This window comes from Aegilops tauschii, chromosome 5 (genome assembly GCF_002575655.3).
Source record: "Aegilops tauschii subsp. strangulata cultivar AL8/78 chromosome 5, Aet v6.0, whole genome shotgun sequence".
Lineage (NCBI taxonomy): Eukaryota > Viridiplantae > Streptophyta > Magnoliopsida > Poales > Poaceae > Aegilops > Aegilops tauschii.
This window is the reverse complement of record NC_053039.3, coordinates 402,371,557-402,443,645: the sequence shown is the minus strand read 5'-3', so window position 1 is coordinate 402,443,645 and position 72,089 is coordinate 402,371,557. Positions and strand designations below refer to the sequence as shown.

The 72,089-nt window shown below is 47.0% G+C and overlaps 2 protein-coding genes and 1 pseudogene across 2 annotated transcripts; all 3 read right to left on the bottom strand.

Annotated features, from left to right (window-relative positions):
• Positions 1-13,225: 13,225 nt before the first annotated feature.
• On the bottom strand, positions 13,226-14,251 carry LOC141022920 (uncharacterized). The gene has a single exon (XM_073499205.1). The coding sequence runs from the start codon at positions 14,249-14,251 to the stop codon at positions 13,226-13,228; it is 1,026 nt and encodes a 341-aa protein (XP_073355306.1).
• Positions 14,252-18,775: 4,524 nt separating this feature from the next.
• Positions 18,776-19,690, bottom strand: LOC109734625 (uncharacterized). Its single transcript, XM_040388467.1, has one exon. It carries the CDS (start codon positions 19,376-19,378, stop codon positions 18,776-18,778), a length of 603 nt encoding a protein of 200 aa, XP_040244401.1. The 5' UTR covers positions 19,379-19,690.
• A 42-nt stretch (positions 19,691-19,732) lies between these two features.
• LOC109734624 (SKP1-like protein 3) lies at positions 19,733-37,628 on the bottom strand (annotated as a pseudogene).
• Positions 37,629-72,089: the final 34,461 nt, after the last annotated feature.

The following is a 72,089-nucleotide window of genomic DNA, read 5'->3' as shown; positions in this document are numbered from 1 at the left end:
GGCCCTGTCTACTTGGAGAAGCACGGTGAAGGCAATGATTGAAAAAGGTGATAGTTATGAGAAGATCAAGGTGAAATATCCTTTGATGAGCGAAGATGACTACAAGGAGTTCAAGATCAAGTGCGAGAGCAGCGCAACCTCCGAATCAAGTCAGTGGGGGAAAGAAATGCGGCAGTTGAACTTAGGGGTCCACCAACTCGGTCCTGGCGGTTACAGAGTGGCGGAGCCTATATGGGACAAGGAGGACGCGGAGCGTGCCGAGCAAGGCCTACCGCCCCGCTTCGAGAAATTCCATGACAAGCAGACCAGGAACTTTGTCAGGGCCCGGTACAAGGAGGACCCGGTAACAAAGGAGCTTACCACGGATCCGAAGACCAGGGCGCTTGAGCTTGTTCTGGTAAGGAATACACCCCCGCGTAATTAGCTCCATATGATTGCATTCTAATTAATGAAGCCAAATTTCTAAATGGTTCACATTCCTTCTGCAGGAGGCTGAAAGCAGTAGCGCGGGGTCGTCTCAGAGCTCCCCTTTTGACACCCCTTTAAATAGGGCGTTGAACGTAATGAAAAACAAGGATAAGCTCAGTAAGCCGTCGTCAGCTGGTCGTGTGGCTGGCAAAGGCTTGTCCACAAAATGGTCGTCATACTATACCGCTGGTGGGCGAAAGGAGAAAAAAGACAAGCTCGGAAAGCCAGTCGCGCGAGGTTCAAGAACTCAAGGCACAAGTGGCGCGGATTCCGGAGATTGTCCAAGAGCAAGTGCAACAACAACTGGGAACGACGATCACCGCCATCGTGCCTACCTTGATTCAGGGGCTGACGACGTAGATTGCGGGCAGCCAATAGGGGCCTCCCCCGGTTCCCAGCTTCACGGCCAGCAACTCGCACAACGCGCAGACGGCGCCATTGGTGCCTCCGGCGGAGGCGGTATTCGTGTCTCCGGCGCCGGCACGGGCATTGGAGCTTAATGCACCTGGCTGTACGCCGGCCGGCACCTCGCCAGCAAACGGCCCCTCCGTCAGTTGCACGCCCGCCGTTGGCGGTGACTCGACATTAGCCGAGCTCGACGGCATCATGGTAACTAAGCCTCTCGGCCGATGACTTCATCTCCTTGCCTTTGACTGGGCATCCCTGATGCCCTACATGTTTTCGCAGGGCGGCGCCGACGTTCCTTGCACTCTCCTGCACTTCGTGGGCGGCGAGTTGGTCGATGTCGCCAAGGGCAGAATCGTTCAACCGGGCAACCGCGTGTTCCACGGTAATCCAATGCCACCCACCTTGTATAGGGTTGAACTTGTTCGGCTGCTGCCAGGCTGCGACGAGTTGTTACCTCCGATTCGACCCGCTGGGGCCGACGAAGATGATGTGATGACCCTCAGCGCCTGCGTAAGCTGGCCCCTGCTTTGGCCGAAGAGCCAGATTCGTTTGGGGGCGGGGGACACCACTCCACAGACAAGACCGCCAGTCGTGCCAGCGCCAAGCCATGGCAAGAACGCCGCAACGCTACCGGACATCCCTATGGCACAGGATCCGGACATGCATATGGCACAGGATCCGGACGACGACGACAACGACGACGATACATTTTCCAACGTCGATAAGTACTTTGCCGAACATGGGTACGGTGACGAGTTCTGCGGGCCTCCTTCTCAAGAACCCAACCCTGAAAAAGACGAACGCGATCTTGCTGGTACGGCAGAGAAACCCAATTGCAACAGGCGTCGTCTGGCGTTTAGTTCTCAGGAGACGCCTCCAGCTGCCGCCTTCACCGAGCCTCAGATAGCTGAGGTGTGAAGTATTATCAGCCCCAACACGCTCAAGAAGGCGGTCTGTGAGCAGAACTCGATCCCATTACAGCAGATCAGGAAGAAGGGACGGAAACGAAAGACTAACAAGGGCGCCGGTGCGAGCCAGCCGGCACCGAGTACGATCCGTGGTCAGGACGGGCCACCTTCACCTAAGGATATCTCGAGGAGGGTGCATGTGGCGGGTAGGGCGATGCTACCAACAAATATGCTCAATGCTGCAACCGGTGCTATGCGGAGTCTGCATGACAGTGTTCTTTCTTTGGAGAAGCAGCGTCTCAGAGAGAATGATGTGGCATACCCGGTTTTCATGGCCAAGGTGCCAGAGGGCAAGGGCTTTGTGGATAGCACCGTCGGGGGTACGATCGTCCTGCGGTTTGATGACATCTTTGCTATGTTTAACCTTCATCCGCTGCACTACACCTTCGTTCGGCTATTTTCGCTGAGTATGGAGATGCGGATCATTAGAGACAAGACCCCGGACATTGTGATAGTCGACCCCTTCTACATGCGTGCCAAGATGTTGGGCAGTGCTGGGGACCGGCAAGTCGCGAGTTCACACCTCGAAGGCGTCATTCTGGCAAACCCAGATAAGGATAACTTCCTCGTGCCTTACTTTCCCGAGTAAGTCATCCCCTAACCGCCCCGTAACATATGATTTCTTAGATTTCGATCATTCTTTTTTTTCTAACATTCCGTGTTCTGTGCAGTAACACACATTGCACACACATCCTCTTAAGCCCGAAATATTCCATGGCCACGTATTTCGACCCGGACCGTGACTCCAAGATAGACTACACAAATATCAAGAAAGTTCTTGATGATGCTCTCCCCGGCTACGCTGCATCTGGAGGCACCTTTAAGAGGCCAGCTCGTAGGTACGGCAGGCACGTGTTCACCCACAATACGACGTTCCCCTGCGTCAAGCAGCCGCCTGGCGGTCAGAAGGATGCCTACTACGCCCTCCATCACATGCGGGCGATCGTACGGGACCATAATCACCTTCTGCTACCAAATAATCTCAAAGATTGGGCCGCAAGCTTGGCGGCAATCCAGGACGCGGACATCCGACAAGAATTCTTTCGCATCTAGTCGGAGTTTGCAGAAATCATCCATCAAGATGTCCTTCGTACCTCGGGGCAGTTCTACCTCAAATATCAACCGTCCAACAGTGAGATAGACACAACGCTACAAATGCAGGCTGACAATGCCCACGACTTCATGACCATCATGACAGACGGCGGCTTCATCCACGCTCCGGTCCCATGAGTCGAGTCGAAAGTAGTGATGCTATGTGTAGTTCTGAAACATCGATTAGCTCATGTTGTAATTAAACTTTAATGAACTTGTATGTCTCTTTGGTTTGGACAGTCGTTCAACTTAGATGTAATCGATGCTATTTATTAGTAGGACCATGAATCATGGTATTAATGTCTTGCTTTTCTCTTCCGATCCTTTTGTTGCATACTTATATATTGCTTATGTATTGTCTGTTGTTTGGCTAGTGCATAGAGATGCCGTCGTATGTCGTGTACAAGGGTAAGGTTCCCGAAGTCTACGACGACTGGGAGGAGTGTCGGAGACAGGTTCACCGTTTGAGCGGTAACAGTTACAAAGGGTACACCACTAGGGCGGAGGCGGAATCTAGATACGCGCGCTATCTAGCCGGAGAGAGGAGGGAGCGTTGGAGGAACCGGATGAAGACCAGTTTCATCGCGATGATGCTCATCGTGATGACCGCGGCTCTCTTCTATGTGATGGTAGTTTAGATGATCGATATCGACTTTTAATGTGAAGACAAACTCGCTACTCGCGGTCTCGAGACTTGTAATGTTCTGTCTTTGTTTGGTCCTTTGAATTCGGAGACTAATATGATGAATTGTATTCGGAGACTAATCTTCTATTGTATTCGATGAATCTGCTGTTCCTGTGTGGTGCTGTCTATATTCTGTCCAATAATATATTTTGTAATCTATGCAAATATCAGAAAAGAAAAAAAATAATCCCTAATATACATACTAATGGCGCATCACCCCAACGTGCGCCATTAGTATGCCAAAGGATACTAATGGCGCATCACCCCGTAGTGCGCCATTAGTATGTCAAAGCACATGTCCCACTGGGAGGCACACTACTGGCACATGTTGGTCTATACTAATGGCGCACGGCGTGATGCGCCATTAGTATACCAGATACTAATGGCGCACCAGTGGTGCACCATTAGTATTTAATACTAGTGGCGTGGTACTAGTGGCGCACCAGTAGTGCGCCATTAGTAGGCAAAACTGGTGCGCCACTAGTAGGCCTTTTCCTAGTAGTGCGAGCGCTGGCCACCCATTCTTTCCCCACCCGCATCCTCTCCCCCACCCGCCTCGACCCGCGCCGTCCGCCGCCCGCCGCCGTTCCACCCGCGCCGCTTCCCGCCGCCCGCCGCCGCTCCACCCGCGCCCTCCCATTCCCTCGCCCCTTCCCGCCTCCACCCCGACCCTCCCCCTCCTCGTGCCGCCGCCACCTCAAATCCACGCTGCGCGGCCACCACCCTCTCCACCCGCTCACCCCACAACCACCCCCATCCCCCTGCCACCTCTCGCCGGCGTGCGTCGTCGCTGCCCTGACCCCGCGCCCTCCCTGCTCGGGCCTCGGCATGCCGGCCCGGGCTTGGAGCCACCCCTCTGCCAACGCTCTGCCGCGGCGGCCCCGGCCCCCGTACACCCGTCCCCGGCCGCTGCCCCCGGCCTCCCTGCTCGCCCGCTGCACCGGCGCCAACGTCGCCCGCCGGTGAGCTATTTTTTCATTTTTGCATATTTTACTGCTTGTTATGTGATAGATGCATGTGTATTGAAATATGGATGAATGGATGTTGGTGAAGTTTGTGATAGATGGATGGATTGATGTATATTGGTTAGTTTTGTCTTTGGTCAAGTTAGTGATGTTGTCAAATAGCTATGTGAGATGCGCTAAAAAAATTTGAAGAACAAAATTGGTATATTTGAGATGTTGTCAAATAGCTATAGTTTCATTTTGTGATGTTGAAAAAATTGGTATCTGATGAGTAGTTATTTTATCATCATGATCTTGCTAAAAAAAGTTGAAGAACAAACTTTGACACTTGATGAAAATTAGGATTTGAAGTATCATGATGATCTAAAACCTTGACTAGATGTCATTAGCAATATGATTTTTTTCATAGTTTGAAGTGTCAATGCTTTATGTGATGTGATGCCCTCAAATTTTTTGACTCGGTAAAATTTACAGGCTTTGTGGTATTTCATCTCCTTGGAGCCTTCGTCGTCTGGGTTTGGTCCGTGATCCTGCCGCTGCTCGACTACTTCCTCTACAGCGGAGGGTGAGCTAAGAATCCACCTTCACCTCCTACCCTCTTTTAAGTAGATTTCATTTTCACGTCAAGTCGCGTAACCTAGGCGTCTCCCGTCTGAAAGGGTTGCATTGATAAATATGCATTCAGTTGCATATTTATCACCGTAGCTCTTTCGGATTGTCTAGCGTTTTCCACGGACAACCCGAGGATGTGTAGATTGGGTACGTTGTCCATGCTCTACCCCATTCCGAGACAGGATTTCGGCGGCGCCTCCCCGTTGTTCTCCGGATGCACATTCTCTCGACATTTTGCCGAGACGTGTATTTGGAGAAGAACGGGGAGGTGCTGCCGAAATTTTGTCTCGAAATGGGGTAGAGCATGGACAACGTACTCAATCTACACATTCTCGGGTGGGATTAGGACCCATCTTTACCTATTAGAGATGTAGGTGGATTAAATGTCGTTTCTCGTCAACCCTGTAAAAAATAAAATATTCATGTGAGTAATTTAAATGAAGCCTTAATTTTTTTGTGTGGCTTCCAATAAAGCAGAGATGGCAGATAATCACTGGATGTATAGTGGGTTTTTCCGTCGGAATCAAGTAACAACGGAGTGGGTTGAGAAAACTGATGTGTTTTTGAAAGAGATATTCTGTAGTCTAATGAGGATTGTGCCAGAATGCCTGTGTGCCAAATGTAAGAGACGTATGCGCAGAGATAAGAGTGAGATGACTAAGCACCTTCGCACGCATGGATTTATGCCCAACTTTAACATGCCGATAAACTTTGCCCAGCGGGGCCGTGGTAGAGAGGAGGTGATACGACAAAGCGTCGCTGGTTATGAGGACGATGGGGTTAGAGACATGCTAGATGATGTCTTTGTTGCACAGCCGACACCTCCTTCACATTCAGCGAATGAACCGGAGGAGCCGGGGGAAACCGCAAAGGCCTTCCTGGATATCTTGGCCTTGTCAAAGAAACCTCTTTATGAGGGTGCCAAGCTCTCTGTGTTGGATGCCATCTCGCAACTGATGGCAGTCAAGGCTGAGTACGGCTGTAGCAGAGGTTGCATCGAAGCATTTCTAGGAGTATGGGCTAACAGCCTGCCTGAGGGCCATGAACTGCCGAAAACCATGTACGCTACGAAGAAAATCATGAAGGCGCTCTCCATAGATTATGAGAAAATACATGTTTGTCCAAAGAATTGCCTTTTGTTTAGGCATGAGTATGCGAATGAAAACTACTGTAGGAAGTGTGGTTCCTCTCGGTATATTGAGGTGGTCGATGAGCAGGATCAGAAGCAGCAGCTAAAAATCCCTGTGAAGGTTCTTCGGTATCTTGATTTTATAAAAAGACTGCAGCGCCTTTTCATCACCGAGGAGTCTGCCAAAATGATGAAGTGGCACAAGGAAGGGAAAATGTACAATCCAAATAAAATTGTACATCCATCAGAAGGTGAAGCATGGAAGTCATTCGATATAGAATACCCGGAGGAAGCAGTCAAGGCTGGGAATGTCAGAATTGCTATATCAGGTGATGGGTTCAATCCATATGGTATGTCGTCTAATCCATACAGCTGCTGGCTCGTATTTGTTATTCCGCTCAATCTCCCTCCAGGCGCCATAATGCAACGCAAGACCATGTTCCTGTCGCTTATAATTCCGGGGCCTGAATATCTGGGGAAGAATTTGTGTGTTTATGCAGCCGTTGGTGGATGATTTCACCATTCTTGGTACTTCCCAAGGTTGACATACGACCGGCATCTGCAGAAAAATTTCTTGATGAAAGTTTGGCTACAGTATTGCATGCATGACATTCCCGGCTATGCCCTATTCTGCGGATAGTGTACAAGTGGTAAGATGCCTTGCCCAGTGTGCATGCAGGCCTTGATTTTCATTTGGCTGAAGAAGGGTGGCAAGTATGTTGCCTTTGACCTGCATCGACAGTTCCTCCCTCCAGACCATCCTGATAGGGAAGACAAGAAGAACTCCACAAAAGGCAAAGTTGTCCATGAAGTAAACGAGATTCCAACGTTTTCTGGTGCGGATGTGCTTGCTCAGCTGAAAGCTCTTAAACCTGCCGGTGAAGGGAAAGGCAAAGTCAAAGGCAAAGGCAAAGGCAAAGGCAAAGGCAAAGGCAAAGCCACAAGCGAAGACGAGGGCGAGGGCGAGGGCAAAGGAAAAGGTAAACGGAAAAAATGTTTTGAAGGATATGGTGAGACGCACAACTGGACTCACATTACCCCCTTCACGCAGCTTCCCTATTTTAAGGACATCAAACTTCCATACAACATCGACGTGATGCACACCGAAAAGAATGTCGCCGAGTCCCTTTTTCGCATGATCCTCGACATTCCTGATAAGACAGAGGATAATGTTAATGCTAGAGTCGATCAACAGAATATTTTGTGATAGACCACGTCTACACATGCAGCCTCCCACAGGCAGTCGAAAATCTTGGTTCAAGCCAGATGCTGACTTCGTACTTAAAAAGGATCATAAGATGGAGGCATTCAAGTGGCTGAAACACGTCGTGAAGTTCACTGATGGTTATGCGTCGAATATAAGTAAGGGGGTCAATCTTTCAACAGGCAAAGTGACCGGTCTCAAGAGTCATGACTATCATGTATGGATTGAGCGGATTATGCCGGTGATGGTTCGGGGCTATGTTCCTGAGCGTGTCTGGCGTGTGCTTGCGGAGTTAAGCCATCTCTTCCGCACGCTTTGTGCTAAAGAAGTATGTCCCGAGATGATAAAAGAAATGCATAAGAAGGAGCTGGAGTTGATATGCAAGCTAGAGAAGATCTTCCCGCCAGGTTTCTTTACTCCGGTGACACATCGCATTTTGCACCTCGCGAATGAGGTATTGTTGGGGGTCCCTGTGCAGAATCGTTGGCAGTACGGCCCCGAGAGACAGAACAAGCATTTGAGACAGAAATGTGGAAACAAAGCTAAGATTGAAGCTTCCATAGCTGAGGCAGTTATCCTAGAGGAGGTGGCAGACCTCAGGATAGCGTACTATCCGGACCATGTTCCCACGCTGCACAATAAGGTGTCTCGATACAATACAGAAGAACCCAAGTATAAACCCAAGCTGCCTCTATTCATCGGGCAAGGTGGCAGGGCCGGATGCTCGACACCTTATATCATGGCACGAGATGAGTGGGAGGATGTCATGTTCTATATCTTGCACAACATCAAGGAAGTTGAGGATGAATGGATGAGGTAATACCTTACCATTCTTTTAGTCAATTCGTTATGGTCACTTTGCCTAGTTCTTATATCGCTTTTCTTATTGTAGTGGATTTGTTGATGAAGAATGGACGGGAATGCTGCCTCCTACTGAAGCGGAGGCACTTGCTCTTCTCCGAAAGGGTGCTGATGGAAGGAAAAATTTCATTGCTTGGTTCATGGAGAAAGTAAATTTGTCACACTTCCCTATTACCTATTTCACCCTACAATTCCAATCAAACTCATGCACCCTATAATTTCAATTAAACTTGTAGGGAAATGATCAGAACGAACCAATGGATGAAGAATTGAGATGGGTTTCCATGGGTTTTGACCCTGCCGTCATGACATGCGAAAAGTATGATGTGAATGGGTATCGCTTCCATACAGAGGAGCACCAGAACAGTCGGCCTGATCCAAAAACTATAAATACCGGAGTCTTCACCGAAGGAGATAATGAAGTTGATTACTATGGAAGGGTAGGAAAAATATACAAGCTTACATTCAAACGTGGCCGTGAACGCCTAAGTCTCACTGTGTTCAAATGTCGATGGTTCGACCGCAAAAAGGGTCTGAGACATACTCCTTCTGTTGGTTTAGTTGAAGTTAAACCATCAACCGTCTATGCCGGAGTTGATCTCTTTATCGCCGCTACCCAGGCCACACAAGTATATTATTTGTCTTACCCATGCCAGAAAGAGTACCTAAAGGGTTGGGAAGTTGTGTTCAAGGTGTCGCCACATGGTAAGTTACCGGACCCGAACGATGATGATTACTACAACATAAACCCCATGACATACGAGGGAGTGTTCTTTCAAGAGGAACATGATGACGTGATCCGAAACGAGGAGGATGATGACTTGGGTTATGTTGACCTGGACCCAAACGACGACGACGCACGGATTGATGGTGAGGCAGTTGTGAATCAAAGATACATAATTATGCTTGAAAAGTTAAATGAAGACGCTAACGATGAGGAAGAGCCTCCACCTCCGTCAGAAAACGAAGAAGATATGTGTGATAGTGATGAAGAGACCAGTCGACAAATAGATTACAATAGTGATGATTCATATGGGTTCTAGAAAATGTAAGTTCTTTTAATGATGATTGAGGTAGATTACAATAGTATGCTTAATGTGCTCTTTCGTTATTAATGTTCTTTTCTGTATGCTTAATGTGCTCTTCTGTTATTAATGTTCTTTTCCGTATGCTTGTTTATTTGATATCCTTACTAATTGTTTATTCTCTTGTTAATGCAGGTTTGCTAATCATGGGCAAGTCCAGCGGCGCCGGTTTCCTCAACAAATTCAAATCACTTACTCGGAGTGGACGAGCCCACAAGTTCCTCCCGACTACGCGATGATGACACCTCACAGGGAGGTCGAGGGATCAGGGGAGGAGACCCTAGAGGAGGAGGGGTGGGGGAGAGCCCCTAGAGGAGGAGGAGGAGGAGGTGGGGGGAGTGGCACCCGGGGCAAAAAACTACGGGTCGTGTCCGAATTAGCAGGGTCTTCTTCGATGCCCTCCTATAATGATGCACCTTCTGAGTCTGATGAGGAGGAGTATGTTCCTGATGGCGAGGAGGAGGAGGGCGAGGAGGAGGAGGCCGAGGAGGGTGAGGAGGAGGAGGGTGGTGGAGGGGAGGTTGACCCCGAGTTGTGGGGTGACTTGCCGCTGGGTGCCCCGAAGGGGTGGCTGCGTGGTACTGCTGGAGTACCTACACCACCTTCTATCGAGGCGTACAAGTGGCTCACTGAACCTGCGGGGACAGAGTAAGTGCCTCTCAATCATATTTTCAACACATGACAACATTTTCTTATTGTACACATGCCAATCCTTTGATTCTTTTGCAGGAACTGGATCCTTCACGGAAAGGGCCGTAAACCGAACGGCCTTACCACTGTCCTGTTGAAGGAATTTTGGCCGGGCCTATTCTACCCGCGGCCAGACAGGGACCCGGATGTGCGGGTTTTGGCCACGAGCTGGGCCCACTACGAGGCTTACAGCCACACGGAGTACGGGGCAGCCGCTAAGGTCGTGATCACCAAATTTTGGGTAAGTTCTCTTCTGAATCACTTGTCTTCAGTTTCGTTTATAGTTTATCATTGAATCACTCAACTCATGCCTTGTTTGCTTCTGGTTTATGCATGATTGCAGCAACTATATAGAGTTCTTGACGAGCACAAGGCCAGAGCCGATGTGGTCTTGCTTGCGGCTGCGAAGAAGAAAGCTCGTCAGTTGTAGTACGAGGTGCGCTGGGTTGACGTCTCACAGTACTACCACACCTACCTTCATCAAAAGATGACCAAAACACAAGCGCAGAGGCAACAACTTACCTTGAGCAGGGATCAGTTCATGAAGGTAACTATTACTGACTTTTCATTGTTTGAAGCAGTCAATTATATGTTTCGTGCTCACATGTCATTCTTCCAAAATTTGCATAGGTTATTCCTCGTTGGTGCTATGGAAAGGATGATGGATGGGCGAGTTTGGTGGATAGGTGGCTCGGCGATGATGCAGAGTTTGCTGCCAAGAGCAGCAAGGCCCGGGCTAACCGTGGAAAAGACGAGACACGCGACCAAGGAAACAGGAACCACTGGGGCTTCAAGGCCTTGAAGGTATATATATATGCATGATGCATTTTTGTTCTTCTTCACCATCATGTCCTTTATGTATGGCTAACTTCTGTTTGACGTTGCAGGAGGACAAGTTGAAGAGGCCGCTCTCAGACATTGAGTCGAGGAGGCTGGCCCGCGAGCGGAGTGATCACAAGGACGGCGAGAGCCAGTACTACGGCAAGACCGAGGAGCACCTGGAGTCTTACACTCAGCAGTTTCAGAGGTTGCATCCGGATGTTCTTGACGTCGCCCAGTCTCAGATCGACGACACGACGGTGGTGGCCATCCAGGGGAAGCCCCATGGCCGGTATCCGTGTTTCCATGGCTTGATCACTCCTTCGGTCTCGTACACATGGCTTCGGGCTACCAACCTGAGCCCGTTAGAGAGTACGGGGCGTTCGTAGCCTCCCTTAGCCCGGCAGCATGCTGTAAGTACTTCCCCTTTATCTTCTTTCTCTCTAACTTTCTCAGTTTATTTTCAGCATTGCTCACTTTGAAACAACCTAAATTTTGTAGGCATATAAGGCCTTTGTCGAGCATAGGAATCTCGAGGTGCGGGAGTACTTGCAACGAGTGAAGGCAAACGATGATTACAACCGTCAGATGATGACGGTTAGTTTTGCCCTCTTAAAACCAAGCTAAATTTTTGCACTTTCATTCCTTCTGACCTTCTAGTTTGCTTGTTTAACTAACATCCAGGCTATGTTGGCGTCTTGGAGTAACTGCACGGATCCACCACAAATGGGACCCCTACCACCACCTGCAGGAGAACCCCCACACGTGCCCACGTTCGATGAATGGGTGGCACTAGGCAGTGATAGTCCGGTTAGTACATTTGCCTAACTACTGACAAACTAGTTCTCGTTCATTCAACACTATCATATCATATTTACCGTTAGAATCTTCTCTCAAACATGTAGGGGACCGGTGGCTCGACTCCTGCTTCATCGACACCAGTCACTCCGATCTGGCAGAGTGGTGCTGGTCTTGGCGGTGGTGGTTTTGGCGGAGGTGGTCTTGGTGGTAGTGGTTTTGGCGGAGGTGGTCTTGGCGGCGGTGGTCTTGCCTGATGTCGGTGATGATACCTTTCATTTGTGGTGGTCTTGCATGTGGCCGTCGTGCCATACCTTTCATGTTCCTACTTGTTAGTTTCTTTAGATGGCGATGATGATGTTCCATGTCTTGCACTATTTATGTTCATGAAGTTTCGCCGATGATGATCTTTAGATGATGAACTTGAGTATGTTTAAATGATGATGATGATCTTGAGTATGTTTAGATGATGAACTGTCATATTTCTGCATAATCCCATATGTTCTGTTTTGAAATGCTGTCAAAATGAATTAAAACAAAGAAAACGGGGGGAAAACACAGATCTATGCCGTCGGCATAGATATGCCAGAACAGCCCAGTGATTGCCACGTGGCAGGGGTATGCCGACGGCCAAGTCGTCGGCATAGATGAAAATCTATGCCGACGGCTTGGCCATCGGCATATCCCTGCTGCCAGGAGAAACCAGAGGCTGCCACGTGGCAGATCTATGCCGACGGCATAGATCTGCCACGTGGCAGCCCTTGATTTGTGAGCGCGGTTGACCGCGCCGTCCGTTGCCGTCAGGCGAAAATCACTGCCGACGGCGATGATATGCCGACGACCGTACAGAAGCCGTCGGCATATGTGCCTATGCCGACGGTCTAACAAGAATATGTTGACGTGATCTATGCCGACGGCTGCCGTCGGCATAGACCTATGCCGACGGCAAACGGCCTATGCCGACGGCCCATGGCTGTCGGCTTAGAGGGCGAGTCCGGTAGTGCCTCAACAAAGGAATAGTTGCTTGTCAGTTGATAGTATACTATAGAATTTTCCAAAAAAAACTATAAAAAATATATGCTTATTTTGATCCACAGAAGGAACTCCTTGCCGTTTACCAGAGGTGAAGACAACTTGCAATCAACAAGACATAACCACTCATATTTAACCAGAGATACATATATATGGAGTAACAGGAAAAATCAAGCTAGATCAACCATTATTCGCTCCAGTAGTCTCCTACTTATCACCGGAAGATGTAATGCTTGCCACGATGGATAAATCAGACAGTGAGCACCAGCCAGGAGACGAACACAATGTTTCACAGCACACACTCGATGTTACGGCTTCCGGGTGTGAAACGTTTGGACATGTGCTTGATCAGCTGGAGAGGACCCTCACCACCATTGCCGCGCTTCACCTCCATGTCGGTGAAAACGACTCACTCCCTGCCAAACGTGTCCTCCTCCTCCTCATCTGAATCATAATAACGCGGGGGTTTCGACCTACCATAGGTGCGCAGCATGGTCCCGAAGAAGCTGGCGACACAGAACCTGCCCGAGCCGAGGTTCAGCAGGTGCAGCTGGGACGGCGTCCACGGCACCGCCTCAGGCAGATCGAGGTAATCCCAGGTGTGCCGCGGCACCGGCGGCCGCGCGGCGTCAATGCCCGAGGGGTCCAAGGCGCACAAGCTAGAGGAGGGGCTGCTGCCCGAGAGGCCAACCCAGAGGCCGAGCTCCGGGATGTACTCTGCTCTGCCGAAGAAGCGCAGTGCCCAGTCGGCAGCTCGTCTCCACGTTGCGCTCACCGTGTCGAAGGCGTAGGTGCCTATGGCTTCTTCCAGGGACGATATGCATATGGCGGAACGGCTGTCGATCACCGCGTAAGAATACACGCCGGGGGCTGTTTCTGGATCAAGGGAAAATGGCGGCGGCGGCAGAAAATCCCAGCACCACCCCTCCCTGCGGTACGAGAGGACCTCGAAGCAGCTGTTGTTCTTGGCAGTGGAGGACAGGTCCAGGACGTAGAGAGACTGGGCTTTCCTCCTGGGGTCGATGGGCTCGGCTTGGATTGCGGGGAGGCAGATGGGGTTCCCTCTCTTTTCTGAATTGAGAGAGGGGAAGGCGTCGACGAACTTGAGGTCGACGTCGTAGAGCGCGGCGTGGCCGCGGTTGTCGGGGTAGAGGACGGTGCTCTCTCCTCCCAGTAGAGAGAACAGATAGTACAGGTTCGAGTTCCTCCAACTGGGCGATGCTTGGAAGTTGATCACCGGCGGAGGCAGTTTCCTCCAGCCGCCCAGTGCCGCTATCTCTCCTCGTTTGCTCTTGTTCTCCCTTGCGGCCAGGGCTGCTCGCTGCGCGATCTCCGAGTCTCCATAGAAGAGGTGCTTGCAGGCATCAATGCAGCACAGCGAATAGATGTGACTGCGGAAGTCGTGCACTATCAGATTCAAGTACCGGCGATTCATCCTCGAAGCTGCTGATTGGATCTAGTTTTGCGGCCCTTTGGACGACGGTACCAGATGGGCTGTGGAAATCCAGAAGAATTGGCAGATGGTAGGGTAGCAGCGAAGAGCGGCCAAGGGACCGGCCAGATGGATATGTTTCTTTTTTTGATCGGCGATGGGATTTGCGAGGCGGCGGCGAAGGGGGGCCTTCCTAGCCGCAGCAGCACGCCTCGGTGGTGGAGCTGCGGTCGGGGAGCAAGGCCAGGGTGTACCTTACTCCCAAGATGGAGGAGATGGTGGAGATGTCGCGTGAGTAGAGCGAGAAGCGTGGCAACACGGCATCTTCAACAGCCGCGCTATATAAGCGCCGCGCTGAAAAATTAGTGTTTTTTGCGCGCTACCGCTTCGGGCGCTCAGCGGAGGCGCAAAAACCACGCGCACGGCATATCCAGTTCAGCGCGCCGGACGAAACGCCATCGCGCGTCGCTTATTTGCTGCGCCCGCTCCTGCGTGCTGGACTCTCGAGCGCTCGCTCGCAACTCCACCTACCCTCATCCAGCCGTTGGCGTCGCCGCCGCCCGCGCCACCCCATTTCTTCCGGCGACCGTTCCGGCGCTTCCCCGTCCTATCCCCGCGCCGCCGCGGCTTCCTCTAGTCAACACCGCCCGTCGTGCGCGGCAGTCCTCCGACCAACAGCGCCCGGCCGCCCACTGCCGCTCGGCGCCCGCAAGGTGTTCGACAAAATGCCCGCAAGGTATGTATTGCTTCAACTTCACATTTTTTAGATGTTGTTTGTAGTTTTTATAGCCTAGTTTAAATTGAACATTATAGATGAGTTCATCGAATGATTCTTCTGAAGAAGAATTTGATATGAAAGAGGAGGAGGATCTTGCAATGATCCTAATTATGCACATCAATAAAAAACCGAAGCACGGTGGTTCGGTTATGGGTCAGCAGAAAATTTGGAGGGATAGGATCGATGCCCACAACAGATTGATGAGGCACTGTTTTGTGGAGAATCCCACATACCCCGAGTCGTACTTTCGTCGCCTGTTTAGGATGAGCACCGAGTTGTTCAGACGCATTGCAGAGAAACTAGCGAGCCATGACCAGTTTTTTCAGCAAAGGAGGAATGCCGCCGTAGAGCTCGGGCAAAGCACCTTTCAGAAGGTGACAGCCGCTTTGCGTATGTTGGCATACGGTATCCCGACTGATCTAGTTGATGATCACATGGCCATGGGTGAGAGCCAAGCCATCATGTGTGTCAAGCGCTTCGCAGTCGGAATTGTACAAATGTTTGGCCAGGAGTATTTCAGATCTCCCAATGCTGAAGACGCCATGTGTGTCAAGCGCTTCATAGTTGGAGTTGTGCAAGTGTTTGGCTAGGAGTATTTGAGATCTCCCAATGCTGAAGATGCCGCAAGGCTATTGGAGATGAACAAAGCTCACGGCTTTCCAGGTATGCTTGGCTCAATAGATTGCATGCATTGAAGTTAAAAGAATTGTCCAAAGGCATGGCATGGGCAATTCCACGGCCAAAAAAGGGTTCCACTATAATCCTTGAAGCGGTGGCTGATCAAGAGACTTGGATTTGGCATGCTTTTTTTGAATGCTTGGATCTTTAAATGACACCAACGTTGTCAACCGGTCACCACTGATGAATAAGATTGCAAATGGTGAACTGCCACCAGTGCAGTTTGTAGCAAATGGTCGTACATACAACTATGGCTACTATCTTGCGGATGACATCTACCCAAAGTGGCAAACATTTGTGAAGCCGTTGAGAAAACCGGAAGGTAAGAAAAATTTTGATTTCCACAATGCTCAGGCGGCGGCTAGAAAAGATGTGGAGAGAGCTTTTGGGATTTTGCAAGCCCCCCAATTTGCAATTGTGAGAGGACCAGCTAGATTTTGGGATCAAAAGATGCTTTGGTACATCGTGCGCACTTGTGTGATCATGCACAACATGACCATCGAGAATGAGCGTGGCCAAGATGTAGACTACTTTCATTATGAGCTCTTGGGACATCCCGTGCGAGTGCGGCGGAGGGCTGAAAGGGTGGCCCGTTTTGTTGCCTTCTATCAAGTCATTCGACGTCCCGCAGCGCATGATGATCTTCAGAAGGATCTCATTGAGGAGTGATGGGCTTGGAATGGCCGACAAAGAGCATCATGATTTGTGCATTTGATGTTGTATTGTTGAACTATTTGTTGTATTGAACGATAAACTATTTGTTTGAGTTGTAATAACGAAATTGAACTATTTATTGTTGCTTTATTTTGTTTGTGTTTGATCTTTTTGCTTGTGTTTGGAGCGCATATGCTGTTTGTGCGAGAGCGCGTGTGCTGCATTTTTGCACGCTGCTGGAGCTACGCGTGCGTGCTACATTTTGCCTCGGCTGCTGGAGTCAGCGCTGCCCGCCGCGCCAAACCAGGCGATGAGCGTGCTGCGAACTGGTTTTTAGCGCGCCGCACGTTGGGCGGCTGTTGGAGATGCTCTAATAAACACATCAAGCATGCAAGACTGACCCACGCCTAATTTCTTTCTGTGCCAGCGACACCTAGTGAAACAAGAGGCTAAAAATCTCAACATTTTTCTTTTGAGAATCGTCTCAACAACTTATATGAGTAGTAATTTTTGGTCCTCCTCTTCTATATATGCTTGTGTGGAAAAACATTTAAAAAAAATCAAGTTTCCATTTTCTTGCGATTTATGTGATGCTAATTTGCGTTTGTGGTACCCAAAAACAGGTTCTAACATGTTCGCGCGGCAGGCGATCTTGGTCATGTTTTACTGATTCTTAATTATTATTGTTGGCATCAGAGTTTGCAAATGGATTTAAGTTTTTTGTGCTCAGTCGTGTGCTTGGTTTTGATTAATCATCCAATATCTGCCGTCTTTTTTTTTTACATATATCATTTGTTGATATGCTTATGTGTGTGGTACACAAGTGACGGGATTTATCTAGAGCTTTAATTTTCTTCTGATGGCATTTCAAAGTTTTTTTTTTGCTTTGCAAACACCCAACTTAAACTTTGTTTTAGCAAAGCTGGTGTCAGATAATTGATAATAAAACCTTACCATGGATGTCAATTGTTTGGCAAATAATTGTGAAAATACCGTTTCAGTTTTCCTATGTGAACCACTGGATGCCAGGCATAATTTTTGCTTATATTTTAGACAAGTAATAACTTTTTTTAGGGGTAAACCCAAGTTTATTCATCAAAAGGCACAACAGGTGGGATACAGTTTGCCATGGGGTTGACCATACCACCAGACCTAGAGACAAAGAAAAGTTGGCTAGACTATGTGCTTCGGTGTTGACAGCATGACCTTCGAAAATAACTTCACAAAAAATTGAGTTGCATTGAGATTGATCTCACTAACTATAGCCCCATAGCTACCCCGACTACTACTGATAATATCATGAACTGCTTGGTTCAAGAAGCAATGATAAAACGCTGAAAATTTAAATCTTCAGCCAGAGCATGCCTCACGACATGCAATGGCCTCCAAAGTCACGGGATCGTCAACTCCACGAATAACCAACACAGAATTACCCAAGTAATGGCCTTCTCTGTCTTGGCAGACTGCCGCAGCCGAACCTCCCCTGACTTTCAGTACACCAGCGTCAACGTGGATTTTAGCGTAGCCCGTTGGTGGAGCCTTGGAGCGACCAGGTGCAGCCCACGGTGCTCCCGGCCGTGTACTGGGCTTCTCCACCTTTACTAGTTCCAGTGCATCAATAAACCTGTTGACAAAAGAGTTGATCACTTGAGGGGTTTGAAAGATGCCTTCATGAATCACCTTACGCCGTGAGGTCCAAATCGCCCACGGAGTGACCGAGAAACCAACAAATTTATCATGCAATAACGAGTCCCGGAGTGAAAAGAGCCACTGCTTGGCATTGGGTTCCATGTTAGCCACAACCACACAAATCGTCGTCTGCCCGTCTATATTCTCATGTAATTTTCAGTACTTCCTGTTGATGAAGGAGGCAGTAGGTCTGAAATACTTGATTCTCATGTATGTTTTCAAATATATAGTTATCTATGCTCTCAAATTTCTGATCTATCTGTACTTGCTAATGTTGGTTTCCATTTTTTGATTTTTAGAATATGTTCCATAAAAGCAGATGCACGCTTTGTTTTTGTTCATCCTTCCATGGTGCATTTTATAAAAGCCGGAACAACTTTACTGTTTATTCTACGAATACATAATGATGTAGAATGGCTGGCTCCAAAACGCTCTGTTTGTACTAGTGATTTACGCTGACATCTATAAGCAGGATACAATTTGGATACAGAGTTCCAGCTTAAATATTTTGGTTCAGCTCGGCTAGATACTGTCGCCTACTCAGCTAATCATGTATCCCCTTTGCGCTACCATCTTTGGCAGTTGTACATTTTGCCTGCATACATCCTATGCAATTGTTTTGGATACAACTTTTCAGCTTGGTTTCCATCCTGTGCATTTTGCCTGTATACACTACGACTCGTAATTTTCCAGGTGTCTTCCATCCATCGAACAGACGCTCTGCCGCATCACATCAAAAGGCTCTCGTCTCCCACATCCTTGATCATATCTTGTCTCTCGCGTCTGGGAACAGCTGTCCAGACAAGTTTCACCTCCACAAGTGCGGATCCTAATTTATAATGCATCAACTCAGTTGATCGTCCTAAAGGTGCGATGATGTTTTGATCAAAAACATCACCAACGCTACGACCGGTGACAAGGAGCACCAACTTTCTACCAAGTGGGACAGCTACAACGCGACGACTCAAGGGAACGGTCCCTCCTGCCTCAATCTCTGCTGCTGCTTCACCACCGTTGTAAAGATCCATACTATACTCATAATTCTTGGTAGTCCAGGCGGCAACTCTTGAGACACTACACGGTCCCTTCAAAATATTGACTTCAATGGTAGCTTCAATGGGATATACAACATACGCACATCTCACTTCCATCCTACTCAGATAGCTATTTAGACTCACACCCATGGTCTGCTTATCATTAGGGAGGCGGGCCCGGTTGAAAACGATCACACCTTTGCTGAAATCTTCAACCTCACCTCCATCACGGAGTATCTTTAAATTCATCTCAAAATATATTCTGTCCGCCGGAACAAGCCCTCGACATGGATCCATCAAAGTTAACTTGCCATCCTGCAAAAAGAAAATTCAACCAAAATAATCTTTCCATGTGTTTTGGATCCAGCTATACATAAGCATAGGAAAAGATTGGAGGCACAAACAAATACATACCGCCGAGGTGATGAGTTGGGGATCATCCCTTTCACGCCTAAAGAGATAAACACATTTATAGTCGACCTGGTCTCTTGCTACAACGGTACCAAAAACTTTTATGGGGAAGCCAACTTCTGATTCCTTTACCTTCAAGGTAATGACATTTACACATGATCCTACGATCGAGTCACGTATTGGTGAAGGTATCATGTTAAGCCGCGGACGACAAAAATCAGCTGTGAATTGAGGCCACAATCACAAATCAAAACCAACATGTACGCACATCAAATGGGTACCTAAAGAAGATAAATGAATGAAACAATAATGAAAATACTCACACTCTTTGTCAAGGTCAAAGAAGGCTAGGTTGAATATGTCGAATCGGGTATTGGTGTAAGCGTTCACCTTAGGGTCGTATCCCGTAAACTCTTGACAGCGAACTATGTCAAGAGCCTGCAAAGCCTTTTCCTCAAATTCGAGCTCTAGAATTAAACAAGGGGTCTCACTGCATGGCAACTCCTGCTTGTCCACAACAGAGGGTAAGATTTTGTTGTTAATCCGCCAAAGCAACAATGGAATAAGTGTAGAAGATGACCATAGGATTTTGTTACTGATGTCACAATGAAACAAGTCGTAAGATAAATAACTATAGTGGTAAACTTGCATCGCGTCAAAAGAGTGCATCGATCAAGGAACATACCTTGTCGCTCGAACATGTTGTGGAATCTTGCAATCGCTTTGCTATCGTTTCTCCATCTAATTCTGGAGGAAAGACACTCTTGATGTTGAAGATATCACAAATTTCACGCGGAGATTTCCCCTTTATCTTACTAGCAATAGTCTGGCAGGCTAGGTCAATCAGTCCTCTTATTTGAAGATATTCCGAAGCCTGCAAGTAGTAATGCAAAGCTTAAAAGAAATGAAAGAGATATGGCGTTTTTTTCCCTAAGGAGCTGATTGACCTCTAAGATAATTCTCATTTGAATGAGCAAAACCATTTGTTGCTATATGGGCGTGACTCCTATCATAGATAACAAGAGTGACGGAGCCAGGAACCGACAAATGCCTTGGACCAAAATCTTACATATCCTTGGTTTCGTACCGGGGAGGGTGTAGCAAATCGATTTATAATCTTTAACACCAGACTGAAATCCAACACTTTTAGTTTTTATTTGTGGTGACATAAGTTCCTCTCTACTATTCTCGAATTAAAAGTTTAGTTCTCACAAATAAGCTCAATGTGAATTAGGTGTAAGTCCAACTTTAGCAAAAATCTTGTAAAACAAAAAAGATATTCAGTTGATATAATATCAACTAATAATAGAAAATTGAGGCATACCTAAGTTAATGAATTTGTTTGTTTCATATATAATGTGTACACTCTGTGTATGTATATTCTATCCTATAGGAATTCCGCTACAGGAAATTTGATAGGAATTGATTTGTTATTATGGTTAAACAACACAGTTCTTATTAAACCATGGATTTGATTTAGACAAATTATACCCAAGCCGGTTCTATCAATTGATTGAGGTATAGTTTTTCTTAGATATAATATATATCATTCCATCTTTTAGGAAAGTATGTATGTACGTACTCACCAGGATGAGATGGAAGAGGGCCTCGTCACTACTAGAAAAAGGGCCTATTGTCCCGGTTGGTAAGGGTTTTTTGTCCCGGTTTTTGAACCGGGACTAAAGGGTCGTTACTAATGCCCTATGTTGGGGAACGTAGCAGAAATTTAAAATTTTCTACGCATCACCAAGATCAATCTATGGAGTATTCTAGCAACAAGGGGAAAGGGGAGTGCATCTACATACCATTGTAGATCGCGATGCGGAAGCGTTGCAAGAACGCGGATGAGGGAGTCGTACTCGTAGCGATTCAGATCGCGGTTGGTTCCGATCTCAGCGCCGAACCACGGCGCCTCCGCGTTCAACACACGTGCAGCCCGGTGACGTCTCCCACGCCTTGATCCAGCAAGGAGAGAGGGAGAGGTCGGGGAAGACTCCGTCCAGCAGCAGCACGACGGCGTGGTGGTGATGGAGGAGCGTGGCAATCCCGCAGGGCTTCGCCAAGCACCGCGGGAGAGGAGGAGGGAGAGAGGTAGGGCTGCGCCAAGAGAGACAGGAAAACTCATGTGTTGGGCAGCCCTAGACCTCAACTATATATAGGGGGGGGGGAGGGGGCTGCGCCCCCTCTAGGGTTACCACCCCAAGGGGTGGCGGCCAGCCCTAGATCCCATCTAGGGGGGCGGCCAAGGCGGGAAGAGAGGGGGGCGCCACTAGGGTGGGCCTTGAGGCCCATCTGGACCTAGGGTTTGCCCCCTCCCACTCTCCCATGCGCCTTGGGCCTTGGTGGGGGGGGGGGGCGCACCAGCCCACCTGGGGCTGGTCCCCTCCCACACTTGGCCCACGCAGCCTTCTGGGGCTGGTGGCCCCACTTGGTGGACCCCCGGGACCCTCCCGGTGGTCCCGGTACATTACCGATATCACCCGAAACTTTTCCGGTGACCAAAACAGGACTTCCCATATATAAATCTTTACCTCCGGACCATTCCGGAACTCCTCGTGACGTCCGGGATCTCATCCGGGACTCCGAACAACATTCGGTAACCACGTACATACTTTCCCTATAACCCTAGCGTCATCGAACCTTAAGTGTGTAGACCCTACGGGTTCGGGAACCATGCAGACATGACCGAGACGTTCTCCGGTCAATAACCAACAGCAGGATCTGGATACCCATGTTGGCTCCCACATGCTCCTCGATGATCTCATCGGATGAACCACGATGTCGAGGATTCAATCAATCCCGTATACAATTCCCTTTGTCTAGCGGCATAGTACTTGCCCGAGATTCGATCGTCGGTATCCCGATACCTTGTTCAATCTCGTTACCGGCAAGTCTCTTTACTCGTTCCGTAACTCACATCATCCCGTGATCAACTCCTTGGTCACATTGTGCACATTATGATGATGTCCTACCGAGTGGGCCCAGAGATATCTCTCCGTTTACACGGAGTGACAAATCCCAGTCTCGATTCGTGCCAACCCAACAGACACTTTCGGAGATACCTGTAGTGTACCTTTATAGCCACCCAGTTATGTTGTGACGTTTGGTACACCCAAAGCATTCCTACGGTATCCGGGAGTTGCACAATCTCATGGTCTAAGGAACTGATACTTGACATTAGAAAAGCTCTGAGCAAACGAACTACACGATCTTGTGCTAGGCTTAGGATTGGGTCTTGTCCATCACATCATTCTCCTAATGATGTGATCCCGTTATCAACGACATCCAATGTCCATGGTCAGGAAACCGTAACCATCTATTGATCAACGAGCTAGTCAACTAGAGGCTTACTAGGGACATGGTGTTGTCTATGTATCCACACATGTATCTGAGTTTCCTATCAATACAATTCTAGCATGGATAATAAACGATTATCATGAACAAGGAAATATAATAATAACCAACTTATTATAGCCTCTAGGGCATATTTCCAACAGTCTCCCACTTGCACTAGAGTCAATAATCTAGTTCACATCACCATGTGATTAACACTCACAGGTCACATCACCATGTGACCAACATCCAAAGAGTTTACTAGAGTCAACAATCTAGTTCACATCACTATGTGATTAACACTCAATGAGTTCTGGTTTGATCATGTTATGCTTGTGAGAGAGGTTATTAGTCAACGGGTCTGAACCTTTCAGATCCGTGTGTGCTTTACGAATATCTATGTCATCTTGTGGATGCTACCACGCGCTATTTGGAGCCATTTCAAATAACTGCTCTACTATACGAATCCGGTTTACTACTCAGAGTCATCCGGATTAGTGTCAAAGTTCGCATCGACGTAACCCTTTACGACAAACTCCTTTTCACCTCCATAATCGAGAAAATCCTTAGTCCACTAGATACTAAGGATAAGTTCGACCGCTGTCATGTGATCCAATCCCGGATCACTATTGTACCCCTTGACCAACTCATGGCAAGGCACACTACATGTGCGGTACACAGCATAGCATACTATAGAGCCTACGTCTAAAGCATAGGGGACGACCTTCGTCCTTTCTCTCTCTTCTGCTGTGGTCAGGTCTTGAGTCTTACTCAATACTCACACCTTGTAACACAGCCAAGAACTCCTTCTTTGCTGATCTATTTTGAACTCTTTCAAAATCATGTCAAGGTGTGCGTTCTTTGAAAGTATCATCAGGCGTCTTGATCTATATAGATCTTGATGCCCAATATGTAAGCAGCTTTATCCAGGTCTTCCTTTGAAAAACTCCTTTCAAACAACCCTTTATGCTTTCCAGAAATTTTACATCATTTCGGATCAACAATATGTCATTCACATATACTTATCAGAAATGTTGTAGCGCTCCCACTCACTTTATTGTAAATATAAGTTTCTAACAAACTTTGTATAAACCCAAAAACTTTGATCACTCCATCAAAGCGTATATTCTGACTCCGAGATGCTTGCTCTAGTCCATGGAAGGATCGCTGGAGCTAGCATACCTTTTAGCATCCTTAGGATCGGCAAAACCTTTCTGATTGTATCACATACAACCTTTCCTTACGAAAACTGGTAAGGAAACTTGTTTTGACATCCATCTGCCAGATTTCATAAATGCAGCTAATGCTAACATGATTCCGACGGACTTAAGCATCGCTACGGATGGGAAAATCTCATCGTAGTCAACTCCTTGAACTTGTGAAAAAACTCTTTGCCACAAGTCGAGCTTCATAGACGGTAACATTACCGTCCACGTCCGTCTTCTTCTTAAAGATCCATTTATCTCAATGGCTTGCCAATCATCGGGCAAGTTTACCAAAGTCCATGCTTTGTTTTGATACATGGATCCTATCTCGGATTTCATGGCTTCTAACCATTTGTCGGAATATGGGCCCACCATCGCTTCTCCATAGCTCGTAGGTTCAGTATTGTCTAACAACATGATATCTCAGACAGGATCACGTACCACTCTGAAGTAGCACGCATCCTCGTCGTCCTACGAGGTTTGGTAGTGAATTGATCCGAAGTTTCATGATCACTATCATAAGCTTCCACTTCAATTGGTGTAGGTGCCACAGGAACAACTTCCTGTGCCCTGCTACACACTAGTTGAAGTGACGGTTCAATAACCTTATCAAGTCTCCACCATCCTCCCACTCAATTCTTTCGAGAGAAACTTTTCCTCGAGAAAGGACTCGTTTCTAGAAGCAATTACTTTTGCTTCCAGATCTGAAATAGGAGGTATACCCAACTGTTTTGGGTATTCTTATGAAGATGCATTTATCCGCTTTGGGTTCGAGCTTATCAGCCTGAAACTTTTTCACATAAGCATCGCAGCCCCAAATTTTTTAAGAAACGACAACTTAGGTTTCTCTAAACGGTGTTGTCTCAACGGAATTGCGTGGTGCCCTATTTAAAGTGAATGCGGTTGTCTCTAATGCCTAACCCATAAACGATAGTGGTAATTCGATAAGAGACATCATGGTATGCACCATATCCAATAGGGTGCAGTTATGATGTTCGGACACACCATCACACTGTGGTGTTCCAGGCGGTATTAATTGTGAAACACTTTCCACAATGTCTTAATTGTGTGCCAAACTTGTAACTCAGATATCTCTATGATCATATCATAGACATTTTATCCTCTTGTCACGACGATCTTCAACTTCACTCTGAAATTACTTGAACCTTTCAATAATTCAGACTTGTGTTTCATCAAGTAAATACACTCAGCATCTACTCAAATCATCTGTGAAGTAAGAACATAACGATATCCACTGCATGCCTCAGCACTCATTGGACTGCATACATCAAAATGTATTACTTCCAACAAGTTGCTCTCTTGTTCCATCTTACTGAAAACGAGGCCTTTCAGTCATCTTGCCCATGTGGCATGATTTGCATGTCTCAAGTGATTCAAAATCAAGTGAGTCCAAACGATCCATCTGCATGGAGTTTCTTCATGCATATATGCCAATAGACATGGTTCGCATGTCTCAATCTTTTCAAAAGCGAGCGAGTCCAAAGATCCATCTACATGGAACTTCTTCATGTGTTCTATACCAATATGACTCAAATAGCAGTGCCACAAGTATGTGGTACTATCATTACTATTTTGTATCTTTTGGCACGAACATGTGTATCACTGCGATCGAGATTCATTTTAGGTGCAAGACCATTGAAGGTATTATTCAAATAAACAGAGTAACCATTATTCTCCTTAAATGAATAACCGTATTGCGATAAACATAATCCAATCATGTTTATGCTCAGCCAAATAACAGTTATTTAGGTTTAACACCAATCTCGATGGTAGAGGGAGCATGCGATGCTTGATCACATCAACCTTGGAAACATTTCCAACACATATCGTCATCTCACCTTTAGCTAGTATCCGTTTATTCCGCAGCTTTTATTTCGAGTTACTAACACTTAGCAACTGAACCGGTATCTAATACCCTGGTGCTACTAGGAGTACTAGTAAAGTACACATTCATATAATGTATATCCAATATACTTCTGTCGACCTTGCCTGCCTTCTCATCTACCAAGTATCTAGGGTAGTTCTGCTTCAGTGACCGTTCCCCTTATTACAGAAGCACTTAGTCTCGGGTTTGGGTTCAACCTTGGGATTCTTCACTAGAGCAACAAATGATTTGCTGTTTCATGAAGTATCCCTTTTGCCCTTGCCCTTCTAGAAACTAGTGGTTTTACTAACCATCAACAATTGATGCTCCTTCTTGATTTCTACTTTCGCGGTGTCAAACATCGCGAGTTGCTCAAGGATCATCATATCTATCCCTGATATGTTATAGTTCATCACGAAGCTCTAATAGCTTGGTGGCAGTGACTATGGAGAACCACCACTATCTCATCTGGAAGATTAACTCCCACTCGATTCAAGCGATTGTGGCACTCAGACAATCTGAGCACATGCTCAACGATTGAGCTTTTCTCCCTTAGTTTGCAGGCTTAAGAAACTTGCCAGGGGTCTCATACCTCTTGACGTGGGCACTAGTCTGAAATCCCAATTTCAGTCTTCGGAACATCTCATATGTTCTGTGACGTTTCAAAACGTCTTTGGTGCCACAATTCTAAACCGTTAGCATTACGCACTGAACTATCACGTAGTCATCAAAACGTGTATGTCAGATGTTTCGCAACATCTACAGACGACGCTGAGGTTCAGCACACCGAGCGGTGCATTAAGGACATAAGCCTTGTGTGCAGCAATGAGGACAATCCTCAGTTTACGGACCCAGTCCGCATAATTGCTACTACCAACTTTCAACTAAATTTTCTCTAGGAACATATCTTAAACAGTAGAACTAAAGCGTAAGCTATGACATAATATGCAAAGACCTTTTGACTATGTTCATGATAATGAAGTTCATCTGATTAATGAACTCCCACTCAGATAGACATCCCTCTAGTCATCTAAGTGATACATGATCCGAGTCAAACTAGGACGTGTCCGATCATCACGTGAGACGGACTAGTCATCATCGGTGAACATCTCCATGTTGATCGTATCTACTATACGACTCATGTTCGACCTTTCGATCTCTTGTGTTCCGAGGCCATGTCTGTACATGCTAGGCTCGTCAAGTCAACCTAAGTGTTTCGCATGTGTTCCGAGGCCATGTCTGTACATGCTAGGCTCGTCAACACCTGTTGTATTCGAACGTTAGAATCTATCACACCCGATCATTACGTGGTGCTTCGAAACAACGAACCTTCGCAACGGTGCACAGTTAGGGGGAACACGTCTCTTGAAATTTTAGTGAGGGATCATCTTATTTATGCTACCGTCGTTCTAAGCAAATAAGATGTAAACATGATAAACATCACATGCAAATCATAAAGTAACGTGATATGGCCAATATCATCTTGCGCCTCTGATCTCCATCTTCGAGGCGCGGCATGATCACCTTCGTCACCGGCATGACACCATGATCTCCATCATCATGATATCCATCATCGTGTCTTCATGAAGTTGTCTCGCCAACTATTACTTCTACTGCTATGGCTAACGGTTAGCAATAAAGTAAAGTAATTACATGGCGTTTTCTTTGACACGCAGGTCATATAATAAATTAAGACAACTCCTATGGCTCCTGCCGGTTGTCATACTCATCGACATGCAAGTCGTGATTCCTATTACAAGAACATGATCAATCTCATACATCACATATATCATTCATCACATCCTTTTGGCCATATCACATCACATAGCATACCCTGCAAAAACAAGTTAGACGTCCTCTAATTGTTGTTGCATGTTTTACGTGGCTGCTATGGGATTCTAGCAAGAACGTTTCTTACCTACGCAAAAGCCACAACGTGATATGCCAATTTCTATTTACCCTTCATAAGGACCCTTTTCATCGAATCCGATCCGACTAAAGTGGGAGAGACAGACACTCGCTAGCCACCTTATGCAACTAGTGCATGTCAGTCGGTGGAACCTGTCTCACGTAAGTGTACGTGTAAGGTTGGTCCGGGCCGCTTCATCCCACGATGCCGCCGAATCAAGATAAGACTAGTAACGGCAAGTAAATTGGCAAAATCGACGCCCACAACAACTTTGTGTTCTACTCGTGCATAGAAACTACGCATAGACCTAGCTCATGATGCCACTGTTGGGGAACGTAGCAGAAATTCAAAATTTTCTACGCATCACCAAGATCAATCTATGGAGTATTCTAGCAACGAGGGGAAAGGGGAGTGCATCTACATACCATTGTAGATCACGATGCGAAAGCGTTGCAAGAACGCGGATGAGGGAGTCGTACTCGTAGCGATTCAGATCGCGGTTGGTTCCGATCTAAGCGCCGAACCACGGCGCCTCCGCGTTCAACACACGTGCAGCCCGGTGACGTCTCCCACGCCTTGATCCAGCAAGGAGAGAGGGAGAGGTTGGGGAAGACTCCGTCCAGCAGCAGCACGATGGCATGGTGGTGATGGAGGAGCGTGGCAATCCTGCAGGGCTTCGCCAAGCACCACGGGAGAGGAGGAGGGAGAGAGGTAGGGCTGCGCCAAGAGAGACAGGAAAACTCATGTGTTGGGCAGCCCTAGACCTCAACTATATATAGGGGGGGGGAGGGGGCTGCGCCCCCTCTAGGGTTCCCACCCCAAGGGGTGGCGGCCAGCCCTAGATCCCATCTAGGGGGCGGCCAAGGGGGGAAGAGAGGGGGGCGCCACTAGGGTGGGCCTTGAGGCCCATCTGGACCTAGGGTTTGCCCCCTCCCACTCTCCCATGCGCCTTGGGCCTTGGTGGGGGGGCGCACCAGCCCACCTGGGGCTGGTCCCCTCCCAAACTTGGCCCACGCAGCCTTCTGGGGCTGGTGGCTCCACTTGGTGGACCCCCGGGACCCTCCCGGTGGTCCTGGTACATAACCGATATCACCCGAAACTTTTCCGGTGACCAAAACAGGACTTCCCATATATAAATCTTTACCTCCGGACCATTCCGGAACTCCTCGTGATGTCCGGGATCTCATCCGGAACTCCGAACAACATTCGGTAACCACGTACATACTTTCCCTATAACCCTAGCGTCATCGAACCTTAAGTGTGTAGACCCTACGGGTTCGGGAACCATGCAGACATGACCGAGACGTTCTCCGGTCAATAACCAACAGCGGGATCTGGATACGCATGTTGGCTCCCACATGCTCCTCGATGATCTCATCGGATGAACCACGATGTCGAGGATTCAATCAATCCCGTATACAATTCCCTTTGTCTAGCGGCATAGTACTTGCCCGAGATTCGATCGTCGGTATCCCGATACCTTGTTCAATCTCGTTACCGGCAAGTCTCTTTACTCGTTCCGTAACTCACATCATCCCGTCATCAACTCCTTGGTCACATTGTGCACATTATGATGATGTCCTACCGAGTGGGCCTAGAGATACCTCTCCGTTTACACGGAGTGACAAATCCCAGTCTCGATTCGTGCCAACCCAACAGACACTTTCGGAGATACCTGTAGTGCACCTTTATAGCCACCCAATTACGTTGTGACGTTTGGTACACCCAAAGCATTCCTACGGTATCCGGGAGTTGCACAATCTCATGGTCTAAGGAACTGATACTTGACATTAGAAAAGCTCTGAGCAAACGAACTACACGATCTTGTGCTAGGCTTAGGATTGGGTCTTGTCCATCACATCATTCTCCTAATGATGTGATCCCGTTATCAACGACATCCAATGTCCATGGTCAGGAAACCGTAACCATCTATTGATCAACGAGCTAGTCAACTAGAGGCTTACTAGGGACATGGTGTTGTCTATGTATCCACACATGTATCTGAGTTTCCTATCAATACAATTCTAGCATGGATAATAAACGATTATCATGAACAAGGAAATATAATAATAACCAATTTATTATTGCCTCTAGGGCATATTTCCAACACCCTAACCCTTTACTCCCGGTTCTTACACGAACCGGGACAGATGGGCCTCCACGTGGCTGCTGCGGCCAGCCCAGGCCGGGGGGCCTTTGGTCCCGGTTGGTGACACCAACCGGGACCAATAGGCATCCACGCGTCAGCATCTGGCTGGAGCTGAGGTTTTTGTTTTTTGAAAGGGGCTGATTTAGGGGTTTTGGGGGTTAATTTAGGTTGTTATTAGGTAGCTATTAGAGAGAAGTGTCCTGTCTTATATCTCCGTGCTTGGTTTACCAACGCTACGTACTGCTATGCCTAAACATGGCTTAGATTGAAGTGAAGGCAACATGTGGTGCATGTCGAAAGTAATACTAATCCTAACTTGATCAAGTTTGGATTGTAGTACTTTTGACATGCACCACATGCATGTTGCCTTCACTTTAATCCAATCCATGTTCATTTCACCCGCTGATATATAATAACTCTTCATGCGCGCATCATGCATCATCATATATAATAACAAGTCCTACTAATCATCATCATACAACTTCTACTCGTTATTAATAACCAGTCATACGATCATCATCCTCATAGTCATCGAACCAACCCTACTTAATTGTTCTTAGCACATGATCATCAGTATTAGGTAGGACCAAAATACCCTCTTTATGGTAAAATAGCATAAAACAATATAGACCCTGACTCTCCATTATGGAGAATGGAGATCATCCTGTCTCCAATTCTTGCGCTTCGCTTCCTTTTGCTTCCAAGAACCTCCTTGCGACTGTCCATACATTTTTTCCATTCTTTGATTTGCATGTCTCCAATTCTTTTAGAAATCCGGTATGGACAGTTGAGATTCGTAGGATGGCCTGGTTGTATGTTCAAAACATCAAGCATACCATTCTGATACATCAAATGAGGCACACAATCCTCTGGGATTATCTGTTGAAAAACATAGTAATAACTTCATAGTTAGCAATGATGTACTCGTTTTAGAAGTATGCAAAAGATGCACGGATGTCGTAATAGTAAGAAATCTTACCAGGGTATCTCCATAGTAGTTACCGTAGTTCAACACGTGCACTAGTGGCACGTATTGACCATAATGTGGAGGAGTTTTACAATAAATATTGTAATTCTCAAGATCAGTACAAAATCCGACCAGATGAGTTTTCACCTTATAAGTTAACTCAGAGTCATCGGTGTAGTACGTTCTGTCTACCATGTTCCGCACATTGTTTGAACAATCAAAATAAGCTGTCAATGAAAATAAGCTGTCAACTATTTTGAAATGAACAATATAAATTAGCTAATAACTATGTTTGAGAAACTCATATAGCGGTAGAATTGGAGGCGTATCAACAAGGACCCAAATGTCCATATTGTCTTGCTCGATGTCAGGATCACCAAGATCCATGGTGACAAGCATACCCTCATCAAAACCATACATCTTGCAAAATGCTTCCCAATTTTCGCAACCAAAATGGGTTACGCTCTCAGAATTATATAGATTTACTTCAAAATCTATATCATGATGGGTCCTTAGGTAAATTTTCTTTGTTTCCATACTTTCATGGTCTTCAAAACCCATCCTCTCCAAGACATAGCGTCTTGCATGACATGGGATAAGCTAGCCGAATTGTAAAAGATGAAAAGTACACGTTGAAATAGTTGAAGTCGTGCTTAATTACGAAAAAATAACACTTGTCGTCGTTGCGTACCGTTTCAACATCGAAGGTCTCCTCCAGCTTAATACTGAAGCGCCGATCTTCGTCCAGGTGAGGCCTGTCGCACTGACCTCGGTCGTCGTGGCACCAGTCGCACTCCGGGAGACTTTCGTCGTCCGAGTACGACATTTCCTATGTTCATAATTCAAATATTAAACGTCTACAATTAAATATATGTACTAAAAAACCTAAGTTAGATCATTATTATTCATCACGGGTTGACTGTCGGTTTGTCGAGTCTTTTCTTGAAAACTCTCAGCTCACGTGGTGTATACATTCGACCGTTGGTGATGGTCGCTCCTCCATTTGTCCCCGAGTGCATTACACCAAAATGTCTAGCACACGGGAACAAAGGAGAAGCGACCCCCACGGCAACAGTCGGGATTCTTCGTCCTCTCATATATATATGGTGGAACTCTCCCTCACTGATTCCTCTCTGACATTTGCGACCGTCGGTGATGCTATGGTAGCTCCTCCTTTCGTTCTCGAGTGCATTACACCAAATTGTCTAGCACACGGGAAAGAAGGAGAAGCTACCCCCACGACAACAGTCGGGATTCTTCGTCCTCTCATATATGGTGGAGACTCGATAGACTTACAGTCAACCCAAAATATCGTTTAATTATCTTTCTAAAAGAGGATTTGGCTAGTCTCACCTCGATGTTGGAGGGGGCGGTGACGGGGACGACGGCGGGGATGATGGAGGGGCCGGGGGCTCCTAGATTTCTGCGAAAACAAAAACCCTATAAGCTATCAACTAATCATATGCATACGCCTTGCATAGTGCTCTCCAATTTTAGCATTCAAAGTAGGAGTAGTTTTCCACTTTGAGCATTCAATAAGCAAAATCAAATCACAAAATAAAGTAGTATTCAAATTAGGATGCATTCAATTATAAGCAAAACTACATCATCTCCATGCGTCTGTACATCGTCGAATATTATCACTAATACACCTCGAATACTATCATACATATAACATCGCTAGTACAGCTAGAACAGTAGCGCCCGACGGGTATCGGCGCGGGCGGTGGACACCCAAAGGGACGGAACCATCACAGGATCATAGCTCCAGTGAGATCCCTGAAGAACTTGCCAGGTATTGTCGAACCTGCCCTCCAAGGCAACCACGTAGCGACGGACGTGCTGGTCCTCCTCGCTGACACGGTGACGTACCACCTCCGCGGTGTCCGGAAGCCTCGGCACCATCACTGGCCCACGCGACCGCCACCAAACAAGGATCGGGTCAACGACGGGCTGGCTCCTCACCAACCTACGCCCACCGGAAGGTAGCACCTCCCAAAACCAGCCCGGCGGAGCCCAGTCCCGGACATGGCCCCTCTGATCAAGCCAGCCTCCTCCGCCGAGTCGACGACGAGGATGCGAGATAGGCATCGTCGACGTCGATGCGGGATTAATTGCTTGAACTAAAAAAATAAACTAGTTCTATTAATTTTCTTCCTAAAATAAAGTAATTCAACTACTAAGCACTTACTATAAATAAATAAAATAAAGTAGTTCTTACTAAAAATAAACTACTTTTATATATAGTAAAATAAAGTAGTTTTATTAAATCAACTAGTTCAACTACTAATTAAGCACTTACTATTAAAAAAATAAAGTAGTACTTACTAAAATAAACTACTTCTATAGTAAAATAAAGTAGTTTTATTAAATCAACTAGTTCAACTACTAAGCACTTACTAAAAATAAACTTGTTTAACTAGTTCTATTATATTTAACTAGTTCAACACAATTTTTTTCTAAATATGCACATATATATACATAAATTGAAAAAAAAACATATAATTCAACTAATCTAAAATACATGGAAAAACATCTAATTCAACTAATCTAACTAATTTTATTAAACACTTACTAGTATATATACATGGAAAAAATACATATACAAAAAAAATGAAAAAAAAGGATTCGGGGCGGCGGCGGCTCACAGCCGGGCCGGCCGGCTAGGGCGTCGGCGGGGGCGGCGGATGGCATCGGCGTGCAGAGGATCCGGGCGGGCGCGCGGAGCAGGGCACGGGCGATGGCGTTGGCGGCGGACGGCAACGGCGTGGGCGGCGGACGGCATCGGCGTGGGCTCCGGGGCGGGGCCGACGGCGACGGCGGGGGCGGCAGACGGCGACGGCGTCGGCGTCGGCTCCGGGGCGGGGGCGATGGCGACGGCGACGACGTCCGGCAGCCTGGCGGCGTCCTCTCCGCGTGCGTCGTCGGGGGCGAACTGCAAGATGCAAACCAAAATTTTCACAAGTGTGCCTTATATACATGAAGCTTTAGTCCCGGTTCTTGTCACGGACCGGGACAAATGCCCCTCTTTGGTCCAGGTTGGTACCACCAACCGGGACCAAAGGCCTCTTTTCAGCAGCCCAAAGGGCGGGAAGCGGCGGCCTTTGGTCCCGGTTGGTGGCACCAACTGGGACTAAAGGGGGGCATTGGTTCCGGTTGGTGCCACGAACCGGGACCAAAGGTGTGCATTGGTCCCGGTTCGTGGCACCAACCGGGACCAATGTCCCGCGCTTGCCAAAGCCGCAGTGCAGTGGGATGTTTAGTCCCACCTCGCTAGCGGAGGAGCGGCAGGACCTGTTTATAAGCCATGCCCCGCCATCTCCATTGAACTCCTCTGAATTGCAGGCCTCTGGGCCTAATCTTGCACTGCTATGCCGGGCCTGCTGGGCCTTCTGCGGGCCTGAATCCTGGCCCATGGATGGGTTTCTAGTCGTATTCAGGCCGTGGTGGCCCAGTAGGTGGCATTTTTTTTATTTTTATCCCAGTTTTTTGTTTTCTTTTTTGCTTTATTTATTTTATTTTGTTTCTACTTACAACAAAATACTTATTTATTTTATTTTATTTTGTTTCTAATTACTTATTTATTTTACTTTATGATAATTCTTTTTGCTATTAACGTTTCTATCAAAAAAGTTCTTTATGAAAATTCTTTTTGCTTTTAATGATTTTGAACAGAAAATACTTCGATAATTTTAGTTGCATCAATTTTATTTGATTTTAGTTTCAATAATACTAGAGGTTTCTTATAATGTTTTGAACAGAAAATACTTTGTTAATTTTAGTTTCATAAATTTTATTAAAGTTTATTTTATTTTGTTTCTACTTATATATTTTAATAAAGTTTATATTATTTTGTTTCTAATTACTTATTTATTTTATTTGTTATTTTTCATGCACCATTTTTCATGCATTTACTAATTATTTTGAGATATAAGACCCTAAAATTGAAAAGCATTTCAAATGAACTCTGAAAAGGTTAAAAGTTGGCATGGTGTCATCATTTCATCCACATAACATGTGCAAGAAAGTTGAGAGGGTTACGGCAAAAACTGGATGCACTTCGTGTACAAAACGGACAATCTCTTCCAAAGTATCAGGATTTCATACGGAAACTCGTCTGTTACAAAGGGATTTCATTTTTTAAAACTTATTTGAACTCCTGACTTTTTGTGTGTTCAAAATGAACCATTCATAGCCACATCATCATTTTTCAATCCTTTCTGACTTCATTTGTTATTTTTCATGCATTTACTAATTATTTTGAGCTATAAGACCCTAAAGTTGAAAAACATTTCAAATGAACTCTGAAAAGGTTGAAAGTTGGCATGGTATCATCATTACATCCACATAGCATGTGCAAGAAAGTTGAGAGGGTGCCGGCAAAAACTGGATGCACTTCGTGTACAAAACGGACAATCTCTTTCAATGTATCAGGATTTCATACGGAAACTCGTCTGTTACAAAGGGATTTCATTTTTTAAAACTTATTTGAATTCCTGACTTTTGTGTGTTCAAAATGAACCATTCAAAGCCACATCATCATTTTTCAATCCTTTCTGACTTCATTTGTTATTTTTCATGCATTTACTAATTATTTTGAGCTATAAGACCATAAAATTGAAAAGCATTTCAAATGAACTCTAAAAGGTTGAAACTTGGCATGGTATCATCATTTAATCCACATAGCATGTGCAAGAAAGTTGAGAGGGTTACGGCAAAAACTGGATGCACTTCGTGTACAAAACGGACAATCTCTTTCAAAGTATCAGGATTTCATACGGAAACTCGTCTGTTACAAAGGGATTTTATTTTTTTAAACTTATTTGAACTTCTGAGTTTTTGTGTGTTCAAAATGCACCATTCAAAGCCACATCATCATTTTTTAATCCTTTCTGACTTCATTTGTTATTTTTCATGCATTTATTAATTATTTTGAGCTATAAGACCGTAAAATTGAAAAGCATTTCAAATGAACTCTGAAAAGGTTGAAAGTTGGCATGGTATCATCATTTCATCCACATAGTATGTGCAAGAAAGTTGAGAGGGTTACGGCAAAAACTGGATACACTTCGTGTACAAAACGGACAATCTCTTTCAAAGTATCAGGATTTCATACGGAAACTCATCTGTTACAAAGGGATTTCATTTTTTTAAACTTATTTGAATTCCTGACTTTTTGTGTGTTCAAAATGAACCATTCAAAGCCATATCATCATTTTTTCAATCCTTTCTGACTTCATTTGTTATTTTTCATGCATTTACTAATTATTTTGAGCTATAAGACCCTAAAATTGAAAAGCATTTCAAATGAACTCTGAAAAGGTTGAAAGTTGGCATGGTATCATCATTACATCCACATAGCATGTGCAAGAAAGTTGAGAGGTTACGGCAAAAACTGGATGCACTTCGTGTACAAAACGGACAATCTCTTTTAAAGTATCAGGATTTCATACGGAAACTTGTCTGTTACAAAGGGATTTCATTTTTTAAAACTTATTTGAACTCCTGACTTTTTGTGTGTTCAAAATGCACCATTCAAAGCCACATCATCATTTTTCAATCATTTCTGACTTTATTTGTTATTTTTCATGCATTTACTAATTATTTTGAGCTATAAGACCATAAAATTGAAAAGCATTTCAAATGAACTCTGAAAAGGTTGAAAGTTGGCATGGTATCATCATTTCATCCACATAGCATGTGCAAGAAAGTTAAGAGGGTCCCGGCAAAAGGTGGATGCACTTCGTGAACAAAATGGACAATCTCTTTCGAAGTATTAGGGTTTCGGACGAAAACTCATCTGTTACAAAGGGATTTCATTTTTTAAAACTTATTTGACTTTTTGTGTGTTCAAAATGAACCATTCAAAGCAGAGACTGATTTTGAATGGTGCATATTCAACACACAAAAATTCTGTAAAGATCGCCAACCCCAACATAAAAAAATGAGCATAGATGCGCCTATAGAGAAAATTCAACCTAAATTCATAATAAATTTCTATGAATTTCAGAGAAACTCACTATGAATTTAGGTCAAATTCCCTGTAAATTCCCTGTATAAGGGTATCTATTTTCATTTTGAGAGGAGCTCAACAAGGCAGAGAGGGAAGGGCTTATAAACCGGTGTGAGCGCCCTTCGGTTGGCAAGGTGGGACTAAACTCTGGCCGCAACGAGGACCAACCCTTTAATGCCGGTTTGTGGCACAAACCGGGACTAATGGTCATGGGCCAGGGGCGAGGCGCATTGGTCCCGGTTCGTGCGTTGAACCGGCACCAAAAGGTCCAGACGAACCGGGACTAATGCACCCATGAGTCCCGGTTCGTGCGGAATCGGGACTAATGGGCTGGCCAGGCCCGAACGAAAGCCTGTTTTCTACTAGTGCGTGGTTGAAACCAGCGATGAACTCCGCATCCCAGTCGCTCAAGTCGTGGGATCCGGAGGCGTGCATCTTGGAGTAGTCTATCACCTTGGAAAGTGTGTCGCCTCGGACGGAGAAGCGGATGAGGCAGTACTTGATTTCGCCGCCGTCGTCGGAAGGGATGATGTGGTTCTCGAAGTCGTACTTCATCATTATTTTGCTTTTCCTGCCGCAATGGGCCACGGCCTCGGAGTCTGACAGGACGAAGTCCACTTCGTCCTCGCTCCGCAACATCACCATCTTCTTCTTTTCCTCCCCCTCCGCCGCCATGGCTCCTCTGCTCACTCTCGCTCGATTTGATGTTGCTTGGGCTAACCCTAGAGGATCGACTTTTTTGCGCGGCAGGCGATCCAGATTCGGAGCCGTCGAGTTGTTGTCTGGAAGTGCACAGTGCATAGCAGTATTTATGGGCTACGTTTTGGTTTGAGCCCAGTTCAACAACACAAAAACCAGTCCGAGTCAAAGCTAGGCCTACCGCAAATTGGTTGGGCCTACCCACGACCTCCGGCCGCAGTATTGTTTGGCGTGCCCCAGCCCAGCCCGTGTCCTGCCGTGCTTTTGTATTGGGCGATGTAGTGCAATGTTTGTGGGAAAATCCTATTCACCGCTCGTTGCATCGAACTGTCAGACACAATGCACAGGGGGGCAACTAGCTGAGGAGTATTGGTTCGCAGCCTCTCCAAAGGTCACTTACTCACTTGAAGTTGGCTAAAGCAGGTCACTTGGCGCGCTTTCAGCCGCCACCACGTCTCGTGCTCTGTGTGTTTTCTTTGGGTTTTTTTTCTTTCAAAGATGTTTTCTGCTTTTTAGATGGTAGTTTCTTTTTTTTGTTTTTCGGCTTTTCACCGGCATTTCGTAGTTTTTCGATCAAAAAGAAAATTTGAAAAAAAATACGTGAAAAAACTTTTTTTTTGTTTTCGCGAGAGGCACGGTTTTTATTTCATGAGAGGCATGATTTTGCTTCCGCGAGAGGTACGACCGTGTCTCTCGGAAACAGGAAAAAATGTGTTTTTTCATTTTATTTCTTCCTTTTACAAGATGCACGGTTTTGCTTCCACGAGTGCCTCTCGGAAACAAAAAAAATACACGTTTTTTCATTCTGAGAGAGGCATGGTTTTGCTTCCACGAGTGCCTCTCGGAAACAAAAAAAATACACATTTTTTTCATTCCGAGAGAGGTACGGTTTTGCTTCCACGAGAGGCAAAGCCGTTCCTCTCGGAAACGGACAAAAAACATGTTTTCTTTTTTTTCATTCCGAGAGAGGTACGGTTTTTCTTGTTTTTTTTGAAAAAAAAAGTTCGTGAAAACCTATCAACATGGGTTCTAATTTTGAATCTCGACGCCAGGAACCCAGTGATGAAAATGGTTCAAGTTTTAGACGGACGATTTAAGAGATAACATATTTTGAATAAACAAACCTACGAAAAAGATAAAACTCTCAGGTGTAGTGCGTCACTTATCGTAACCTGAGAGAACGGAGTGACCTTTTGGAAGGAGTAATACTTAATTAGCGAAATCATTAGTTGAAGAGTACTGGTTGCAAAGATCACCCCAACCTTCCCCGGTTGCGACAAGTAGCGCGCTGCATGTGCGCCACCTGTCGCAACCTGGGAGTTTTCCCTTTTTCGTAGAACCGTTTATTCAAAATGTTTTAGCTCTTAAACCGTGCGACCAAATCTCGAACAGCTTTCACCGTTGGATTCCTCGCGTCGAGATCTTTAAAACTTGATCCCATGTTGGTAGATTTTGATGAACTTTTTTTCACTAAAAAAAACAGACGAATAAACTGAACTAGGAGCACGGGTTTTTTCTCTTTCTGAAAGAGGCACGCCTGTGCCTCTCACGAAATCACAACCGTGCCTCTCGTGAAAGCAAACTGTGACTCTCGCAAAAGAAAAAACAAAGAAAAAACTCTTTTTTTTCGTTTTCGACGAGACACGTCTATGCTTCTCGCGGAAGCACAACCATGCCTCTCGTGGAAGCAAAATCGTGACTCTCGTGAAAGGACAAAAAGAAAAATGTGTTTTTTTTTCGTTTTCGAGAGGCACGGCCGTGACTCTCGCGAAAGCACAAACGTGCCTCTCGCGAAAGCAAAAGCGTGACTCTCGCGAAAGAAATAAAACAGAAAATGCGTTTTTTTCGTTTCCGAGAGGCATGGCTGTGACCCTCGCAAAAGCACAACCATGCCTCTCGCGGAAGCAAAACCGTGACTCTCGCAAAAGAAAAACCCATTTTTTCGTTTTCGAGAGGCATGGCCGTGACTCTCGCGAAAGCAAAACCACGAATCTCGCAAAAAAACGTGTTTTTCGCAAAAATAATTTTTTTCAAATTTTTTTATCCAAAAGCTAGAAGACCGGTGGAAAACCAGACAAAACGTTTAAAAGCCGAAAACGCGTGCGAAAAAAATCCGGAGGGAGCAACCAGAGTGCGACAGGTGGCGAATGACTAAGAGCGCGTCAAGTGGCGTTGATCGTTCTGAGGCTCCCGAAGGAGCGCTCGTCAACTAGTTGCTCCCCTCAATTAGTGATTTCGAACGCAACAGGCGAACCCCCCGCTGCTTTAGAAATGGGCCGGCCCATTTTTCCACAGCTAGCCACCCGGTTATGGGTTTTCCTGTTTCTTTAAAAAAAATTCTTTTTCTATTTTTTTCTTCTTTCTTTTTTCTTTATTTTTCGTTTTCTCTTTCTTTTATTTTTCAATTTTATTTTTATTTTAAAGAAGTTCATGTTTTCAAATATTATTTGGAAATTTAGCAAATTGTTTGTGTGTTAAAAACATTGCAAATTTAAAACTGTTTGGGTTTTCAAAAATTGTTCATTCGTCCGGTTGGGAATTTCAAAAAATGTGTTTATTTTTCAAAAAATTGTTCGGAATTTTTTGTTCAAAATTTTAGAGTTTCAAAATATGTTCCAGATTTCAAAAAATAATCGTGTTTCCTGAAATTATTCACAAATTAAAAAAATATTCACCAGTTTCATTTTTCATTTTTTTCGAGAGTTTCAAAATATGTTCCTTTCAGAAAGTGTTCACAAATTCAAATTTTGTCTGAGTTTCAAGATAAGTTCATGTTTCCAAATTTTGGTTTGGAATTTTAGAAAATACTCCCGATTCAAAAAAATGTTCATGATGTTCAACAAATGTCCATTTTTCAAACTAAATTTTTTTTTTAAATTTTTTCAAAAAATTTGGAAAGTGTTTCGTTTCCTAGAACAGTCAATTTTTTTCAAAAACAATTTACTTTTTGAAATTCCAAAAATAATTCGATTCTGCCCTGTTGCTTGGTTCTTGAGGTTTGGCATTGCAATATGACCATTTGCGACTGCTAGCTCAACCATAGTACCATGTTGTGAATAGCCCGTGATCCTGTGTTCGAATCCCCCGACGGCCGTTATTTTTTAGCTATAGTACTCATACCTTCATGGGCCAGCCCAGTCAGAGGCTTGCCTATGCGAAATGCGGACTCTTTGCTGCAGAGAGCGTCATATAGGAGGTCCCATGTTTGTGAGTTAAAGTTCGTTTATAACACCCTAAAGTATCAAGATTCAGCCTCTTTACTCCCTAAACTATTTTCTGAAAATTAAGGGAATCTCCAACAGTGATCCTCAAACCCCACGGAATTGTCCAAATCGCGCGGTCCGGACATGTTTTGCCATCCAACGTGGTCATGTATCGGCCCGCTCGGCGGTCCGTACGCACTATTTTCCGCAAACCGAAGACAAAGTGGGGGGCTTTTCGGACGTCCGGGCCGCTGCCATGTTCGCATTTGACCGCAGTGGCCTACCAAACACCCTCATCCCACTACAAAAAAATACACTTCCGTGATGATACGTGTTTGTCACAGTAGGTCGCGTTTTTTGTCATGCATGTACATCCATGACAAATTTATGACAAAATCAAGATAGTCATACATGTGCTGTCGTAGAAGTGTTCCATGACATTACCAAAATTATCATCACGGAAGTGTCCACTTCCATGACGATAAATCGCGCGTCACAGAAGTGCTTTCGTCAAGGGTGACCGACACGTGGCATCCACCGTAACGGAACGCCGTTAAGCTATCGGGTCGGGTTTTGGATCCGATAACCCGTTAACAGCCCCGACCAATGGGGATTTTCCACGTGTAAAATCATCATTGGCTGGAGGAAACACGTGTCGATCGGCTCATCGCTGGGACAGATATCATCCACTCCTTGGACAGAAGGCGCCTATGATACGTCGACACGTGGCACGGCCCAACAGAGGCCCATTCCTGTGAAAAGGCTGGCCCGTTTGACTTGGTCAAAAGGTGGCGGGCCGGCCCATGGAAAGCCTGTTAAAGGCCTGTTCGCATATAGCCCATTTACAGCCCGCTAACCCAAGGCCTGTTACGCCCTATTCGAATTAGGCCCAGTAGCGTCATCTGGGCCATCCAATATGATTCCAGCTCATTTTCACTTCTGGCCCATGTATGGCCCATGACGTCTTTCGGCTCATATGAGGCCCTATGTAACTCTTGGCCTATTAACGACCCGTGGTGAAACTGGCCCGTAATGAACAGTGTATCACTTTACACCCATTAACGGCCCGTGGTGAAACTGGCTCGTAAAGAACAGTGTATCACTTTATACCCATTAACGGCCCGTTATTCCGTTGGGCCGTTTCCATCCCATGTTATCTTTCGGCCTTCTCAGAGCCCATTTATTCTTGGGCTATTTTCCAACATTCGTTTACTTACGGCCCGTTACTGTCATTTTCTGCTTGTGGGCCAAATTCAGCCCGTGGTTGCAGTCGGCCCGTTTGTGGTCCGTTAATACGTTGGGCCGTTTTCATAGCGTCATCAAATACGGCCTATTAACGATGGCCTGTTATGGTCGGCCCATGAACGGACGATTCCAACTCTAGCCCGTTTACGGCCAGAATGGGGTCTGTTTGGCCCATGTTTGGCCAATCGATCATACGGCCCGTATAAGGCCCATTGATGATACGGCCCGTAGAAGGCCCATTGTTTCTACGGCCCGTAGAAGGCCCACTATTTCTACGGCCCGTAGAAGGCCCACTGTTTCTACGGCCCGCAGAAGGCCCACTATTTCTACAGGCCCACAGAAGGCCCACTGTTTCTACGGCCCGTAGGAGGCCCAGTGTCACTACAGTAAATATTAGCCCATGGTTATTGTGGCCTAGTTTTAAAAAATAGGTTATTGCAGCCACTAGCAAACCGCAGAAAAAGAACTGCACTGACTACAAGCAAACAAATAAACAAGACAACAAGGAAATAAATAAGAAAGCAACTTACACTAGGCTATCACGGCTATTACACATATTACATCCACTGGGCATCAAAGTTCGCCACCCGTGCAAATATAGGGAACACAGTAGCATATAAACGCCGCAGCAAAACAAGTCCAGAACTGAAACCACTTCAGAAGAGCTCAAGAAACAATATCCTGGGTACCCATAATGCTGGCAAGATGCTTAGCAAGCTTATTAACTTTCTCTTGTTTGGCGCTTAAGTCCTCCAGCGCTTGCTGTTGCACCAGAAAGTATGTATCTGAATTCTGCAGGGACTTCCTCAGTCCTTCGGCTTCCTGTCGCATAACATCTGATCGATGTCTTTCAACTTGAAGTTGAGACTCAAGAAGTCGAACTGATTCAGGCAACGAGTTCGAAGAGCTGGTGCCAGCAGTGGTAGCCAGTAACTCGAACACTACATCAAGACAGGACTTTGGGGTTGTCTCAGTGTCTTCAATATAGTTTTTATCAGCTTTCTTGGAGACCAACAGGGATGTCTCACTATCTTGAACCTTATCTGCATTACTTTCTTTACCATTGCATAACAGGGTACTCTTCTCCAATATTTTATCCGCGTTCTAAAAGATAAACAAACAAACACATCTCGGGTTTACAATGTAGTATATGAAACTCATTTTGGTAAACCAGTTCAGTAGTAAGGTGGACAGGATAACAGCATGAAACAAACATATATCTATATAGTATGGTCACTGTATGGTCTATATCATTCTAGTTTATGTTGCCAAATCAAGATAGATACAGTTCGAATCATATCTATTTAAGACAAAGCAGCATAGACAGAATATAAGTATGGGAAACTAAAAAGCAATAACAACACTTGTAATGTGCATGGCATGAGAACATAACTGTTTATTCAATTGAAACTAAAATCAACATAGAGCAAGTTACAACAGCAAACAGCCAAACACGTTGAAGAAACAGGTTTAAAACATACCTGTTGTGCCATTGGAGTTTCAATTGCATCCTTCAAATTTGAAATTAGTTGGTATCAGTAAATACAATGATGCAAGAGCAAAGTAGTATGAACCATAGCTACGGAACCTGACCTGAGAACAATTCTTCTTCTGCTTTAAGCGTTGACTTCGGGTTTGGAGTGGTGGTCCTCGTGATTTGGGCACTGCAGTTGCCTTACTAACTGCTCGTGTTTGGGTGCTCTGTGGTGGAGACGGTGCTGTGTCAACGGGAACTGGGTGTCTATCTGCTGGGGTTGGGGTTAGAAGGGGTGTAGCTGGTTCTCTGTCCAACTGGGTAGGGGTACAATCTGCATGAGTGTGGGTTATGCGTGGTGGGGCTGGTTCTTGGGCAAGTACAACCGTGGTTCTATCTGCATCGACAGGTAGCACGATCTTTTCCGAAGACCGTGTTTTTACTCCCACAGTGCCATCACTCCCTCCAATTGAAATGGCTGATAAACAAGAAAAGTAATTGAATGTACAGACATTGTAAGATAGACAGGTGCAATGGATAGTAGGGAAGAAAACAGGGCATGAAATATTCACATTTATGTTGTCTAAGCAAACAGAATAGCAGGACATAATTTCACATATATGATGGCTAATTAAACAGGATAGCATGACACAATTTCACATGTATGATGGCTAACTAAACAGGATATAATGACATACTTCAAAATATGATGACTATGTAAACAGGATGACATGATATAACTATACGATGTGTCTATTAAATTGGTTGGCATGCCATAAATCAGAAACATGCCGTCGATGGAAACATGATGGCATGATATAATTCACGGATAGAATGACATAATTTAAAATATGATGACTATGTAAACAAGATGAGATGATATAACTATATTATGTCTTTAGAAAATGGGTTGGCATGCCATAATTCAGATACATGCTGTCTATGTAAACATCATGGCATGACATAATTCAAATATATGATTTATATACTAAGGAAGTGAGCAGAGGGCAATCGCATATATTATGTGCCAACTAAGGAGATGGCATTCAATATTGTGTATATGATGTAAAAACTAAGCATTGCAATACAACATATGCATTATATGAGTAATATAACCTTGCCAAGTTTGAGCATACACCTCAGGGGGATAATAGGATTGGTCATCTACCTCTGAAGAGCTATCTGTAACCAGCAAGATATCTGCTTCAGCAGGTAGCATTGTCTGCTCTGAAGACCTTGTTTTCACTCCAAATTTCTCCATCACCAATTCAAATGGCTAATGTAGAGGAAGAGCAGTTGAATATACAAACATTGTCGACAAAAGCAATGAGAAATACAAAAAAAGAACGGCATGATATAATTCACATATATGACGCTTGCCTAAACAGCATGGCATTGCATAATTCACATACATAATGCCTTGCAACAAGATAACATTGCATAATTCACATATATAATGTCTTGCAACAAGATGGCATTGCATAATTCACATATATGGTAATTAGACACTAAACAGGTGGCATTCACACAAAGCATGTCTAAACTAAGCAAATGACATAGCAATGCAAGATACCATACGCACGATATGAGCAACATAACCCTGCCAAGTTAGGGCATGCACCTCGGGGGGGAATATGACTGGTCATCTGTCTCTGAATCCTCCTCTGAGGAGCTATTGGTAACCAGCAAGACATGCGCTTCGTCAGATAGCATTGTCTGCCCTGAAGACCTTGTTTCCGCTCCGAAGACCTTGTTTCCGCTCCAGATTTTTCCATGACCGTGCCGAATGGCTGATGCACACGAAGAGTAATTGATGTACTAAAATTGTTGACAAATTTAACACATAATAAAAAATGATGGCATGATATAATTCACATATAAGATGACTGGCTAACCAGGGTGGCATTGCAAAATTCACATATATGATGCCTGGCTAGACAAGATGGCATTGCATGATTCACATATATGATAAAGAAACTAAACAGATGGCATTGACACAAAGCATGTCTAAACTAAGCAGATGACATCTTTAATGTATACAGTAAGCAATGCAAGGCACCATATGCATGATATTACCAACATCAGCATGCCAAGTTAGAGCGAAGACCTCATGGGGTAAATAGGAGTGGTCTTCTCCTTCTGAATCCCCCTCGGAACAGTTATCTTCCTCTTGATTACGATCCGAAATGGGTGGAGGGGGGCTGCCTTTGCGCCCACCATGGAACGACATCTGCATGAAATTTTATTGCCAGGCAAGGCTCGTCTCTTTTGCTCTACATGATCAGTTCCATTGTGTACAATAACTGGCATGCATAGGAATAAAACATAGTGAGATTATGTAAGGAGTGCATGCACAAATCCAGAGTGATGGTAGCAAACTGTGGATAGACCCAAAACCAATGATAGCAGGCAGATAATAGCTTTAGTTAAAAAATACAGATAATGGCTCCTTTAATGTTTGTTTGCACCCAACATGAAACTCATAGTAGACACCGGAGATTAACCAGATAGTAGACAAATAGTACTGATTCCTGCCCCAATATGTACCCCACAACCATTTAAAAACTCAAGTTTCAGCATTAGTTTGGACCTGACTCGGAGTCTAATAGGTGAACACGACGATAATGTAGCATGTCATCATATTAAGCGACGCATAACGTAAGCAGACACGGAAGAGTGCGACCTCTCTTGCGGACCCGTGTAGTCCTCAAGGTCATCTGCTCAGTTGACGATGGTAATGCAGTTGCCGTGGCTGCCGGCGGCGGGGAAGAAGATTTGAGGCGGCGAAAGATAGTCTGGAGAGCGGATCCCTACTGTGGTGAACCCTTCCGTCGTTGGAGCAGCTGAGCTGGGGTGGAACACAGCGCCGCAGGAGCAGGACAAACCACACAAGGTTTTCTTTGACACATATCTGTAACAGAAGTAATTGAGTAAGGGCTTGTTTGAATTTGAGGATTCTAACAATGCAGGGATAGGAAATAGACAGGAATAGGATAGGAATGCACGTGCAAAACAGAGAATTTAAAAACACAGGATTTCTGCCAATCTGGGTGTTTGATTCACAACAATTGGAAGATCATAGGATGCAAAAAAGCATGGTGAGATTAAGTCAAACCACAAGAAAATGTACAGTTATAATGCTATTATGCTACTATCTCTTAGTCTTGTGCTTGATGAATAGGAATATGAAAAGGAGGAGAAGTGGAAATTAGAATTCCTACGGTTTTTCTTTCAAGGAGACACTAAAGGAACAAATCCTACAGTTTTCCTTTGCTCCATTCCTTTGCACCAAATTCATGAAAAGTAGTACCATAGGAAACTTTCCAATTCCGATGTTTTTCATTCACTTTTCCTTTCAAGCACTGGCGATTCTAGTAGGCAGGCTTGAGCAAGGAAAATCCTACACTAAAAAAATGTTTTTGTGCTACTTCTATTACTTTGGACCCAGGCCACTGCCATACTAGCTCAACTCCCAGGCCCATCGACAAATGCACAGCTCAAACGCGTAGAGATAAATAATGATGGCGTTCAAGAGAGTCCTTCACGGATAGCTAAGTTGCCTGGTACCTCACTACTTGTCATATAGTAGGATAAAATAATCGTATTTCCCGTTACTACGAGTGCTTAGTGGACAATATATATAACATGTAGAGTAAAAAAGAGATGCAACAAGTGTACAACCTCTTTGGCGAAGCCATGTCGATCTCAGCGTGATTGGGTTGGCCGATGAGGATGCTCCGGCTGACTTGGCTGTCGGAGGAGGGGAAGAAGATCTTAGGCGTCTGGAGATGGAGCCCGAGGTACTGCTCCGCTGTGATGGAGGGTTTCGTCGTTGGAGCAGCTCCGGTGAGTTGTACGACGTCGAGGCTGAAGCAGGACAAGAGAGACAACGAACAACGTTAACCTGAGTGGAATTCTAATAGCATCTCCAATACATGACGTAAAATACATAACCACAAAGTGCTAGATGTAAAATACATCAGCCGCTCATCTCTGAACTTAACTGTCGAAACTGAATTTAACTGTCGAAACTGAACTTAACTGTCGAAACTGAACTTAACTGTCGAAACTGAATTTTGCTGTCGAAACTGAATTTTGTTGTCGAAACTGAACGCACTAGCAAGGTGAGGCTACACGTCGGTCGACTGACTTTTTCATCTCTGGTCAGTCGATTTTGCAGCCATTGGATACGAAATCAAGGGCCTGCGGTTCATCTTCAACCTCCACCCCCCTGAGCCGCCAGCCACCACCGGCCAAACAGCAGCCCCCCGCCGCCCGCGGCCGGCGGTGCGCCGCCCCGCCCGCCCCGAAAACACTCCCCACCGCCGGTCCGCCGCCGCCCCGGCCTCCCTCTAGGCCCCCCCCCCCCCCGTGTCGAGCTTTTTCTCCGGCGATCTCCATGCCACCGCACTGCCAACGCTCCGCCACCGCCGGTGACCACCGCCCCCATCCTGAACCCTAAGATAGATAGTGGGGTACCTCTCTGGCGAGCCCCCCTCCCCGCTGCGGCTGGTTCTTCCTTCACCCCGGTGAGCCCCCCCCCACCCCCTGAAAATTGACTGACCCAAAAGTCGATTCAGTCGACTGAAGTGTAGCTAAATCAGAGCAGCATCGCAAGCAAGAGCAAGAGCGAGAGCAGCAGCGCGAGCAAGAGCAATAGCAAGAGCAGACCAGGCAGGGGACCGAGAGCAAGAGCAGAGCAGCAGCGCGAGCGAGAGCTAAAGCAGCAGCAGCTCCTACTGATGTGGACGTCGCCGCCGAGAGAGCGACGCCGTGGAGGAAGTGGCCGGCGACGCTGCCGTGGATGGAGTCGCGCCGTGTCGGCTCGGGACCGAGCGCCGGCAGCACCGTGAGATCGAATCAAGTAGAAAATGCGGCGATTAGTGTACAACCTCTTTGGTGGCGCCGATTAGGCCGCAGCTTCATCCAAGGAAATGGTGATGATGATGCTCTTCTGGTGGTGCAGGTGAAGACGGTGGTGTGGGAATGGAGGTGGCGCGAAAGACGAGGGGAACGTCGGGGCAGCTCCTTGGAGGTGGAGGGCGGGGTGGCTGAACCGGCGAGACGATGAGATCGACGACGGATCCTCATCCGGTACGGTGGATGAGGGACGTCGAGGTGTTGCTGTGGACGACGTCGTCGGGGAAGAGGCTCCGGCTGGGTGGCGGACGGAGCAGGGTGTGGGGTTTCGTCGCGGGTTTTCGCGGCCTCGGTGTACGAATGGGTGGGCGGATGGGATGGCAGTGGGGAACCATAGCTTAGAGACGCGCTTGTCCGAAATGTGGGGTAAGTTACGAAAGTACCCCCACCGATTTGAGGCGGTTCTTTTGGTTCAAGGGTACCACGGGCATTTCACGTGTCGGGATTTCACAGGAGGTGGGAGTCTTCGCGCGCGTTGTAATTTCGGAATAGCAAGGCGCGGGTTGAGATGGAGGGAGTTGTCGGAGCACAACGAGAAAAAGATATATCTTAAATATTTCGGGCTAACAAGGCGCGGGTTGAAGAGGCGGGAGTTTCGCAGCACGATAGACAGAGACGCTAGCTTGAATTTTTGGCATAACAAGGCGCGGCTTGAAATTTCGGAAGAACAAGCTTAACATGTACCAAAAAAAGAACAATTTGCACCTCAACACGCACAACACACACACAAACACCATTTAGACTAGAGTAAGGTACACGTGCATTGCACGCATGAGATTTGGCAACCAAATTATGAATAAATACCACATTATAGCATGCAAGCTTTGAGTCATATATGCATGATGTAGATGTTCGTTTAATTCTTATAGTTTATTTCATTCAAAATCATCTAGTTTTTATAAGAAAGCTAATCTATTTTAAGATTCATGGAATTGTGCGTCGTAAGACATAAAGTAAAAATAAATAATGGCAAATCATGTAGAAAAACATTTGGGCAATTCTGATACGGAAGATTCTAGAACAAATAAGAAGTGCTTGTGTTTTGATGTTTGTGCATTATGCTTAAGTTCAACCATGGAGTCTTCTAGATTATACATGTGGCGAAATCTGGTGGAATCTAGATGATATCCAACGGCCAGTAGTGCTCAAATTTGCCATCTTTGGACCATCGGATTCGCCTCATCCAACGACCATCTTTCAAAGTTAAAGTTACCCGCACACAATATAAAAAAATATAAAATATAATATATATATATATATAGGGGTATAGATATAGATATGTGATGCGAAAGCCGCCCATCATCTCCAATTAGAATAGTGTGTCCATGCACGGATGCGACGTGGCCAAATGATGTCTGCCATCGGTATCTCAAATTCAAATCAGTCTGACCTTGTTCAATGTGTATACATTACAACATGCTCGTTTCCAAACCACACCGCGCAGATCTTCGTTATATTCATGCATGCATGGGTTTCAAACATCAGGATCTCTTATTCAAATATTTGAATTCAACTTTACATTGATTATGACCTCACCTATTCTTTTACACCCACACAGTAGTCTTCTCTTTATAATTGTACCACTAACTTTCTCTCGTGCATGCATGCACACACACTACCAGTCGGCATTATCCATCGCACGCATACAATCTTTTTCTTCAGGTCGGTCTCCCATGAAGGCACACACCCACACACATCCCCCTCTCCATCATATCGGGCATTCTCTATCTCTCACGCGTGCATGCGCAACGATCGATGTTCCTCTATGTATGTGTGTATATAGCTAGGTCTTTCATAGTTTTCCACATAAACCGATCAATCGATATATCCAGTGAGGTCTCACCCTCTTTCCCACGTCCACATCGATCAATCTATACCTCTCTATATAGGATTAACATATATAGCTAATACACTCACATTAATTATATATCCAACGTCCCCCTCTCATCATCCATTCCTTCCGCTTCATCTCTCAGACGCGTGCACAATGGCGAAGACAGGGGCAGTAAGGGCCCTGCCCCCCTCCCCCCTAACATCACTGTATATCGAGGTTAATATGAATGTGATCATTAGACAATTGCTGCTAAAAAGGGTTTAAGTTCATGAATTGACCCTCCTCGTAAAGGATTAGCAATGCTTGGCCCCCTAGCTCATTTATTTTTCATGGCTCCGCCACTGCGCGCAACAGCGCACGTGTTCGCCCCCTCTCTCTAAATATCGATCTCGCACTTGTGCATTCCTTCATAGTCTCCCTCCACTCGGCCCCTCGCACCATCTTCTAGCCCCCCACTAGATTTTGCCACATGTACAATCTAGCAGACTCCATGGTTGAACTTAAGCATAATGCACAAACCTCAAAACAACAGTGGTTCTCTTTTGTTCTAGAATCTTCCGTATCATAACTGCCCAAACTTTTTTTCTAGTTGAATCGCCATTATTTGTTTTTACTTTATGCTTTACAACGCACAATTCCATGAATCATAAAATAGATTAAGGGCTTCTTTGATTCAAAGGATTCTCAAAGGAATTTTGGAGGATTCTAATCATTAGGAATTTTTCCTATCTTGGTTGTTTGATTTGTAGGATTGTAAACCATAGGAATTTTTCCATATGATTCATTTGCACTAGATTTCATAGGAAACATCCCATCCACTCAAACCTCTTTGAAAGAATTCTGCGTTTTTTCTATCCACAATCAAACACTCGTACAATCCTGTAGGATTCAAGACGACATTCCACTATAATCCCATGTTTTTCCTATTCCCGCGTTCTTAGCTTTTTTATAAAAACTAATTGATTTTGAATGAGATGAACTATAAGAATTAAACGAAGGGCTACATCAGGCATATATGACTCAGAGCTTACATGCTATAGTGTGGTATTTATTCATAATTTGGTTGCAAAATATGATGCGTGTAATGCACGTGTACCTTACTAGTACTTCGAGTATGTGCAAAACACGTAAATTAGAATACCAATGGCACGCTACACAGTGTCTCTCTTACAGTTCATGAAGCCACGTGGCACATGAGGAGGCGTTGTCGCGACCTCCTTGCGTGGATTGATCACAGTGACGTGCTGCTGGTTCCAGAAGAATGTACTCGTCCTCCCTGAGCCATACTAGCGGTACATGCACGAAGTGAAGATGTGCACGCACGCCACGCACACACTCATTCCCTCGCACGCACACGCGGGTACACGGGCGGACGCAATTTTTTACCAAGATCCACCCCATGTGATAATTTGACGCGTGTAAAGTCGTTCACTTCATTGATGGTAAATTAATACAGCGCATGCAAATTGAGTGGACGTGAGGGCGGAAGAAAGACATTATTACTCCACTGCGCACATGTGAGTAGTTAAATCGTGGGTTGCTAGTAGTACTTCCATTGGTCTCCTTCGTATTTTGTGCCAATTTTTGACAGTAACATAATATTTACGCATTTGAGCAGTGTAGTACTTGAAATTTATGTTCCGCTAAACTCATCGGGAGCCGTTTCGGGCCTCGAAACCAAAACCATCAATTAATCTTTACCTTGTTCCCATCACATTCGAAAGCCTGCTCACACCTACTAGTACGTACCAAACCTGAACGTGTTCTCACTATGCAGGTATTAGTACTAGTGCTAGTACTTAGGTTATAAAAAGGGGAACTATCTAACCGACAATTACTCTACCTTTCCTCCTCATAAGTGCTTCTTCTTCGCCCGTCGTTGCCATGGCCGGTGAGCAGAGCTCTAGGTCGAGAACTACTCGTAACAAGGGAGCGGCAACCAAGGTTGCGGAAAAAAAAAGAGGGCTCGCCGCCATGCAGAGACCTCGAAAGATCTCTCACGGGCAGGCGATGGCTCCCAGGAGCGCCCTAGCCGCGGAGGCGAACATGCCGAGCCGGCGGAGCTGGAGTCGTTATCCCTCGACGGCATGCCCGATCAGCTCAATAAGCAGAAGGAGTTCATCCAAGGCTTGATGGAGTTGCTGAAGGAGAGCCTCGGCGACATGCCCACTGAGCTCAATCAGCAGGGGGAGTTGACCGCCGGCTTGGTGATGCTGCTGAAGAAGAGCATTGCCTCGGAGAAGAAGGCGACCGGCGAAATCTTGCGACTTCAGGAGGGCAAGGCGAAGCTCTGCCACAAGATCGACCTGTTGAAGGAGAAGAACGCCGGCTGGAAGAAGCTGCATGAGAATAGTAGTTCCTCGATGAAGATGCTGCAGGCCCTCGTCATGGAACAGAAGGAGGAGTTGGCGAAGCTCCGCATCGAGCACCCGACTGCTGTCAAGGTACGTAATGCGGCCGTGGAACAGATGATGAAGGCTCGCGTCGAGAAATCCCGCGTCATGGACAGAATGAAGAAGATGGCGGAGGAGACGTGCAAGGAGATGGAGGTCGTGGAGGCGATGAAGAAGCAGTTACGACTCCGCGGCGAATTAGATCATTTGGGGTGATAATCTTCCCTCTTCGTTTGCTCCTGTGTTTCATCTTTTGCTTCGGGTGTTTCGCCGCACGTGTCACGTTCTCTGTGAGGCATGAATAGAAAAATGTTTTTTTGAGGGAATGAATAGAACAATGCTAACAATGAGATGACTAGCAAATTAGATCATTTTTTATCGCCATATGGCACTGGGCTGCCGTGTTTCGTGCTCCTCCGTCGCAGTACTACTCCAGTGGAAAACTTGAGTATACCGCACGGTTCTTTGCTCCTCCTCGATCAGGTCGTCGGCGCATTTATACGAGCAGTCAAATCACAAGGCCCCGCCTTCCAGCAGTAATGAGCCGTAAATCACAAAGGCCCTCGCCTCTCGTGAAACCAACCAAGCTAGACTGCCCCGCCCTCTAGCCTTTTAAAAAATGTATACTTTTGTACAGCAGTAGTATCGATGGATTGCGCCATGGAGCAAAACGTGAAATTAAAAAAAAGGTGGTACATATAGAGAGCGCTCGTCGCCAAATTATGCATATAGTACTATTAAAAAGGCTAGTCACAATAATGGTGTCCAGCACAACCCACCCCTCAAATAAAACTAAGAGGGTGCTTGGATACGTTTTAGTCCCATGACTAAAAGTAGTGGGACTAAAACATGCTAGCCTCACCCATGCTTGGATCCAAATACTAAAAAGGCTAAAATCAAGTTAATGAGCATTTATTATCCTCCAAACCCTCCAATCCAGAACTCGCATGTGTTAAAGGAGAGGAGTTAAATGAGTAGAGAGAGGACTAATCCACATTTTAGTAGGGGTACCCCTGACTAAAAAAATTAGTCTCAAGACTAGTTTTAGCCCCTGTTTAGTCAGGGGTGCTTGGAACTTTAGCCTCTTAAAGAGACTATTTTTAGTCAGACTAAAATAAGTCCCTTGGATCCAAGCACCCTCTAAGCATCCTGGAATTCTTTGACAAAACTAAGCACCCTGAAATTCTTTGACAACTAAACTGTTGGCTATATGATGTTGGCCATATATATTGTACGTATATAATGAGAAGAAACGAGTGGTAGTACTATACCAACTAAAAGATGAAATGTAAGAAATACTAGTATGTACATACTGAAGAGTTAAAGTAACGAGAAGAAACATAACATAGTTCTGTTGGGGGCTCAGCACAACACACCCCTCAAATTAAATTAAGCACACCTGAAATTAAACTTTGCAACTATTCCGATAGACACTGCATTAGAACCACCATGAGCAACGACACTGCCACCTTACTCGGAGTCCTCGTCCACATCCTCGACTTCGTCCTTGTCCCTCTTCCTCTTGGCCGATACTTCTTTGCTTGAACCGCACACTTGGCTGTTGCTCTTCATCCAACCCTTGTAGATATTGAAGCAAAGGTAGCCATCCATTGCACCGTAGTGGATGTGGTCTATATCTAGTACATTCCACTACCATGCATGACGATGAAACATGTATGGAGGTTTCTCCAGTTTACCGTACGAAGGATGAACCATGGCTCCTGCCAGGGTCAGCATTGAAGGCTGACGAGAGGACACCAGCCGATTCTTTTGGAGGTCGAAGGTGTTGCCTACAACGAGGCCTATCCGACGCAGGACTTCTTTATCGTTACCAAAGTCTACAGTAATGAATTTGACTAGGTTGCTCTCAAGGAAGTCCTTAAAATCCTGGCACTCAACGTCGGCATGGCATATGTGGTAGACCAAGCATAAGTCATGCACGCAAACCTGGATCACGGCGGGCTTCTTCCTCTCTTCGTCCTTTAGATCCTTCTCTCGTCCCAGGACTGTGGTGTACTCAACATCTAGCCCAGTGACCCACTCATCATCTGAGTCTTCGAACATGCGTCTGAAGCGAGAAAGGCACCCTTCACCGTCGCGGAAGAACGGGTGTAGATGACGTCGAACTCATCGCCGGTGATGGTTCTAACCTTGTACTCACCGCCGATCATGGAGATTTGGGACGCCATGGATTTGGGAGGAGGGTTAGGATTAGTGGAACTGCCGTAATGTGAATGGACGGGACGACTAGGAGCGAACCGCCATAGTATTGAAGGACGTGCGGGGACGAGTAGGAGCGAACTGCCAGCGTGCGATCGGCAGGGTAGTGGCTTTCCATTCTCCCCTTATACGAGCTTCCGAGAGCCCTTGGATCTGAGATCGAACGGTTGCATGGCGTGATTCTAGACCTATGGGTGAATATCCTATCCTGGAGGGTTATTCTGCAAATTTTCAGCAACTTAGCATGCGACCGTTTGATCTCAGATCCAAGGGCTGCCAGCAGCCCGTATCATGGTCGCGCCTACAACGACCGTCGCGTCGCTCGCGCGGTCGCGCCCTTGGAGATTTAACATGGTGCGTTAGGCTATCTGATGTTGGCATGTCATACATAGTCATCACTTAGTCACTCATACTACAACAAGGTTGGCTATAAGGTTGGCTATAAGTGTAATTTTTTTTACTCCTCTCTATCTCTCTCTTCGTACTCCCTCCGTCCCATAATATAAGAACGTTTTTGACACTAGTGTAGTGCCAAAAACGTTCTTATATTATGGGACACAGGGAGTACTAGTATTTATTGCATTTGCCAAGGAGTGACCTCTTCCAATGAAATGGTGTTGCTAAGTTTGCTTCATTTAATTAGCTATAGACTCAAAATTGTCTTTTCACCTAGGTACACGCGCTTAGCACCGTTTCTTCCTTGGGTCACCAAACTAGTCTCTCTCTTCTTGATTAACTTGCCACATCAGACTTTATGCCTATGTGGCAAGCTTAAGCACCTGTAGGAGCAAGTAAAAGTAAGTACAATAGTGCGCTTTACATGGCATTTTTGCATATGTGGAGGAAAGAGAGGCAAGGAAAAAGTGGAGAAGTGGGCTCTCATGCAAGAGCCAGCCTCTACTACATGGTGGAGCATTGGGAGAGGCACCTGTATGGAGGTGGTGAGGAATCGGGAGACTCACGCCGGTCGTAGCGCCGCAGTTAAAATGATAATGGCAAGTCAAATCATGGGGCCCCACCTGTCCAGCAGTAACTCGCTGTCAAATATCACAGCCCTACGTTTGCAGCAGCCTACTCCCTCGTCTTCTCGCGTCTCTGTCGAACCGACTAGGCGGAACTGCCCCACCTACCGCGCAGGAAAAGCCCCGCCCTCGACTTTTAAATAGTATACAGTATACTAATTTTGTATCCATGGATTGCGCCCGCGCCATGGAGCAAAGCGTCTAGAAAACGGCGGTACACATGTACGGAGTATACAACACGCCCGTCGCATTCGCGTCGCACCCCAGACGGTCGGTCGGTCTGGCACGCTGCTCTCCGAATGGAACGCGCGTCATATTGCGTTTGCACACACATGTGGGACGGCAATTGAGAACCGACCATAGGCACACTCCCCGGCCCCGCAAGTCGGGTGACTTAATAGAAGAGGGAGACGAGCGATAGTACTAGAGAGGTGTTGTACTACGTCGGTGCCTGGACGATCCCTGCAAGACACGGAAGATCAATTCGTCCATGCATGTGACCAGACTCCAGCAGACATGCCTGGATTGGCTATCTTCTACATATCGTGCAGGCTATGTTGTACATGGCTGTAGTTGTGGTGAGAAATCTGAAAAAAGGTTTCTTGTCATCTCGCAAAATTAGGTGTCATGTGCTTCGGATCACTGCGAGGGTTAAACAGCGACAACTGAGTTGGGCTAGTCATTGGGGGCACATGCACGAACAGTGACTACTCGGCTGCCATCTAGGTCAAGCCGGCTATGTTAATTAGGACATCTATCGACTGACCCCTTTTCTATGAGTTTATCTTTAATTTGAGCTTTGTTCCTCGTCTAGTTTGTCCGTCAGGATTCATGTTGTCTCCTTTGGGCAGTGAGGTTATGATTTCTTGTCATGTGGCATTTTTTCGTGTTATATGTTATAATCCGGCGCTTCAAATCAAAATGACGACAACTGCGTCTCCGGGCCACGTGCATGAAGACTTCTCGACAGTCATTGACGAGGTCAAGCCGGCTCCGGTAGACAAAAGAAAACTAGTACTACTCCACTATATAGGCAGGAGCCTCCGCGCTTGCTTGCTAGTGTTGCTCTCTTCACACTGTCTCGGCCTCTCCAGATCTAAACACGACAGCGGTGGCCACACTCTCTCTCTCTCTCTGCTCACCGCTGGTCATAGATCCAGCCGGATCCTCTCCGCCGGGGAAGGTGAGAAGGTGCAACGTTCACGCGGTCGTCCTCGGCGACGGCTCTTACCCACTGTTGGGCGCGTCCCGATCAGCCTGCCTTGCCGTTCTCTCCCAAGCACCGCTGGCGAGGGAGGGCCTCCGACCCCTTCTTCCTCGCTATCGTAGTGTGGGCAGATCCGGCCTCCCGCCGCCCACCTAGCGACATCCCGGCGACCATCAGGTATAACTTCCTTCGAAACCGGCCTTGCTCTACTTCCCGAGCTCCTGACGTCGCTGCATTTGTATCTTTTACTATTTCTCAGGCCCCTCGTAGATAGGATCGATCGGCTGTTCGAAAACCACCTAATTTTTTTACGTTTAAGAGGTAAAACTAGTTCATGCACTCGAATCTAGTACTACTTGGTTCAAACAAGGAAGAAAGGGGGTGGGGGTGGGGGAGGATTTGTTACCTGAATCTAGGACTTGGTCGAAAGAGGAAATAATGGGGGCGAAAAGTAGCAGAGACTGGCTATCCAACTGGTCTCTAGGTCTAATAGGGAAATAAAGGGAAACGCAGTACAAACTCAATATAAACCCGATCTATTGGTTGAAAAAGGAAAGGAAGTGGGGACTGGGGGACAAGTCAACAGAGTAAGTCCAGCACTAGATATGCTAGCCTCACACAGTATAAGGTGGCTATACCGAACAAAAATGGGACCAACCCAGATATCCTGTTCTGATGTTTGTTGCCCCGAGCCACTCTTATGTAATGCCACTGGTAAAATGTAGCAGTCGCACTGTTAAAAGTAAGGACACGTTAAACCAATGTTGTTTTCAATGTAATGCCTCCAGTAATATGAATCAATGGCACTTCTTTACATGTCCTGCTAAAATTTCCCATTAAGATAAGTTGGTTCTTTTCGTTAGAAATGCAACTGTCCTGGTCCGCCTACTCTCCCGTGCCCAAAGTAATGTCGTATTTAACGGTTGTCATAGTTAATCCTAATGTCCACACTAATATCTAGCAATGCCAGTGCTTTAGAAATTGCTACTATCCTTGTAGGATTGCCATTCAGATAAGGAACATGCTTCTTTTCATTTGATGCATGTTTCATCACTTGTTAGTCACCCTCCTTTCCACCTTTTTTGTGCAAACAGAGATATACATTTCACGCTCGATCTTAGTTGAACTGCACAAATGATATCCAAATTATAGTTGAGCATTCCAGGAGCTTCACAACCAACCTTGATGTTGCTCAATTTTATTGCAACTAATGAAGAAGAAGCTCTGTGGGTTTCGTTTTCTGATGGAAATGGAACCGGGTCTGGAGCCCTTTTCTTAAAAAAATTGAAGAAGAAGCTGCTAACTCACGGGACATTGCTTCATTTTAGGTGAACTGCACCAAAAGGTCCCATGAATTGAATCATCCATGTTGGTGACTGAAAGAGCCAGCTTCAGTATCCCAGTCTAAGCACCCCCGGCCTCCATCCTTGCGACGCACGGTACACCTCGTTTGCCACCTGCTCGACCCTAGTGTCACTGATAAAATGAAGTAATAATACAGTTAAAATAGAGCGAGTTTCCTCTCTATCATTTCATTTCCAATGTAGATAAAGAAAGTGCTTCTCTTTGTTAATGTATGTTTCATCAACTAGTCCCATTGTTAATGTTTAACCGTTTCTGCAAACTGGGGTGCTTAATTTTAGTTGATATGTACAAAAATAGAGATTTGAATGTCTCAAGGCGCCTCCTTGTACTACCGCTGTACACTGATGTTCATCACTGGCAGAAGGTGTATCTGGGAGACTTGGGACGATGTCCAGTATGAGGCGTCGCAGGGCCCATCTCGCCCTCGCAGCATGGCATACTATGATACTATCGCAATATTTTCTTCTATTTATTTTGTGTGTTTCATCAACTAGTGCCACTATAATGTAATCACGCTTTTTCATTATTTGTGCAAACAGGGTTATTCAGCTGCATTTTGGTGGAACTGCACAAATGTACGTATGGAACCGGCATATATGCAGAGTGCGAGGTGTGCCAAGTAAAAATTACCGACACCAACCATGCTGCATGCACGCATTGGCATCCACCACCACCAGTGGATTGTGTGGCGCTCTCTGTGGACGGATCTTTCTCGGCAGCAAATCATCTAACCAAATACTAGTAGCTTATATTGGCAATTTTCTAGGGAGTACTCTTTTCTGAAAGAAGCACCAATCTATTTCTCTTTATTTGTACACTATGTCACAACTTTGACCCAAAGGTCTAGAGCTATTTTAGGGTGATTGGCGTAGTACTCGGAGACTGATTGTAAGCATGATTTTCATTAGCTGTCACACTGATTGTAAGCATGAGCAGGTGGAAGATTAGGTTAGTGCGAAGCTTACCTTAAACCCTACCGCCGCTGTTGAAACGAGGCGAGCGTCAAGGGAACCGTGGAGAACAGCGAGGAAGCGACGTCGCGCCATCCGGCCTCCTCTTGCGGTGGGAGAACGAATACTCCTGTGGCTCCGGCTGGCTCTGCACCCTCACGAACGGCACACCATACTCGATCGATTCGTTATCCTCTGGGTGCTTGACCTTCGACCTGTACGCCCACCACCTCCGCCTGACTATCGCCTCGGGCGAATCTGTTTGCTCCATCGCCCAGAGGAGATACTCGATGAACTCGGAGGACTGCGGCATGACTGCCGCCGAGGAGTACATGTACATCGCCGCCCTCGTCGCCGCCGTCTCGCTCTTTCGCATACATTGCCACATGGCCCGCACCGTGCTCGAAATCTCCCACTCGTTGTCAAACCAACTAAGGATCTCCTTCAACCTGGCTAACTTTGCTTGGTCGCGGCCGGCGATCTGCCTGATTCGCTGCTGCATCCTCTCCATAGATGTCCTTCTGAGTGGTCCGGTGCTAGCTTTGGAAGATGGGAGGAGAGACGGTGGTCTTGCAATAGAGAAGAGGGAGAGGCGAGACGGTGGTTTTGGAATGGAGATGATGGAGAGGAGAGGAGGTGGTTTTGCAATGGAGAAGATCAGAAGAGGGAGAGGCGAGACGGTGGTTTTGGAATGGAGATGATGGAGAGGAGAGGAGGTGGTTTTGCAATGGAGAAGAGGGAGAGGAGCGTGCGGCAGCGATTTAGGATTGGATGAGAGGGCCGGCGCGCTGTGACTGGATCAAAATCAAAGTCAATTTACCCTTCAATTAAGAAAGCGACCCCACATTAACTAGTCTCCCTTTTATTTTGGGTCATAATTGACCATGATTTTTGCACATAAAATATATGTTATACGTTGCAAAAATAATATAATTTGAAAGTACATTCTGATACGAACCAAACGATACAATTTTTGGTGACATGCATTCACATTTTGCTTGTAAAATACAGTACGTGGTCAAACTTTGACCCAAAATACGCAAAACAACAACAAAATACTTCCAAGACCAGCGCCGCTCTTCCGCTCTTCTCCTCTTAAACCACCGCCGCTCCTCTCCTGTTCCAATCTAAATGCAGCGCTGCTCCTCTCCTCTTCCATTTCAAAACCACCGCCCCTCCTCTCCATCCAGTCCAAAACCAGCGTCGCTCCTCTCCCGTTCTAATCCAAAACCAGCGCTGCTCCTCTCCTCTTCCATTCAAAAACCACCGCCGGCGAGTGAAGGTGTTGTGGAGAAGTAGATCGATGGAGGAGTACAACCGATACGTGAGGATCGCAGATGGCGACCCTGTGAAGCTAGCTAGGATGTTGGAGATACAGTCTTGGTTTGACAACAAGGACCAACTAGCGGCGACGGCGACATCCATGGCCAAATATCTGCAACAGCGCAAAAAGGCGACGATACTCCTGGAGGGAGTCGTGCCGGAGTACATAGAGCTGCTCCTCTGGGCCATGGAGCAAACAGATTCACCGAATCCGCTCGTGAGGGAGCAGTGGTGGGAGTATCGATCCCAGATGGAGCATCCACCAGAGATTGAAGGATCGAGCATCTACAGGGTGCCATTTGTGAGGGTGTCCTGCCAGAGCGAGCCGGTGGAGTCTTTGTCGACCGAACCCAACTGCAAGAGGAGAAAAGCGGTTAGCCTGACGATGCTTCCCCGCCATCGTCTCCCTCGCCGTTCACATCGTCTCACGGGGCGGCTGTCTGCCGCCGAGGAATAGGAGGGGGCTGCCCCCCCAGCCTAATAGTCGGGCAGGTTGTGAATTGTCAGGAGGAGCTTAGGGTTGTCAGTATTTGCAGGTTGTGAATTGTGTTTTGTGTTGTGTATTTTGAGAGTACTTTCAGATATGTATGTCTTTTGAATTTCAGATTTGCAGTATTGAGCATATGAAGTATTTTATGAATTCTAGAGATCTATTTTTAGCACTTAAAAAATGTAGTTTCATAGGAGTATAAAAGTGCAGACAATGTGATTCTCATAGAAGAAACTGCAAGTTTCAGTTTCAGATAAGAAACTGCAAGTTCAGTTTCAGATAAGAAACTGTAACTTTCAGAGGCAGAGCATTCATATTAACACGGCCTTTTCAAACAGGGTTAACATCATGTTGGAAGTTTTATTCATGGTCGAAAATGGAACTACCAGCCAGTTAACATCATGCTGATCAACATTCATGCATGGCACATCTTCATATGATGCACAGTCAAAATGCCCACACAATGTCGAGTGTGCGAAACACACAAAAAACGAGGGACGGAGTTTTGGCAAGTGTTGGACGTGGTTTTGGGCTGCCCCGTCTAGGCCTGCTCCCTCCTCCCCGCGGCCGGCTCTGCTGCCACGCAGGCCTCACCGCCCCACCGTACTCCCATCGCTGGCCTAGCCATCCCTCTACCCACCCACACCTGCTGTTATTCTCCGGCGACGGCAGACAAACCAGTAAACCCTCGTACAGTCGTACTCCCCTCCGCGTGGGAAACAATTGCCGAGTCTTCCCTGCCTCCATGTCGTTCCCTTCCTAGGCCTCGCCGTCGTCCACCGCACTGGTGCTCTCGGCGCGGCCTGGTCAACGTGGTCAACGACCGACATGCATCTGAAGTGGACTGTATGTGGAGAGGCCGACAGCTGGGTCCACGGCCGCACGCAAGGAAATGCCTCCTTATTACGCGCAAAATAATGATTCCTCCACCTGACATCAGGGACCCACCGAAAGGGCCTCTGTATTTCGCAAAAAAAAATGTTACCGCCGCTGACAGCTCGGACCCACCAGCTATATCTTCGCACGCAAGGAAGTGCCTCCTTATTACGCACAAAAAACATGAATACTCCCCCTGCTAGCTGGGACCCACCATGGTGGGAGGCTGACTTGTGGGCGTACTAAGTTGACTGGGACGGGGGCCTTTGTCAACTTTAGTCAATATGAACGATTCTAGCTCCAGTGGCCGTACGATGTCCATCCAACGGCCATAGTGCTTCTTCAACCTCTGGTCTTCTTGCTCCAGCCGCCCAAAACAGTGCCGGTCGTGCCGCATGCTCTTGCCTCCCGTGGCCGGCTGTGCTGTCGCAGAGGCCTCACCGCCCCTACTATTCCCACCGCTGGCCAGGCCCTGCGGCGACGGCAGCCTCACACCGCAGCCGAACCAGTGAACCCTCGTACTCCTCTCCGCGCGGGCTTCCACTGCCGCATCTTCCCCGGCTCTGCGTCGACCCTTCCTAGGCCTCGCCGTCGTCCACCGCCATGGTGCTCTCCGCGCGGCATGGTCAACGTGGTCAAGGAACGACTTCCATCGGAAGAGTACTGTACGTGGAGAGGCTGACAGCTGGGTCCATGGCCACAGCCCAGTTTTTTGTGATTTGCCAAGTAAGTCGCTTTGTCAGGCGTGTTGGGCTATAAATCTTTCAAGACGAGGAGAGCTTTCATTCGGCTGGCCGAGAAAATGGCCCATCAGTAATGAGAAATGGGTTGTACATTTTAAAACATATCAAACCGGCAATTAGTTTCAAATATCTTTTCTTTCATTTCGAGATTTTAAATTACATTAATTTTTATGCGTGGAGAATTTGTTGGATTTTATATTGATATACATTTATTTTTAAAATCAGTTTGAATGTGAGTCGAAATTTCGGGATTAAAAACAGTTCGGACCGCACCGAAATATGCAAATTTCGTATAATTTTTTAAACGTGGCCACAATATGGGTTGTAATGCTAACAAAAAGAATATGGGCTCCAAAAAAACCTTAATAATTAGCAAATGGGCTGTAAATTATTAGAAATAATGGCAGATGGGCTGTATGATGTTTTCCACAGATTTGAGGCTTTCCTAAAAAAAGGTTGACGCACAAGCAGTGAATGTTGGATGGCCATCCAACGGCCGTCGTGCTTCTTCAATCTCTGCTCTTCCTGCTCCAGCCGCTCAAACAAGCGCCGCCGGGACTGCCTGCTCCCTCCTCCCCGCGGCCGGCTCTGCTGCCGCGCAGGCCACACCGCCCCACCGTACTCCCATCGCTGGCCTAGCTGAAAGCTGAATAAAACTGTTGCTTATTGATGATTTGGTGCGGCATACAAGAGTATATAAGAGGGTACAAACCGACTTGGGGTAGGGGTACAAAACTGAATTGGACTAGAAGTCGTATACCATAATGACTACTCTAACATCCCCCTGCAATATCAACGGCAGGCTCGACGACGTTGAGACTGAAACAGATATCTTGAAACGGCTTAGTAGGCAGTGCCTTGGTGAAAATGTTAGCAAACTGAGCCGTAGAGGGAACATGAAGCACCCAAACCTGACCAAGAGCAACCTTTTCACAAACAAAATGAATATCAATCTCAATATGCTTTGTGCGTCGGTGTTGAACTGGATTGCTGGTCATGTAGACTGCTGATATGTTGTCACAGTAGACAATAGTGGCCTGCTCAATAGGCCTATGTAGCTCGGAGAGTAACTGCCGAATCCAGATTGTATCTGCAACGGCATGTGCCACAGCGCGATACTCAGCCTCGGCCGACGAACGTGAGACTGTAACCTGTCTTTTCGAAGACCAAGAAATCAAATTGTTACCAGGAAAAACACAAAAACCGGAAGTGGACCTTCGAGTGTCAGGACAACCAGCCCAGTCTGCATCAGAGTATGCGGTAAGCAAGTTTGGAGAAGAATTATTGAGGTGGAGACCATGATTGAGAGTTCCTTTTAAATACCAAAGAATGTGTTTAACATGATTATAGTGAGGAACCCGGGGATCATGCATATAGAGACATGCTTGTTGAACAGCAAAAGAGATTTCAGGACGAGTAATGGTGAGATATTGGAGAGCACCTGTTAGGCTACGATAGAGAGTAGGATCGGAAAAGGGTTCACCGGTAGCCGAAAGTTTAAAACTAGTATCGACAGGAGTGCGAGATGATTGACAGTCAAGCATACCAGCACGATTAAGAAGATCAAGAATATACTGGCATTGGGAAAGAAAAAGGCTGGAGGAATCTCGAACAACAGCAATGCCTAAGAAATGATGAAGGAGTCCTAGGTCAGTCATAGAAAATTCAGATCTAAGAAGAGAGACAATATGATCTAAGAACTTTTGAGAGGAGGCGGTAAGAATGATATCATCTACATAGAGAAGTAAATAGGCAGTGTCGGAAGTTTGATGATACACAAAAAGAGAGGTGTCGGAGAGAGATGGAGTGAAGCCTATTGTTTGAATGAAGGAGGAGAAGCGTTGAAACCAAGCTCGTGGGGCCTGTTTAAGACCGTAGAGAGATTTCTGAAGAAGACATACATGAGTTGGAAAGGATGGATTTTCAAAACCCAGAGGTTGCTGGCAGTAGACAGTTTCTTGAAGAGAACCATGGAGGAAAGCATTTTTCACATCAAGTTGGTGAATGGGCCATGAAGAGGAGACAGCAACACTAAGAACGGTGCGAATGGTGCTAGGTTTAACAACAGGAGAGAAGGTTTCTTCGTAATCAATTCCTTGTTGCTGAGAAAAGCCACGACAAACCCACCTGGCTTTATATCATGAGAGGCTCCCATCGGAGTGGAACTTTTGGCGAAAAATCCATTTGCCAGAAACAATATTTGTATTGGGAGGACAAGGAACAAGTTGCCAGGTGTTGTTTTGAAGTAAAGCATTATATTCTTCTTGCATGGCAGCGGCCCAATTGGGATCAAGTAGAGCAGTTTTGTAATTCTTTGGAAGAGAAGTGAGAGATACGGAGGTATGAAGGTTTAGGCGGTCTTGGGGTTGATGAAATCCTGATTTGGCCCTAGTACGCATGCGATGATCATTAATCGAGGCTGCTGTAGGAATAGCACGAGGGGGTAAGGTGGGTACTGGTGAGTCCGGCGCAGCGGAAGAGTCGGACGAAGGAGTAGGGCTGGGTGGTGGAGTGGGAGCAGGGCTGGGTGGTGGAGTGGGAGGAGGGGCCGGGGGTGTTGGGGAGGGAGCAGGGGTCAGGGGTGTTGGGGACATCTCGGGTGGGGTGAGTGTATGGTTGGGATTGGCTATGGTGGGTGTTAATGGTGGTGGTGATAAGTTGTGTTCGGCAGGTAGGGGAGTATATAGTTGGAAAGGACGGGGAGAGGGGGGTGTTTGCGGAGCTAGGGGTGTTGGATGGTGTAGTAGTGCGTTGTGAGAAAGGAAAAATGTGCTCAGCAAACGTGACATGACGAGAGACATGAACGTGTCCGGTGTGAAGGTCGAGACAGCGATAGCCTTTGTGCTCGTCAGAGAAGCCGAGAAAAGCACATGGGATAGAGCGTGGTGACAATTTATTTGCAGAAGTGGCGTAGGCATTGGGAAAACAGAGACAGCCGAAAACACGAACCGCGGAGTAGTCGGGGTGGGAAAGAAAGAGGGAATAATAGGGAGTAGTGTTGGGTTTAGTTTTAGAAGGTCGAATATTTAGAAGGAAGGTGGCCATGTGTAGGGCTTCAGCCCAAAACTTGGGAGGCATAGATGATTGAATGAGGAGAGTGCGAACTATATCATTGAGGGTGCGAAGAGAGCGTTCTGCTTTACCATTTTGAGGGGAGGTGTAGGGACATGAGAACCTAAGCAGGATGCCATGTTGTAAGAAGAAAGTACGATTTTTAATGTTATCAAACTCGCGACCATTGTCACATTGGATAAAGCGAATTGGGAGGAAGAAGTGAACAGACACATAGCGTTGAAAATTAAGGAAAAGAGAATGGACCTCGGATTTGTTGCGTAGAGGAAAAGTCCAGACAAAGTGGGTGAAATCATCTAGGATAACAAGGTAGTATTTAAAACCCGAAACACTTGCAATGGGAGAGGTCCATAAATCACAATGTATTAATTCAAAGGGATAAGTGCTACAAGAACTAGAGGAACCAAAGGGAAGACATACATGTTTGCCTAATTGACAAGACTCGCAAAACACAGAATTATGAGAGTCCCTATTACATGGTATGGTAAATTCACTAAGCATAGAAGCTAAGACGGCGGGGTTGGGATGGCCCAAGCGACGATGCCAGAGATCGACGGAGGCCAGCATGGATGTTGGAGGGGTGGCGGCAGGAACTCCATTAAGAGAATAAAGATCACCGGAGCTATTGAAGCGAGCGATCTCGGCCTTGGTCAGGTAATCCTTCACAGATAGACCAAAAGGGTCAAATTCAGCCGAAACTAGATTGTCGCAAGTAAATTGGCGAACAGAGATAAGATTTGTAATGAGGGCGGGTGCAACTAGAACATCGCGAAGTAAAAGAGGTTTGGTGGAAGAGGGAAGTTGAGCCTGACCAACACAATATATTGGAATAGATGATCCATCTCCGAGGATAATGGAAGGGAAAGGAGATTTAGTGCAAGAAGATAACCAATTACTAGATGCATACATATGACTAGAGGCCCCTGAATCAAAGATCCAATCCGTACCTGAGTTTCCTTGTGCAGCAAAGTTATTCATGGCCTGGAGAAAGGCAGCTTGATCCCAGCTCGGCGTCGCAGGTGAGGGTGGCGTCGGAAGCAGTGCCGGCGGATACGATGGTGAAGGCAGTAGGGCCGGCTGGGGAGTGTAGTAGGCATTGGCCGGCTGTGGTGGGGGTGGCGTCGGGAGCAGGGCCGGCTGAGGTGTGTAGTAGGCGCCGCCGTCGGTGCTGTAATGACCATAAGGAGCATACGTCGGGGCGGCGTGATAGGCATTGGCCGGCTGTTGGGGGTTGAGAACCCCGGGAGCACCAGTAGGCGGCCGAAGGCCGGGTTGCCAGGCACCTGAGTATGCCGGCGGAGCACCGAGGGTGGACGGAGCGGACCAGGGCATGGGCCATGCTTGAACAAGCCCCATCCAAGGATCATGAGGAGGCCGCCATGCAACCGCAGATGGAGCACTGGTGGGTGGTGCAGGACTCGGTGCTGGTGATGTCGTGGGCGGAACCGAACGAGTCGGCGGCGGCCTGTAGATAGGGTTTTTGCCGCGGTAGTTCGGACTAGGATGCCAGCCTCGGGGCGGTTCAACAGATGACGATGCGAATGGCCCGGCGGCAGGAGCCGGCCTGGAAGGCGGCGCTCGTGTAGACGACAGAGGAGGACGAGCCGCAGCATGAAAGACCTTGGGGCGAGAATCCTTGCGAGCTTGTGTTTCCGCCGCGAGTTGTACCAAGGAACGTACTTCAGTGAAGGTAGGAGGGGGCCGTATCATCGGTATGAACGAGGCTTGCTTGTCAAAGTCTTCGCTGAGGCCGACGACGACAAGATTAGTTGTGACTCGCTAACTGTATCGCCGAGTTCGCGAAGCTAATCGCCAATGGTCTTAACGCGCTGGCAGAACAGGTTCACCGGGGCGTCTCCTTGCACCATATTGCGAAGCTCGATGTGGAGAGCGTTTTTCCGAGCGTCGGTGTTGCTTTGGAAGAGCTGACGGAGGGAGTGCCAGATGTTGGCAGCGGTGGCGCCGTCGTGATCGAGCATGTTGAAGATCTCGGTGGTGATGCGGGTGTAGAACCACTGGACGATCGCGAGATCGTCTTTGAACCATTGCGGATCATCGGGGCGGGGAAGACAGTTGGTGGCGACATGCGAGCGCGGGTTGCAGCGGCCGAGGTGGAGATCGAAAAGATGTCTCCAATGGTAGTAGTTGTGGGCGGCGAGATCAAGAACTATGGGGATGTAGGGGCTGACGTCGGAGATTGTGTCAGCAAGAGATATTGGAGCGGCGAGGATGGGTGCAGGGTAGTTTTGTGGAGCTATGGTGAGGGCCGAGAGAGAAGCGGTCGCGGCGTTGGCAGCCTTGGCGATGAGTGCGGCCCGGCGCTCAAAGTAGCCGGGCGGCGGCGGCGGCGGTGGCGTTGGCGGAGCCATACCCTAAACCCTGGGACCGGTATCTGATACCATGAAAGCTGAATAAAACTGTTGCTTATTGATGATTTGGTGCGGCATACAAGAGTATATAAGAGGGTACAAACCAACTTGGGGTAGGGGTACAAAACTGACTTGGACTAGGAGTCGTATACCATAATGACTACTCTAACACTAGCCATCCCTCTACTCACCCACACCTGCTGTTATTCTCCGGCGACGGCAGACGAACCAGTAAACCCCCGTACAGTCGTACTCCCCTCCGCGTGGGAAACAACTGCCGAGTCTTCCCTGCCTCCGTGTCGTTCCCTTCCTAGGCCTCGCCGTCGTCCACCGCCCTGGTGCTCTCGGCGCGGCCTGGTCAACGTGGTCAACGACCGACATGCATCTGAAGTGGACTGTACGTGGAGAGGCCGACAGCTGGGTCCACGGCCGCACGCAAGGAAATGCCTCCTTATTACGCGCAAAATAATGATTCCTCCACCTGACATCAGGGACCCACCGAAAGGGCCTCTATATTTCGCGAAAAAAAACGTTACCGCCGCTGACAGCTCGAACCCACCAGCTATATCTTCGCACGCAAGGAAGTGCCTCCTTATTACGCACAAAAAAATGAATACTCCCCCTGCTAGCTAGGACCCACCATGGTGGGAGGCTGACTTGTGGGCCTACTAAGTTGACTGGGACGGGGGCCTTTGTCAACTTTAGTCAATATGAACGATTCTAGCTCCAGTGACTGTACGATGTCCATCCAACGGCCGTAGTGCTCCTTCAACCTCTGGTCTTCTTGCTCCAGCCGCCCAAAGCAGCGCCGGTCGTGCCGCATGCTCCTGCCTCCCATGGCCGGCTGTGCTGCCGCGGAGGTCTCACCGCCCCCTACTATTCCCACCGCTGGCCAAGCCCTGCGGCGATCGCAGCCTCACACCGCAGCCGAACCAGTGAACCCTCGCACTCCTCTCCGCGCGGGCTTCCACTGCCACGTCTTCCCCGGCTCCGCGTCGTCCCCTTCCTAGGCCTCGCCCTTGTCCACCGTCGTGGTGTTCTCCGCACGCCATGGTCAAGGAACGACTTCCATCGGAAGAGTACTGTACGTGGAGAGGCTGACAGCTGGGTCCACGGCCACAGCCCAGTTTTTTTGTGATTTGCCAAGTAAGCCGCTTTGTCAGGCCTCTTGGGCTGCAAATCTTTCTAGACAAGGAGAGCTTTCATTCGGCTGGCCGAGAAAATGGCCCATCAGTTATGAGAAATGGGTTGTACATTTTTAAAACACATCAAACCGACAATTAGTGTCAAATATCTTTTTTTCATTTCGAGATTTTAAATTACATTAATTTTTATGCGTGGAGAATTTGTTGGATTTTATATTGATATACATTTATTTTTAAAATCAGTTTGAATGTGAGTCGAAATTTCGGGATTAAAAACAGTTCGGACCGCACCGAAATATGCAAAATTTCGTATAATTTTTTAACCGTGGCCACAATATGGGTTGTAATGCTAACAAAAAGAATATGGCTCCAAAAAAAACCTTAATAATTAGCAAATGGGCTGTAAATTATTAGAAATAATGGCAGATGGGTTGTATGTTGTTTTCCACAGATTTGAGGCTTTCCCAAAAAAAGGTTGATGCACAAGCAGTGACTGTTGGATGGCCATTCAACGGCCGTCGTGCTTCTTCAATCTCTGCTCTTCCTGCTCTAGCCGCTCAAACAAGCGCCGGCGGGACTGCCTGCTCCCTCCTCCCCGCGGCCGGCTCTGCTGCCGCGCAGGACTCACCGCCCCACCGTACTCCCATCGCTGGCCTAGCCATCCCTCTACTCACCCACACCTGCTGTTATTCTCCGGCGACAGCAGACGAACCAGTAAACCCTCGTACAGTCGTACTCCCCTCCGCGTGGGAAACAACTGCCAAGTCTTCCCTGCCTCCAAGTCGTTCCCTTCCTAGGCCTCGCCGTCGTCCACCGCCCTGGTGCTCTCGGCGCGGCCTGGTCAACATGGTCAACGACCGACATGCATCTGAAGTGGACTGTACGTGGAGAGGCCGACAGCTGGGTCCACGGCCGCACGCAAGGAAATGCCTCCTTATTACGCGCAAAATAATGATTCCTCCACTTGACATCAGGGACCCACCGAAAGGGCCTTTGTATTTCGCGAAAAAATGTTACCGCCGTTGACAGCTCGGACCCACCAGCTATATCTTCGCACGCAAGGAAGTGCCTCCTTATTACGCACAAAAAAATGAATACTCCCCCTGCTAGCTGGGAACCACCATGGTGGGAGGCTGACTTGTGGGCCTACTAAGTTGACTGGGACGGGGGCCTTTGTCAACTTTAGTCAATATGAACGATCCTAGCTCCAGTGGCCGTACGATGTCCATCCAACGGCCGTAGTGCTTCTTCAACCTCTGGTCTTCTTGCTCCAGCCGCCCAAAGCGGCGCTGGCGTGCCGCATGCTCCTGCCTCCCGTGGCCGGCTGTGCTGCCGCGGAGGCCTCACCACCCCCTACTATTCCCACCGCTAGCCAGGCCCTGCGGCGACGGCAGCCTCACACCGCAGCCGAACCAGTGAACCCTCGTACTCCTCTCCGCGCGGGCTTCCACTGCTGCGTCTTCCCCGGCTCCCCGTCGTCCCCTTCTTAGGCCTCGCCGTCGTCCACCGCCCTGGTGCTCTCGGCGCGACGTGGTCAACATGGTCAAGGAATGACTTCCATCGGACGTGGACTGTACGTGGAGAGGCTGACAGCTGGGTCCACGGCCACAGCAAGGAAGTGCCTCCTTATTACGCAGAAAATAATGATTCCTCCACCTGACAGCTGGGACCCACCGGACGGGCCACTGTATTTCACGAAAAAAACGTTTCCCCCTGACTGCTGGGACCCACCAGCTACATCTTCGCACGCAAGGAAGTGCGTCCGGGCAAAAAAATGATTCGCCCCCTGACTGCTGGGACCCACCAGCTACATCTTCGCAGGCAAGGAAGTGCCTGACAGTCGGGACCCACCTGGTCGAAGCGTACGTAGCGTTGTCATTCTGGTCGCGAACGTGTACGTACATATATACTGGTGGATGTAGAGGCGCGCACGTGTCGTAGTAGAGGCGCGTACGTGTCGTAGTAGAGGCGCGCACGTAGCATGTACACGTACGTACAGCGGCCAGGGTGCAAGAAAGAAAATACGGCCACGTATGTGTACATACGGGCGGGGTCTCGAACGCCTACTCGCGCATACGTACGGCCAGGGCTCGTGTACATGGCTGGGTCGGAACGGAGAAACAGCATCGTCGTCGTGTTCATGGGGAGGCAACGGAATGCGTCGTGTTCATCGGGAGGCAACGGAATGCATGGGAGCCAACCGGCTGGGTCGGAACGGAATGCGTGGTCGTGTTCATCGGGAGGGCTTGGACGGAACAGGCGATGGAAACGAGGCCTGGCGTACCGCACAACGGAGGAAACGGACCTCCTACGTTCAGAACAGGGTCCTGTTGATCGGGAGGGGTGTGGCGTACCGCAACACGGAGGAAACGGACCTCCTACGGTCGAAACGGGGGTCCTGTTGATTGGGAGGGGTGTGGTGTACCGCAAAACGGACGAAACGGACCTCCTACGGTCGAAACGGGGGTCCTGTTGATCGGGAGGGGTGTGGCGTACCGCAAAACGGACGAAACGGACCTCCTACGGTCGAAACGGCAGTCCTGTTCCTCGGGAGGGGTGTGGCGTACCGAAAAACGGGACTCCACA

What these genes read in the sequence shown, in the direction of transcription:
- LOC141022920 (XM_073499205.1), bottom strand. Translation starts at nt 14,251, where the DNA reads ATGAATCGCCGGTACTTGAATCTGATAGTGCACGACTTCCGCAGTCAC.
- LOC109734625 (XM_040388467.1), bottom strand. Translation starts at nt 19,378, where the DNA reads ATGGATCCATGTCGAGGGCTTGTTCCGGCGGACAGAATATATTTTGAG.